Here is a 70,530-nt window from a genome sequence, read left to right as displayed (position 1 = left end):
CTTATCTGGCAGGCGCAGGCGTGAAGGACGGCGGCGGGCCGGCGCGATCCTTTATTGACTTGTAAATATTGCAAATGGAACGAGCCGCGTCCTGGCGAGGTGTTTCCAATTACGGGGGGGTAATAAGACGCCGCTGTCGGGTCGACGTCGTCGCGCTCGGGCGGTGGACTGCTTTCGTCTTTATTGTGCTTCTCTTTGGGGAAAGGCAGTACAAATGCTTCTGTTTAAATTTGTCACTGGCTTTGGCCAGGCGTGATATTTTCAAGCTCATCTGCTACTTTCAAAGGGACAATGAAACCCTAAATGCATTTTTTTTAATAGTGAAATAATAGAAAGTGTAATATCTATTTCTGTAAATTCAGGACGCTAACAGGCACAAAAGTTTTTAAAAGTTTTGCTATATACGGTTCAGCCAAAATTTGCCAAAAACATACCCATTCATTTCTAATGGGCAAAATTTCCCATTCATTTCCAACTGCCCTATTCGCCATTCATTTTAATGGCAAAAACTTCCATCCACTCCTATTGAAATCCGACCCAAGTGACTCAGTATCAACAGGAAGTGGCCTAAATGCCCCCAAAATCAACAGGAAGTGACCCTGAATTCCCACCATATCAACAGGAAGTGACCTAATATCTATAGGAAGTGACCTTGGAATTCTTTAAAATCAATATTAAGTGCAAATACGACCACCAGTTGACAAGACGGCTCCCACAGACATTGCGCCACGCCTTTCCGTAGGGGGCTGACCCAGGCAGAACTTTGAGTTGGCTCTCACTGTGATAAACTTACACGCTGCGTTCAAACACCGGATTTAGGGGGAAATAACACGAAGGTTTTACTGCATACAAGCAGGCAGGAGTGTCTCAAGAGTGATTTGGTCGAGGATTCAAGGTGATTATTATATTAAATGGCACCATGCCTGCTTTTTGAAACGTTCTGGAAAAAAAAAAAATTATTGGATAAAAATTTGTGTAACTTTGGCTTGAAATATTTTTGTAAAATGAATGATTACTGCCCGTTTTTACTTTTAACCAAGAATCGAGGTGGAAACAGGACGGAGGTTTTACTGCATACAAGCAGGCAGGAGTGTCTCAAGAGTGATTTGATCGGGGATTCAAGGTAATTATTATATTAAATAGAACCATGCATGCACTTTGAAACGTGAAAAAGAAAAAAAAAAAAGCAATGGATAAAATTAGTGTAACTTTGGCTTGAAATATTTTTGTAAAATGAATGATAACTGCCCGTTTTTTGTTTTTAACCAAGAATTTGGACTGTTTTACGTTCATATCTATAGAAATTCTGCGATTTAAGCATTTAGTCCCAAGAATTTTCAACTCAAAAAGCTGTTTCATGACGGCTGCAATGTTGGATTACACAATAGCGTAACTTTTGCTCGAAATATTTACTTAAAATGAACGATAACTGCCCAGTTTGCTTTTAATGAAGAATCTAGACTGTTTTACGTTCATATCTATAGAAATTCTGCGATTTAAGTAGTTACAGGAATTTTCAACTCAAAAAGCTGTTTCATGACGGCTGCCATGTTGGATTACACAATACCGTAAATTTTGCCTGAAATATTTACGTAAAATGAATGACAACTGCCCGTTTTTTGCTTTTAACCAAGAATCGAGACAGTTTTACGTTCATATTCATAGAAATTCCGCAATTTAAGCATTTCCAAGAATTTTAAACTTAAAAAGCTCTGTTTCGTGACAGCCACCATGTTGGATTACACAATACCGTAACTTCTGCTTGAAATATTTACACTGCTGGCCAAAAGTATTGGCACCCCTGCATTTCTGTCAGATAATGCTCAATTTCTCACAGAAAATGATTGCAACTACAAATCCTTTGGTAGTAATATCTTCATTTATTTTGCTTGCAATGAAAAACACAAAAGAGTGTGGGAAATTACACAAAACTCCAAAAATAGGCCGGACAAAAGTATTGGCAACCTTTGAAAAATCATGGGATGCTTCTCTAATTTGTGTAATTAACAGCACCTGTTACTTACCTGTGGCACATAACAGGTAGTGGCAATAACTAAATCAGAGTTGCAGCCAGTTAAAATGGATTAAAGTTGACTCAACCTCTGTCCTGTGTCCTTGTGTGTCACACATTGAGCATGGAGAAAAGAAAGACCAAAGAACTGTGACGACTTGAGAAGCAAAATTGTGAGGAAGCATGGGCAATCTCAAGGCTACAAGTCCATCTCCAAAGACTTGAATGTTCCTGTGTCTACCGTGCGCAGCATCATCAATAAGTGAAAAGCCCATGGCACTGTGGCTAACCTCCCTAGATGTGGACGGAAAAGAAAAATTGACTAGAGATTTCAACACAAGATTGTGCGGATGGTGGATAAAGAACCTCGACTAACATCCAAACAAGGTCAAGCTGTCCTGCAGTTTGAGGGTACAACAGTGTCAACCCTTACTATCTGTCGGCGTCTGAATAAAAAGGGACTCTATGGTAGAATACCCTGGAAGACCCCACTTATGACCCAGGGACATAAAAAAAAGCCAGGCTGGAGTTTGCTAAAACCTTACTGAAAAAGCCAAAAGCGTTCTGAAGAATGTTCTCTGGTCAGAAAAGACACAAGTAGAGCTTTTTGGGAAATGGCATCAACATTGTTTACAGGGGGAAAAAACGAGGCCTTCAAAGAAAAGAACACATCCCCACGGTCAAACATGGCGGAGGTTCCCTGATGTTTTGGGGTTGCTTTGCTGCCTCTGGCACTGGACTGCATAACCGTGTGCATGGCATTATGAAGTCTGAAGACTACCAGCCAATTTTGCAGCATAATGAAGGGGCCAGTGTGAGAAAGCTTGGTCTCCCTCAGAGGTCATGGGTCTTATAGCAGGACAATGACCCAAAACACACTTCAAAAAGCACTAGAAAATAGTTTGAGAGAAAGCACTGGAGACTGGCCAGCAATGAGTCCATACCTGAATCCCATACAACACCTGTGGAGAGATCTGAAAATGGCAGTTTGGAGAAGGCACCCTTCAAATCTCAGAGACCTGGAGCAGTTGGCCAGAGAAGAATGGTCTAAAATTCCAGCAGAGCATTGTAAGAAACTCATTGATGGATACCGGAAACGATTTTTCGCAGTTATTTTGAGTAAAGGTTGTGCTACCAAATGTAAAATGATAATGATTGGATTTCTTTTTTCATTCTCTTTTGTGTTTTTTTCATTGCAAGCAAAATAAATTAAAATATTACTACCAAAGCATTTATAATTGCAATCATTGCAATGGAATGTTTTGCTACTTTAGGTAGATTTTTTATCACTTCCTATTATTTGTGTGGCAATTTCAGGTCACTTCCATGTTAACTCGTTCACAGCGCTAGACGTCCAATCTATGCTGACTGGGAGGGGCATATGAGTGCCCAATAAAGCCAAAATCTGATTTACAGCCATGAGTTTGATATCTGTGCTTTAAAATACCATTCATGGAAAGTCTCTCATCTAATATCTCTTTGAATGTGTGTTTCCCAAGCAATCCACTTTGAAATGCAAAAGAAAGGCAAACGTGGTTGCTGAAAATGACTCGGGAACGCCATCCCAGTGGCTCCTGTCGGACATTTATGGGCGTAGAACCGGGAGATGACTCTTTGTATTATTAATATTTGAGTCATTATCCTCATGAATTATTCATGAGCGTGACTGAGTGAGAGTCTGAAGGCGCTTCATCATTTGAATAAAGTGCGGGGGATCATCTTGCAATATGGAAGCCTGGGAACAACAGTAAACACTGTACCTCCCACTTCAAATAGATCGGACGTCTATACAAGTCAATGGCTTTTGGTCCTCTGCTGGCGACGATACACCCTCCCTATCATCAATGGGTTTGTCTCGAGTAGATGTCCAATCCATTAGAAGTGGTAGGGTCCCTCCCACTTCAAATGGATTGGACGTCTAGCGCCGTCAATTGCAGTCTTATTTTAAGATCTTTTCTTTGACATTAAAAAATCAGCATCATTGACGAAAAAGTTCCAACATTTTTGAACAAAGAAATCCAACACTTTTTTTTCCCTCCAAAATAATCATTTCTAACCCACTCAAAATCAACATTTTCAACATCTTTGACCAAAAGCAATCACACATTACCAAAAATGATCAACAATTCTTACCCCAAAATCAACATTTTGACCCCCCAAAAAACTCAAATTTTTAATCAAAGACAGTTTTTACTTTGATAAACCTTTTCTTTCACATTAAAAAATCAGCATCATTGACTAAAAAGCATTTTGACCCAAAATAATCGATTTCGAACTTCCCAAAATCAACATTCTGAGCCAATAAATATCGTCTTTGACCAAAAAAATCCCACATCTTCGACTAAAAATGGTTGCTTACCCCCTTCCCCAAAATTCTACATTTGAACCAAAAAATATCATCTTTGACCAAAAAAGTCCCACATTTTTGACAAAAAACTATCAACATTTCTTACCCCCCATCCCTGGAAAAAAAAAATTTTGACCCAAAACATCTCATCTTTGGCCAAAAATTCCACATTTTCAATTTAAAATGATCAAAATTTCTTACCCTCCCAAAATTGACATTTTGGCCCAAAAATATCATCCTTGACCAAAAAACCCCAAATTTTCGACTAAAAATTAACATTTCTTACCCCCGCCCCCAAAAATCACCATTTTAATCCCACATTTTCGACTAAAAACGATCAACATCTCTTACCCCCCCCCCCCCCCACCACCAACCCCTGAAAAAAAAAAAATCAACATTTTGACCCAAAAACTGTCATCTTTGGCCCAAAATTCCCACATTTTCAACTAAAAATCATTTCTTAACATTTCTAAACATTTCTTACCCTCCCAAAATTGACATTTTGGCCCAAAAATATTATCTTTGGTCAAAACAATTCCACATGTTCGACTAAAAATTATCAAAATTTCTTACCCCCTCCCCCAAAAATCAACATTCTGACCCAAAAAATATATTTCACCAGAAAAATCCCACATTTTCCACTAAAAATTATCAACATTTCTAACACCCCCAAAATCAACAGTTTGCGCCAAAAATATCATCTTTGACCAATTGAATCCCACATCTTTGACTAAAAATGATCAACATTTCTTTCCCTCCCAAAATCAACATTTTGGCCCCAAAAATATCTATGGCCCCCCCCCCCCCCAAAAAAAAACACACATTTTCGTCCAAAAATGATTGATTTCTTACCCCCAAAAATCAACATTTTGACCCCCCCCAAAATATCATATTTGGAAAAAAAATTTTTTGACCAAAAATGATTTCTTACCCCCAAAAATCAACATTTTGAGCCAAAAAAAAACCAACAGCTTTGACAGTGAAAAATCCATTTTTAACCAAAACACATTTTTTTTTACATTAAAATGACCAACATTTCAGCAGTAAAACATGGATTGCTTATTCTTTTAAATTAATTTTAATGTAGCAATAAAACTTAATTCAGACTCAGTTTAAAAATAAAAATGTTTTCTTTTCACGTTCTTGTCTTGTCCACCTGGTAGTTTTCACCTTTTCCTTTGTCAACCACTCAGCATCTTGTCTTGCCCAGGCATCCATCATTGTCACTGTATTTAGTTCTCTGATTATTCCACTGTCGCATAGAGTTGTCAAACTAAAATATTGTATGCCGATTTATTAGATAGCAAAAATATCAATGCGCAGTTTTTTATTTGGGGCTAGCAAGCACAGGTGACTCAATATTCGTTGCCATGGGGGAAACTTCATTTTCCACCAAAATTTCCTCCAATTCTTTTAGTTTACCGACCGGCAAGGTCTTCAGAAATGTCATTGTGACAATTCAAGTTCAAAATTCTTCCACTCACTTTTGATCGACACTCTGACGGCGTCTATTTAACGATATGATTGACCACATGAGGTCCTAATGGACATGGCGAGAGCTTTTAATGATAAGTATGCGTGGGAGGAAATGTCGGAGAAATGGAAAAAAAGCTATAGAGAAGGTTAAAGTGGCCCAAGTATTAATAGGAAGCATCATGACTATGATTTAAATGTCACCGAGACAATGTGAGCTCGCTCGAAAGAATTCAGATGAATGGAAAAGAAATGCATGGAAATAAGCAACCATTTTCGCGGTTAGAATAGCCAAATGCTAAGTCATTAGCTTTGGTGACGTATCGTCTTTCAAGCCTCTTCCATCTGGGACACTCCATCAGAGGCGCTCGGTGTCGGCGTCCGCTGGTGAATTACTTCTGGGCGCCGGCGTCCAATCGCAAAGCCACATTTCACGCCGCGCCCTGACAAAACCATTGCTCAAGGCGCCTCTCAATATTTATCATAGTACAATTTCCCGCCCCGGCGTAGCTCCGCCGCCGCCGAGCTCTCGGGGGCCAGATTTATTTACGACGCACTCGAGCGCCGACTACGGCGAAGCGCGCCGGCGTTTATCACGGGTGGACTTTGCGGCGTTGTGGGATGAGACGCGAGGAAGGGGGGGAGTGTTGACAGAAGTGAGTCAGAAAGTGACGAACAGTCAGCAGCATCTTGAAGTAAAAGTGACAACGCCCTGCCATCGTAAACTTTTTTTTTTTTTCATTTTGTTTGAAATTTATTCCATATTTTTATCATTTTCTGTTGATTTTCTTTATACAGTGGATCACAAAAGATATTTAAGTATATCTTTTCATGGGACAACACTGACAAAATGACACTTTGACACAATGAAAAGTAGCTTGTGTGCAGCTTATATAATAGTTGATTTATTTTCCCCTCAAAATAACTCAAAATATAGCCATTAATATCAAAACCCTGCCAACAAAAGTGAGTACACCCCTTAGAAACTACGTACTAAATGTCCAAATTGAGTACTGCTTGTCATTTTCCCTCCAAAATGTCATGTGACTCGTTACAGGAGTGCTGTCAGCATTGCTGCAGAGATTGAAGAGGTGGGGGGGTCAGTAACAGAAACACTATTTCGAGTTGGTCGAAATTAAAGGAAAGAACGTGCATGTAAAGTTTAATTTAAGTCCCGTGGCAAAGCTTTTGTCGACATCTGTGGTAAGCAATTCAAATCTGTTTATTTTTGTTGCACTTCAAGTGTAGGATAAATCTGTTGCTGGTGAGGTGCAATAAATATTACAAGGTTCTATAACACAACTACCTGTCCTTCTCTATTCAACTAACTTGAATACTGCTCAGAAAATTTCAAATTCTTTGACATACAACTTCTTTTTAAAGTAACGGAAATAGTTACTTTCCCTGGTAACTAGTTACTTTTAATATAGAGTAATTCAGTTACTAACGCAGTTATTTTTTTAAGAAGTAGTGAGTAACTATAATTACTTTTTTAAAGTAACTTGCCCAACACTGGTCACGGACACTTTAAAGCAACACTTGGTAGCTTTTCAGTTTTGGTCAATTTTAGCGACGCCGGTGGACAAAACCGGTAGTGTTTTGCCTTAAGGACCAATGAGGACCAGCTCTGCGTTTCCCTTGAGGACCAGCGTCATCTAATTGTTACATGTATTTGTTACATGTTTGAATAAATTTTATTCATCAAAGATTTGTCTGAATTTTGGGGGCTTGGAACGGATTAGGGCATTTACATGGAAAATGCATCTCTCAACGGAATTTTCCGTTTACGAAACTACTCCCAGAACCAATTAATTTCCTAACTAGAGGTCCCACTGTATAATGCATAATATATTGATTTCACTTTGTTTTCAATATATATATTTTTTAAAAAACCCTTAATTTTATTTTGCTTGAAGAACCAAACATACAACCTGAAAACCTAAAAAAAACCAACTATTTAAAAAATAATGCGTTTTCCATTCACTGCTCTAATGGCATTCCTACTATTTTTACTGCTGTCGGAAGGAGTGTACAATGGCAACAAAACCATCTCTTCCCTTTCACCTGACCGCATTGTTGTCCCAAGAACTAGCGTCCGCGCTAACGACCAACCTCCCGAGTGCGCCGTTATCTCGCCGCCACCTCCGTTCTTATCGTCTCGGAGCAGGAATTCCGGGAGGGAAGGCGGATTGACAGGATTGGCATCATCGAAAAATGATTACCCTGGCACCTAATGTTAGCATTCATCACTGATTGTAACCGCTGCACAAAAAAATACTTCCCTGGAGCTAAAGAGGCGTCTTTGGCAATCAGGTGGGCTGATGAGGAATATCGGCGAGTGCTTACATTGCATTCCCGCCTTTGATTCCCACCTGTCAGCGTTGATTGCGGCCTTCGCCTGAGGCGCCAGTCACTTCGGAGCTGGCTTTAGATTGTTGGCTTAGCTGGAGCGGATGATTGTGGTTTGCTAATATTTGTCGTATTAAGCTAGGAAAACAGACGAGGGTTTTTTTTTTTTTGGAATGATGTCACAATTATGGCCAACATCAAGTCGTCTTGCAAAGACAATGTTTTTGCTGTAGGGTAGTACAAAAAGGAGGGACTGGATAGAGGGTGGATGATGTCTTTAGGTGTGTGTGGGGCTTTGTTTTTTTTCTCCATGAGGTCATTTTTGGGGTCATGTTCCATCTTTCATTTTCACTTTGGGTCATGTTCCAATGATAATTTTTGACCTCTTCAAGGGGTCACGTTCCAATTGTCATTTTTCACCTTTTGCCATTGGGTTGTCTTGTCCAGAGGTCACTTTTGGGGTCAAGTTTCAATTCTGTTTTTGCTTCTGAGGTCATTTTCAGGGTCACAGTTTCTCTTTTACCCCTTGAGGTCGTTTATGGGGTCATGTTCAGTATTTCATCTTCACTTTTAGGGTCATGTTCCAATGATCATTTTTGACCTTTTTCAGGGGTCACGTTCCAATTGTCATTTTTGACCTTTTGCCAATGGGTTGTCTTTTCCAAAGGTCACTTTTGGGGTCATGTTTCAATTTTCAGTTTACCTTTTTTCAACAATGGTCATTTTTGGAGTCTGTTCTTTTACCGTTTTTCTATTTGGAAGTCATTTCTGGGGGTCATTTTAGGGGTCACATTCCAATTGTTGTTTTTGTTTCTGAGGTCATTTTCAAGGTCACAATTTCTCTTTTACCCCTTAAGGTTATTATTGGGGTCATCTTCCATCTGTCTTTTTCACTGTTGGGGTTATGTTCCGATGATCTTTTTTTTTTTTTTTTCAATGGCGGTAATTTTTTGAGTCAGTTTTTACTGGTTTTCTATTTGGAAGACATTTCTGGGGGTCGCTTTAGGGGTCACATTCCAATTGTTGTTTTTGCTTCTGAGGTCATTTTCAAGGTCACAATTTCTCTTTTACCCCTTGAGGTAGTTTTTGGGGTCGTGTTCTAACTGTCATTTTCACTTTTGGGATCATATTGTAAAGATCATTTTTGACCTTTTCAAGGGGTCACATTCCCAATTGTCTTTTTTGAGCTTTTGTCATTAGGTTGTTGTCTTTTCCAGAGGTCACTTTTGAGGTCATGTTTCAATTGTTAGTTTACCTTTTGTCAACAGCAGTCATTTTTGGGGTACTGTTTTTTTTTTTTAAACTTGTTTTCCATTTGGAAGTCATTTCTGGGGGTCATTTTAGGGGTCACATTCCAATTGTTATTTTTTTGCTTCTGAGCCCATTTTATGGGTCACAGTTTCCTTTTTACCCCTTGATTATTGGAGTCATGTTCCATCTGTCTTTTTCACTTTTGGGGTTATGTTCCAATGATCATTTTTTACCTTTTCAAGGGGTCACATTCCAATTGTCATTTTTGACCATAGCCATTTGGTTGTCTTTTCCAGAGGTCACTTTTGGGGTCATGTTTCATTTATGTGTATACCTTTTTTCAACAACGTTAATTTTTGGGGTCAGTGTTCTTTTACTGGTTTCCCAATTGGGGCAATTTTTGGGGGTCATTCTTGGGGTCACATTCCAATTCTTGTTTTTGCTTCTCAGATCATTTTCAGTGTCATAACTACATTACTGCTTCAGTTGTCACTTTTAATATGTCATGTCCAGGTTAGGTTACTTTAGGGGGCATGTTCCAACTGTCATTTTAATTATGGAGGTAATTTTCGGGAGCCTTTCCAGGTCACTGTTCCAATTTTAATTGTCTCTTTTTCATTTTTGGGGTCACATTCCATATGCCAGTTTCCCTTTTGGGGTCATGGTCTAGTTGTCCTTTTTGACCTTTTCTAGGGGTCACATTCCCAATTGTCTTTTTTGACCTTTTACCATTGGGTGGTCATGGGGTCATGTTCTCATCATTTTTTTTTTCTATGGGTAACATTCCAATTGTCGTGTTAGATCGTATTCCATTGCGTCGTCTCTTCCAGAGGTCACTTTTACAGTCATGTTTCAATTGTTAGTTGACCTTTTTCTCCTTCGAGGGTACTTTTGGGCTTCTGATGTTGTTGTTTTTCTCAGAGGTCATTCCAGGGTCACTTCCAGGTCACTGTTCAAACTGTTATTTAGGACAAACATGCAAATGGTTTCTGGAAACTGCAAAAAAAAACTCTGAGGTAATTCCAGGGTCACTTCCAGGTCACTGTTCAAACTGTCATTTAGGACAAACATGCAAATGGTTTCTGGAAACTGCAAAAAAAAAAAAACTGACTCTACACCTGAATGAAGTGCCATTAAACTGAGCAAACAAACACAATACAGTACACTAGGTCTTCTGAGAGGAAAAAACATACAATTGTTTCCTAAAAAACACCAAGAGTTGTCTTATAGCAGAGAGAAGACATGTCCACCTCATCTACTTCCCTTGAAAACAACAATGAGCGACATGCTGCTTCACCAACTGCGACACATTTTTATCTGCCGTTAATTTCCATTCCACTTAGTCCAAAATGTTTTGATGGTTATGTCCGTCATTTCAAGATAATGTATCTATTAAACCAGCAAATTGAAGGTGCGCCGCCCCTTTAAATGCCACAAACAAACCCTAGATAATTGGCCGTCGCTTTTTGACGGACGCGCCGGCGGATGCTAATTGGGAGGCTTCTCATGTCGGGGTGCAAATTAGCCGAGCTCATCTTTGCGACGATGATGTACGACTGGACGTGAAAGTTGACAGGGGTTCGCACCACTTAATTGGACGCTGTCGAACGGGAACGTTAGCTCGCTATGTGAAGATGGACGATTGGCGGTGTCAGTTTGTTTAGGTAAATCAGCTATTTGCTAGTTCTGGCATATTCGTTGATATTAGTTAGCATTAGGAAATACACGACCACCCAGTGGCGGAACTAATGAAGAGGGCACGGGTGCGATGAGTAAAAACTGGCCCCCTGAGTGGACTGTCCGATGGGGGCGGCTGTGTATGTATGGGGGAGGGGGGGGTGCTAATTGACAATTATCCGTGGGCCCCTCCACAGTTTTGCAGACCCCTCCTCTTGACGATTGAACGATGTGTGTGTGTGGAGGATGGTGGCTGACAGATATTTTAACACTATATTAAAGCTTTGCGCATCATCTTACCTTTCTGTTTAACCCTCCCCTTAGCTAACCACGCATCCTTTATGCCACGGCATGGGCCCGTGTGCAGTCACACTCCCCTTAGCTCCGCCCCTACGGCAACCTAAATTCATTCATTTATGAAAACTCTTGAAATGTACTACTTTTAGATGGTGTAAAAGTGTCTACACTACAACAGGGGTGGGCAACTATTCCACAAAGGGGCGCAGTGGGTCCTGGTCTTTGTTCCAACTGACCCAGCACAGATAGTTTAACTAATGCGGTTTCAGCAGAAATGCGAAGCACCTGACTGCAATCGACTGATTGCACTTGTAAAACAGCAGATTGATGAAACTGTGTCCTCTTAATGGGTTGCAACAAAAACCCGCACCCACTGCGGCCCTTTGTGGAATAGTTGCCCACCCCTGCTCTACAACAATGGTTGGTACCCTCTAGTACAGTGTTTTTCAACCGGTGTGCCGCGAGAAATTATCTAATGTCGCATTTATATTAGGGCTGTCAAAATTATCGCGTCAACGGGCGGTAATTAATTTTTTTAATTAATCACGTTAAAATATTTGACGCAATTAACGCACATGCCCCGCTCAAACAGACTAAAATGACAGTACAGTGTAATGTCCGCTTGTTACTTGTTTTTTGGTGTTTGGCTCCCTCTGCTGGCGCTTGGGTCTGATTTTATGGGTTAGTACCATTAGTGAGCATGGTGTAATTATTGACATCAACAATGGCGAGCTATTAGTTCATTTTTTGATTGAAAATTTTACAAATTTTAATAAAACGAAAACATCAAGAGGGGTTTTAATATAAAATTTCTATAACTTGTACTAACATTTTTCTTTTAAGAACTACGTCTTTCTATCCATGGATCACTTTAAGACAATGTTATTAATGTTAATGCCATCTTGTTGATTTATTGTTATAATAAACAAATACAGTACTTACAGTGGGGAGAAAAAGTATTTGATACACTGCCGATTTTGCTGGTTTTCCCATTTGCAAAGCATGTAGGGGTCTGTAATTTGTATCATAAGTTCTCTTCAACTGTGAGGGACGGAATCTAATTAAAAAAAACAGAAAATCACGGTGTATGATTTTTAAATAATTGCATTTAATTGCATGAAATAAGTATTTGATACATCACAAAAATCAAACTTAATATTTGGTACAGAAACCTTTGTTTGCTATTACAGATACCAAACGTTTCCTGTAGTCTTTGACAAGGTTTGCACACACTGCAGCAGGGATTTTGGCCCACTCCTCCATGCAGATCTTCTCTAGAGCCTTCAGGTTTCGGGGCTGCTGCCGGGCAACACGGACTTTCAGCTCCCTCCATAGATTTTCTATCAGGTTCAGATCTGGTGACTGGCTAGGCCACTCCAGGACCTTAAGATTCTTCTTATGGAGCCACTCTTTAGTTGCCTTGGCTATGTGCTTTGGGTCGTTGTCATGCTGGAAGACCCAGCCACGACCCATCTTCAGGGCTCTCACTGAAGGAAGGAGGTTGTCAGCCAAGATCTGGCGATACATTGCCCCATCCATCCTCCCCTCAATACGGTGCAGTCGTCCTGTACCCTTGGCAGAGAAGCAGCCCCAAAAAATGATGTTTCCTCCTCCATGTTTCACAGTTGGGATGGTGTTCTTGGGGTTGTACTCATCCTTCTTTGTCCTCCAAACACAACGAGCCGAGTTTAGACCAAAAAGTTCAATTTTGGTCTCATCCGACCACATGACCTTCTCCCATTGCTCCTCTGGATCATCCAGATGGTCAGTGGCAAACCTCAGACGTGTCTGGACATGCACTGGCTTCAGCAGCGGGACCTTGCGTGCACTGTAGGATTTTAATCCATGACGGCGTAATGTTTCCGATGGTTTTCTTCGAGACTGTGGTTCCAGCTCTCTTCAGGTCATTGACCAGGTCCTGCCATGTAGTTCTGGGCTGATCCCTCACCTTCGTCATGATTAGTGATGCCCCACGAGGTGAGATCTTGCATGGAGCCCCAGAACAAGGCAGATTGACCGTCAACTTGAACTTCTTCCATTTTCTAATAATCGCTCCAACAGTTGTTACCTTCTCACCAAGTTGCTTGCTTATTTTTCTGTAGCTAATCCAAGCCTTGTGCAGGTCTATTATTTTATCCCTGATGTCCTTACACAGCTCTTTGGTCTTGGCCATTGTGGAGAGGTTGGAGTTTGTTTGTTTGAGCATGTGAACCAGGTGTCTTTTGTACAGGTAACAAGTTCAAACAGGTGCAGTTACTTCCAGTAATGAGTGGAGAACAGGAGGGGTTCTTAAAAAAGAACTAAGAGCCGAAATATTTACTAGTTGGTAATGTATCAAATACTTATTTCATGCAGTTAAATACAAATGTATTATTTAAAAATTATACAATGTGATTTTCTGGATTTTTGTATTAGATTCCGTCCCTCACAGTTGAAGAGAACTTATGATACAAATTACAGATGTCTACATGGCTTGCAAGTGGGAAAACCAGCAAAATCGGCAGCGTATCTAATACTTGTTCTCCCCACTGTATGTACCGTATGTTGAATGTATATATCCGTCTTGTCTTTCCATTCCAACAATAATTTACAGAAAAAGATGGCATATTTGATAGATGGTTTGAGTTGCGATTAATTACAATTAATTAATTTTTAAGCTGTAATTAACTCGATTAAAAATTTTAATCGTTTGACAGCCCTAATTTATTTATATATTGTAATGTCCGTAACTGTGTGCGGGCCCTTGAAGGGGCCATCAGACTGCAGAGTGGTGACGTAGCGGTAATGGTAAGCAAGCAAAGAGGGAGGGAGAACGGCGTGAGAGCAAGTTAGCGGTCCCATGTTGCGGATGCCGCTGTTATTTTATTGTTTTACATTGTTGCCACAATAAAGTGGGACAGTCATCACCGACTCCTCCCCTTTATATATCCCCATTCGGGGCTATTACAAAATATTTTTTACGTCGTCGGGCGGAGTTGCAGTCGGAAAGAAGGAGTAGGTAGAAAGTTCTCGGTCATGTGCAGATGAGCGAAGTTTGCTCGTGTCGCTTTCAAAAACTGCTCGGATTTGTAGCCATCAACGACCTTTCTGTCCGCGACAATGTGGACCCCAACACGTCTACTGCACATTATTTGGTTAGACTCGTCATGTGTCGATATACTCGAAAGTGTCCTTTCTATTTTATCCATATGTGACGACCGTCAATCCTCCCCCTGTGTTATATTACATATTGTTGAGAAGAGCAACGTGGCTAATGGCTAAAAATCCGAGCAGTTTTTGAACGCGACGCGAGCAGCACAGCACCATGGTGCCAAGCATGTTTAAACCTGCCTACAAAGCCATTGTCTGCGAGATGCTCACCCCTGATGTGGTTAAAGACATTGCTCAAGTCCCCCTGTCTCATAATTCTATAAATTGCTATAAAAATTAAAAAAAATAATTAAAGACAGAGCTGTTGAAGAATAAGAATATCGACTTTGTGTTCATCTAAACAGGCTCAAGTTTCACACTGAGTAAGTGTTAATATTAGGGTTGTTCCGATCATGTTTTTTTGCTCCCGATCCGATCCCGATCGTTTTAGTTTGAGTATCTGCCGATCCCGATATTTCCCGATCTGATTGCTTTTTTTTTGCTCCCTATTCAATTCCAATCATTCCCAATAATTTTTCCCGATCATATACATTTTGGCAATGCATTAAGAAAAAAATGAATAAAACTCGGACGAATATATACATTCAACATACAGTACATAAGTACTGTATTTGTTTATTATGACAATAAATCCTCAAGATGGCATTTACATTATTAACATTCTTTCTGTGAGAGGGATCCACGGATTGAAAGACTTGTGACTTTGTATATTGTGACTACATATTGCCATCTAGTGTATTTGTTGAGCTTTCAGTTAATGATACTGTAGCCATGCCCCAATGCTTGATGGGAAGTGGAACCATGACTGTGCGTAGTGCTATCAATTGATATATCTTCTCTGCGTTGGGAAATAATTTAAGGTGTTAAGAAAAAGATCATTTGCTACCTTGCTTACCCACATTGCTTCCCATGATATTTCTAATCGTAGGGAGAGGGTTTGTGAGGCTTTAGCCAATTAAAAAAAGGCTCCAAAGGCTGCCAAAATTCACTCTACTCATTTTACACTGCCTTTTATCTCTCTATATAGGTAAAACGGCGCGATTACAGATTGAGCGCGACAATGCGTGGGTGGGTCGTGCAGCGCATGGATTAATTGCGTTAAATATTTTAACGTTATACTTTTTTTTTTTAATTAATTACCGCCGTTATCGGGATAAATTTGATAACCCTACCTTAAGCCTAAACTAAACACTCTGGATGAGTGTAACATATTATGTTTGTCACGTTAAATACAATTAGAAAACGATTTAATAAAAAAAAAATATATATATATATATATATATATATATATATATATATTTAAAAAAGGCATGGCCGATATTTTTTTGCCGATTCCGATACTTTGAAAATGACGTGATTGGACACGATCGATCGGCATCCCAATCTATCGGGACATCTCTAATTACTATACTACTAATATTTTATAATTAAATATATGATACAGAAAATAATTTTGGAACATTTTTGGTTTGTGGTGTGCTGTGAGATTTTTTCCAATGTAAAAACATGCCGTGAGTCAAAAAAGGTTCACTGCTCTAGTAGTATATCAAAGAACCACTGAATTTAATGTTGAAACTTGTTTTCTTCTGCGGGTAGTCCCCGGTTTACGAACGAGTTCTGTTCCTGCGCTGGTGATGTAACCCGGATTTCCGCTTAAGTTGGAATCAACGCTTTAAATACCTGTAAACACCCTCTAAATCAGTACTTCTCAAATAGTGGGGCGTGCCCCAGAGCAATGCCGGGGGTGGTGCATGTGACACCTCGGGGAACATTTTTTTTTTTTTTTGCTGAACTCGAATGATGCGTACTTGCACATCCAGTCAGTGAGTGGCAATGGCGCTCTCATTTTCATCGTGTGCGCAGTATTTTTGAACGAAACGAGCACACAGCAAGGCGATATGAAGAGCTGTGTACGTCGTAACCCGGGGGCTACCTGTTGAGTTTTAGCCAACTCAAGTAAAAAAAAAAAAAAAAATTTTTTTAAATCACATTTAATCTTGGAACTGATTTAGAGGAAAAAATAGGTAGATTATGTTCATTTTAGTTACAATGTTGTGATTTCTTGAGGATGATATGCTAGTAGTCGTACTTATAGGATGTCATTGATTGTCACTGATGGCGCTATATCTTTTAAAATATCTTTCTATTGTTTTTTTTAATTTATACTGGGTATGTTTTATTGTCCAAAAATTTTACTTCTACTCGCATTTTATCGGATTTAGAGTCCCTGAACGAGTATAAAAATCGGGAGTGAGATTTTTTTTTCCTAAGGAGGACTTTTTTCCTTTTTTTCTGGGAAAAAAACCAATTGCTATGGGATTTCGAGATATAATCTGATCCTGTGTGAGCAAAAAAATGAACGAATTGCATCTTATGAAGCATGCGGAGTAAATCCCGCCTTCTCTAAACACCACCGCCTCGGCCGCAGTTTGCTTGCTGAACCGTAAAGGCGGACGTAACCTTTGCGAGGCCTTTGCTTGATTCGTTTGATCCAGCCTCTCACCTTTCCCGCTGACGGATGGAGACACATGGGCAATATGGGGACACCGAGCTATGATGCTCTACCGACAATCGTCCAGGGTAGTCTTATTTTCTTCCTGGGGTGGAAATACAGCTTTAAAAAAAAAATGCAGTGATTGATTGCCGAGAAATTAAAATAAATTAACAGTTTGCATTTTAATCACGTTATTAGCGCCACTTAAACAATTTTGGTTAGTCTTGATTAGTTTGAGTGATGGGTAAAAACTGCATAAAAGGGATGGAAGTACCTTTCAAAAATACGTTGCAAATAGAAAATGGGTCACTTCCTCTAGATTTTTGATCACTTCCAATTAATTTTGGGGTATATTCAGGTAACTTCCTTGTTAGCTTATTCGCTACCATTGATGGGACTAGATGTGCAATCCATTTGGACAGTCTAAACTGATTGGACGTCTGGTGCAAACACAGCCAGTCTTCCCAGTTAAAAAGAATTAGATGTCTATTGTTAATGGCACACAGTGAGTTAATTCTTGGTTAATTCCTGTACATTTTGGATTATTTCCTGTTGGTTTTAGGGGATTTTCAGGTCCCTTTCTGTTGATTTACAATCAATTTCGATTGGTTTCGGTGCACTTATGGGCAAGTTTCTCATTTTAAAAAAGGTTTTGGACACCCATCCTGGTAAATAATAAATAAATACTTCAAGATGTCTACTGCCTTTGTAAGTCTTTAAGGTTCAGTTTGCATGTACAAGACATGGGTGGATGTACAATAACAAAGGAAATTGGTGTGTGAGTAAATGTAGATTAAATTTAGCCCTGTTTTATTTTGTAAATAAACATGGCTAAACAGGGAGTTAGCTGTATAGTTCATGATAACTTCACTGCATACGTTTTTGATTTGGCTTGATTTTAATCTGTGCAATTTATTGTATTTAGCCTTGAAGCTTAGGACCTAGGCTTTATGATTTAAGCATCTAACGTAACTAATACATCGATATCATCCCATAATAAGCAATCCAAACAGCAACAAGTGTTGAAAAGATCATGGATAGCACGCTAGTCCGTTAGCCTGCAGTGTCCATAATTCTTGCGCTACAGTTCGACTACAATGTATGTCTTTTTGTGGCTTTCCGGTAACTCGAGGTGCGAGCATGAGAGAACAAAATTAAAGACACGATGATTTTAACGAGATGTTATCGCATACTTACCTTGTTTTGATCTAAAACTTCCGTGTAGCAAGTATCACCAAGTGTCAAGACACAGCTGTGAAAAAGCGGTTACGCAGTGTCTGTAAACGGGGGTCTCTAGGGTAAAAGGGACGAATTAAAAATAATTGGGGGGCATAATGCGCCATGAAATAGGTACATACTGTTCTATCAAACACAATAGTTCTTTTGGCTTAAAATACAGCAGTTTATTTTATGGAGGGGTTCAAAGCAGAAACTGTTTTTTTCAGCCTTGTGTGTGTGAAAACACTTAGGTGACTTGAAGTTCCGCTCTGTCCAAATTTAAAAATTGTCCGATTTCCACGTGTAATACATCATTGGAAAGCTTAAAATGTCAATTTTCTGGGGGAAGACAAAATTTGAACAGGAGGGCATTTAAATTTTTTTTTTATTTTTTTTTTTTTTTTTTTTAAGAGCAAAACCCTAATTAGAGGTGAGAGCATGCGAGAGCAGAATTAAAGACGCCATGATTTTAACGAGCTATTATCGCGTACTTGTTTCGATCAAAAAACTCCATAAAGCATGTTTCATCGAGTGTCAAGACACAGATGTGAATGGCCACAGCTGGATTTTTGGGGGATTTTAAGGGTGAAACATGGTAATATAACAAGGGTCGCGATGCAGAAATCGCAGACACCAAGGAGTAATCGAGATTTTCATTTTCATATATTTACCCTTTTAAACTTTTTTTTTCAATTTGTTTGGATCGATTATCATCTAAAACATTGAGCAAAATGCGACAGTAACGGAAAAAAAAATACAATTAAGTGATAGTTAAGAGGTAGAGATCAGTGAGTTTTTTTACAGATGCCAATTTTTCATTGTGACGTAATTTGTTTAAAATTTTAAAATATGTGAATATTTTATTTTTTTCTTAAAGAAATATTAGACATCAATTAATGATTCTAAGCTAAAAATTATAGACATTTTGAATAATAAATATAATTTCTGCTGGGGGACGGGTATTGATAAGCATATGCTTTTCCCTGTCTTCCTTTGTCTGTCATTGTCTTTTCGGGCAAATTATTCCATATTCTGTGACTGTCAATGATTCTCTTTTTTGGCCAAACTATCCCACATTCTGTAACTGTCAATGATACAGATGATGATGATGACAATGACAATAAATTTCATTCATTCAATTAATTCGTTTTATGGGTTGAAACAAAAGGGGTTGCGCGACGTCTGTAAACGGGGGGTTCCCGGGTAAAACGGACAAATTAAAAATAGTCCGGGGGCTTAATGCGGTATGAATCTGCTATGGCAGCGTATAGACATATTGTTCTACCAAACACAACAGTTGTTTTGGCTTAAAATACAGCAGTTTCTTTGAAAGAGGAGTGCAAGAGCAGAAACTGCATTTTCAGTCTTGTCTGTGTTTTCCGCCATATATATATATATATACATATGTTTTTTTCCCAGTTGAAAATCAATACGAGTGAATGAAAATTGCTTCTGTAGGAGTTAAATGTGCCGTTACAAATGAATGGGGAATTACTTTTGGTGGAATTGTACATTTTTGTCAAAAACTGGCTGATAATGTTTGTGCGCTTTGATTTGATTAAAAAATGAATTATAGAATGGGATCAACTGTATTTTGACAATTTGTAATTTGCATTAAAAATGAATGGCCAAAAACCTGTGAAAATGAGCCTGCGTCGCATGAGGCGAAAGTACAGTGGGGAGAACAAGTATTTGATACACTGCCAATGGGAAACTTGTTCTCCCCACTGTATGTGTGCTGCGCGGCGTGCCGAAAAAACAGTGAATGTTCTAGATGATTTGGTGACGTTTTTCTGCAGTGAAAGTCTGTGATAGATGTGTTGCACGTATTAGGCTGGCGTCACTTCTGCTTCTGCCACCAGCAAGCTAAATAATTGAAAACATCCAGAAACACATGCAATATATCATCTGCAACAACAACAAAATCTGCCTCACATTGTTAGTTTAGAACTTAAGAGTTCACACGAGAAATACCTAGTTTTGACCTCATTGTTTGTGATTTATTGTTATTTACGTGTTTCTTTGTACTTTAATGAATTTAAGTGTTCCAAAATGTTTTTGGGAATTAATAAGCGTCATCAAAAATTTCATTGCTAAATTCATGAAAAAAAAGGTGTGGGGGGGGGGGGGTATCAGATTAGTCGACTAATCGTAAAAATGGTCGGCTGACTAATCGGGAGAAAATTAGTCATTTGGGACAGCGCTAGTTGTACACTGCACCGGAACATATATCCTCCACACCCTTCTCACCTTTTTAACCCTTGACCCATTTTCATGGCTGCCTAAAGTACATGTGTCAAACTGGTCCTCAAAGGTCCGCAGTTGGTGCGGATTTTTGTTCAAACCCATCATGAGGACAGCCTTTCACCAATCTGTTGTCTTAAAATTGATTGCAGTCAGGTGCTGCTTGTTTTAGTAGAAACTAGTGCTGTCAAATTTATCGTGTAAACGGGCGGTAATTAATTTCTTTAATTAATCACGTTAAAATATTTGACGCATTGAACGCATGCTCTGAATGACCCACTCACGCATTGCCTCAAACAGTTAAGAATGACTGTTTTTTTGCACATTGAGAGCTAAGAGGCAGAGAAATTCGAGTGGATACAGCTGTTCATTGGACCGCGTCGTTTATTGGCATAAGCTTTGACAACTCTTTCACAATATATCCATCTTGTGTGTTATCTTTCCATTCCAACAATAATTTACAGAAAAATATGGCAAATTTTATAGATGGTTTGAATTGCGATTAATTACGATTTATTTTTAAGCTGTAATTAACTCGATTAAAAATTTTAATCGTTTGACACCCCTAGTTTTAATGTAAAATTACTATAACTTGTACTCATGTTTATCTTTTAAGAACTACAAGTCTTTCTATCCATGGATTGCTTTAACAGAATGTTAATAATGTTAATGCCATCTTGTTCATTTATTGTTATAATAAACAAATACAGTACTTATGTACCGTATTTTGAATGTATATACTGTATATCCATCTTGTCTTATCTTTCCATTCCAACAATAATTTACAGAAAAATATGGCATATTTTAAAGATAGTTTGAATTGCGATTAATTACGATTAATTAATTTTTAAGCTGTAATTAACTTGATTAAAAATTTTAATCGTTTGACACCCCTGGTTTTAATGTAAAATTACTATAACATGTACTCACATTTATCTTTTAAGAACTACAAGTCTTTCTATCCGTGGATCCCTTTGACAGAAAGAATGTTAATAATATTAATGCCATCATGTGAATTTATTGTTATAATAAACAAATACAGTACTTATGTACAGTATGTTCAATGTATATATCCGTCTTGTTTTATCTTTCCATTCTACAGAAAAATATGGCATATTTTTAGAGATGGTTTGAATTGTGATTAATTACGATTAATTAATTTTTAAGCTGTGACTGACTCGATTAGAAATTTTAATCGTTTGACAGCCCTAGTAGAAACATCATTGGTTGAACTGTCTTGCTGGTTCTGTTGGAACAAAGACCAGGACCCACTGCAGCCGTTTGTGGCATGGGTTTGACACCCCTGCCTTAAAGTATCATTGAGCAACATGCTAAACCCCACATTGCTCCTGCGTGGCACTGCGTCATCACTCAATGAATACACAGTGGCTTGAAGGTGGAAAAGCGCTATACAGTATAAGTAAAAGCCCAATTTGGCAAAAAATAAACGCTTATGTACACAATAATGGCATCTGTACATGTCATCTCCTGCATGAAGTACACAATTGTGTTTTTATCCAATAGTAGGGCAACTTGTTTAGCCTAGCGCGTGTGAGGCCGCTTGTGTGTTACGCAGGAACAAGAGCGACATTAAATATTTAGGCACCGTGCGTATGTGTGCGAGTTGAAAATAATGATGCAAGACATATGTAAACATGTCCAGCAAGCATTCTGCCATTATGTCCTCACTTTTCACCGCTTTGCTGACACCCGGACTAAAAATACAAAAAAGTCTACTTATTTATATTCAGCAATAGAAAAGGGAACTTTATCTTTTTCATTTTTTTTTATCAGTAAGGAACATTGTGACTGCCAGTAATCATGTTTTATTTCCACTCAATAAATACATTTGCGGGTGATCGATGGCGACGCCGTTAGTTTATCTCTTCTCAAACCTGTTTCGGTAAAAAAAAAAAACACAATAAAACGCACGCATCTGCTACCTTTTGACACCCGTTCGACTTGGAATCAGGAACATGAAACAGATGCTGCTAATAAAAAGGCCATCACGCAAGTTTTTATCTTAATTAAACACCTTTATTTGTCGTTAAAGTCAAGCGTGGCGTAGAGGACTGACTTTAAAGCGAGGCAGTGTTTTACTGTGGTGAAGTAAAACGCTAATGATGTGGTGCACGTTGGTGGACACGACGGCTTTTAAGGAGAATTATGCAGTATAATCAAGGTACATACTATTACAAAAAAAATATGAGGATAATTAGAAAATACTATATAGCTACGTTCATACCATAGGTCTTAATGTTATGTCTGTTTTTTTTAGCCTACCCGTTCAGACTTAATGTTTTTTTACATAGCTGTGGGATGAGATCTCGATGTCGTACCTGCATCCAATTCCAGCTCATCAGCAGTTTCTTTAAACCGATCCTAGGCATGTTGCCAAGATATTGACTTGCTGCCATTTGACCGTTTGTATACAGTGGGGCAAATAAGTATTTAGTCAACCATGTAATTGTGCAAGTTCTCCCACTTGAAAAGATTAGAGAGGCCTGTAATTGTCAACATGGGTAAACCTCAACCATGAGAGACAGAATGTGGAAAAAAAAAACTGAAAATCACAGTTTGATTTTTAAAGAATTTATTTGCAAATCATGGTGGAAAATAAGTATTTGGTCAATACCAAAAGTTCATCTCAATGCTTTGTTATTTACCCTTTGCTAGAAATAACGGAGAGCAAAAACTTTCTGTAACTCTTCACAAGCTTTTCACGCATTGTTACTGGCAGTTTGCCCCATTCCTCCATGCACATCTCCTCTAGAGAAATTTTGTTTTGGGGCTGTCGTTGGGCAACACGGGATTTCAACTCCCTTCACAGATTTTCTATGGGGTTGAGATCTGGAGACTGGCTAGGCCACTCCAGGACCTTGAAATGCTTCTTACCAAGCCACTCCTTTGTTGCCCTGGCTGTGTGTTTGGGATCATTGTCATGCTGAAAGACCCAGCCACGTCTCATCTTCAATGCCCTTGCTGATGGAAGGAGATATTCACTCAAAATCTCTCGATATATGGCCCCATTCATTCTTTCCTTTACACAGATCAGTCGTCCTGGTCCCTTTGCAGAAAAACAGCCCCAAAGCATGATGTTTCCACCCCCATGCTTCACAGTGGGTATGGTGTTCTTCGGATGCAATTCAGTATTCTTTCTCCTCCAAACACGAGAACCTGTGTTTCTACCAAAAAGTTCTATTTTGGTTTCATCTGACCATAACACATTCTCCCAGTCCTCCTCTGGATCATCCAAATGCTCTCTAGCGAACTGCAGACGGGCCTGGACGTGTACTTTCTTCAGCAGAGGGACACGTCTGGAAGTGCAGGATTTGAGTCCCTGGCGGCGCATTGCGTTATTGATAGTAGCCTTTGTTACTGTGGTCCCAGCTCTCTGTAGGTCATTCACTAAGTCCCCCCCGTGTGGTTCTGGGATTTTTGCTCACCGTTCTTATCATTTTGACGCCACGGGGTGAGATCTTGCATTTAGCTCCAGATCGAGGGAGATTATCAGTGGTCTTGTATGTCTTTCATTTTCTAATAATTGCTCCCAGAGTTGATTTCTTTACACCAAGCGTTTTACCTATTTCAGATTGTCTTCCCAGCCTGGTGCAGGTCTACAATTTTGTCTCTGGTGTCCTCTGACAGCTCTTTGGTCTTGGCCATAGTGGAGTTTGGAGTATGACTGACTGAGAATGTGGACAGGTGTCTTTTATACCGATAAGGAGTTAAAACAGGTGCCAATAATACAGGTAACGACTGAAGCCTCGTTAGACCTCGTTAGAAGACGTTAGACCTCTTTGACAGCCAGAAATCAAACAATGTGATTTTCTGTGTTTTTATCCACATTCTGTCTCTCATGGTTGAGGTTTACCCATGTTGACAATTACAGGCCTCTTTAATCTTTTCAAGTAGGAGAACTTTCACAATTGGTGGTTGACTAAATACTGATTTGCCCCACTGTATGTGGGCCAATCCAGATGCCAGCTAACCTTTATCCATGTCAGACGTCTGCGTGCTCCTGTATAGATGCATTATTGAACGACAGTACAGCCAGACCCAACGCTGCTACCAGAGGGCAGTGTATCCTCCACCATTAAACAAAATACAAGACTTTTTGGAGAGAGAATTTTTAAAGGGTTAATTCTGATTCATGCGGAAATTCAGGTTATGTCGCCAGCGTAGGATCGGAACTCGCTCGTAACCCAAGGACTACCTGTACATTGTATTTTAAACATAGAATTTTTTTCAGTATTTATTTTATGCATGTACTGTAATTAAAATAAAATACAATTCAATTAAAAAAATTTAAAAAAAAAAATCTTTGTCAGATTTATTGCATTTTAAACATAGAATTTGTTCCGTTTTTTTTTTTTTTTTTTAAATTCTTATTCTATGCAGATAATTACAATTGAAATAAATAAGATTTAATATTTAAAAAAAAAAATTTTTTTTTAAACCCTAATGATGAGGAATTAAATCATAGAAAATACAAAAATCTTTAATTTAAAAACATGAATTAGTATATTTGACGGAAAACACAGACAAGGCTGAAAAAGCAGTTTCTGCTCTTGCATCCCTCTTTAAAATAAACTGCTGTATTTTAAGCCAAAAGAACTTGTGTTCGATAGAACAATATGTCTATATGCTGCCATAGCAGATTCATGGCGCATTAAGCCCCCGAACTATTTTTAATTTGTCCATTTTACCCTGGAAACCCCCGTTTACAAACACCATGCAACCGCTTTTGTTTCAACCCAGCCATAAAAAGAAGGTAACTAATTATATATTGTTCAAAATGGCTATCACTATTAGCTTAAAAAGATTAATTGATGTCTAATATTTAGTTTAAAAAAAAGACGTCTTTATTAAATTATTTGCTCGCATATTTTAAATTTTTAAACAGATTACGTCACAATGAAAAAATAGTGTCTGTAAATAGGTCACAGATATCAACCTCATAACGATGATTTTTTTTCTTTTTTTTTCTTTTTTTTTCCGTTTTGGTACTGTTGCATTTTCCTTGATATTTTAGATGATAATTGATCCTAAGAAAAATTGGGGGGAAAAAAACCTTTAAAAGGGTAAATATTTGAAAAACAAAATCTCGACCACTCCTTGATGTCTGCGATTTCTGCATTGCGGCCCTTGTTATATTACCGTGTTTCACCCATAAAATCTCCCAAAAGTCCGGCTGTGGCCATTCACAGCTTTGTCTAAACACTTGGTGAGACATGTCACACTGAGTTTTTGGATGGAAACAAGGTAAGTAGGCGATAATCTCTCGTTAAAATCATGGTCTTTAATTATGCGCTCTCAAAAAAAATGTAAAAATGACAAGCCATTTTTACGACCAAAAAAAATGAAAGAGAAACTTAACAATAAATTTAAAAAGAACACATCAGAAAATAATTTCATAACCAGAAATGAAAGTGACCTTTTGTCAAAATGGTAAGAAAATATTAAAAATGCAAACAACAAACAGAAATAAAAATTAAGCAACTTAAATCATTGGCTGCCTTGTCAAAAATGGATTGGACGTCTATCGCTGACAATGGCAGTAAATGACTTAATAAGAAAAACTTTTTTTCTTCTTCTCGTCTGCGATATATAGTCTATAAAATTCCTTTTGCTGGTGCATTTTATTTGTTTTTCCACCTTGACAGTTTGCCGAGATTTACTCTGCATTGTGTGGTTTGCCACATTTCCACTCGCCCCGTTGAGCGGTGACAATGCCTTCAAAGCGTCACTCCCTCCTCCTGTTTGCAAGCCTCTTTGAGCCTAAAGAAGCTCCAAACAGGCTGACACCTGCTCAGTGGGCCCGGCTTCACACGACCGGCACCTGGCGTCACTTTAGAGATGACGAAAAGTGATGGGCTGCAGGAGTGCCAAGGTGCTTCCCTCCCAAAGTGATATTAAAAATGATCCCAAAAAGAAGAGATACGTAAGCGTGATGCAGTCGCTGGCGGCCTTCGCCAGGGAACGAGAGCACCAGGAGGAGCTCAAGAAGAACAAGGGTGGCTGGTTTTCCACAAAAACAAAGAGTATGGTGGCGGAGGTAAAACAGCAGGAGGAAAAACAAGAAACGTACACGGATAAGTTTGACGCTCGGGTCACAGCCAGGTAGGAATTAAGCGTAAAAACAGTTTTTGGGATGTTTTTTTGACGAATGCACACATTGCGTTTATACTTGAAATCCTACAAATTCTCAAATTTAATATTGTATAGTGGTGATCAAAATTCAAGTGGAAGAATTATTTAATTTTTGGCCAAAAAGCGTATTCAGGGTTTAGGACTATTGGATGCACCTAATTTTTCCCCCCCTAACATGTCTTCAATTTTTCTTTTTTTCTTCCAATTTGTGATCAAAATTTGTCACAATTTGTTAAGGTTTTTTATCCCAATATTTTTCATTTTGTGACCCAATGTTTTTCCAATATTTTTAAATTAGAGATGTCCCGATCGATCGGCATCCCGATCGGGTCCGATCACGTCATTTTCAAAGTATCGGAATCGGCAAAAAAATATCGGCCATGCCTTTTTTTAATATATATACTGTATATATTTTAATTAAATCGTTTTCTAATTGTATTTAACGTTAGACATAATATGTTACTCATCCAGAGTCTTTAGTTTAGGCTTAAGGTAGAGTTATCAAATTTATCCCGATAACGGCGGTAATTAATTTTTTAAAAAAATGTATCACGCTAAAATATTTAACACAATTAATGCATGCGCTGCACGACCCACTCACGCATTGTCGCGCTCAATCTGTAAAGGCGCCGTCTTACCTATATAGAGAGATAAAAGGCAGCGTAAAATGTGTAGAGTGAATTTTGGCAGCCTTTGGAGCCTTTTTTTAATTGGCTAAAGCCTTACGATTAGAAATATCATGGGAAGCAATGTGGGGAAGCCAGCTCAAAATTGGTCTTTTTCTTAACACCTTATGTTATTTCCCAACGCAGAGAAGATATATCAATTGGTAGCACTACGCACAGTCATGGTTCCACTTCCCATCATGCATTTGGGCATAGCTACAGTATCATTTACTGAAAGCTCAACAAATACACTAGATGGCAATATTTAGTCACAATATACAAAGTCACAAGTCTTTCTATCTGTGGATCCCTCTCACAGAAAGAATGTTAATAATCAGGGGTGCACATAATTTTTTTGCCCAGGTTCTCAGAGGAGGACCTGGAGATGTGACTTAGTCCTCATTGAGCTTGAGAGCCGACCCGCCTGATGCAATAAATTTATGACAAGCTTTACTTAGAGCCAATTAACTTTAATTAATTATATTAACAATTAATGCTTGATTAACATCAACTGGCACAACAAAATTGCCATTACTTTGAAGTGAAATGTAAAGAAATAAAAAGCACCAATTCAAAATAAAGGGCATTATGCGGCTCCCACATTAACTCCAAGCCTTTTTAAAAGTGGGATGTCCTCCTCACAAGAACGTGCATGTTTAGCTTTGTAAAATGCGAGCAAAAACACGTTTGTCAGTGCATGTCGCTGATCATTACCCTTATTCCGCCACTTGTCCATAGGGCGAGTGGGGTCCTGTTTGACATCGATAGTTTGCTTAATTGCCACGTTTTTTTTGTGCTTTTCAAAGTTTGGATGGCTGAAATTCTTTGACCCTACATAAAATGCGCTGCTCTTATCGGCGACATTGGGATTCTCACGGCACATTTTGTACCGCATTTCCGTGCGAGCATCATTTGCTTCTAGCCATGGTACCTCCTGAAGCCACTTTTCAGCAAAAGTCCTTTTTTTTCGGTAGCTCCGGTGACGTCTCTGTCGTCTGTCTGTCTTTTGACGGGGGTGGGGGAACACGGAAGTAATTACTCAGTGTGGCCTGCCTCTTCGGCATTTTGAGAAGTTATTTTCTCGTGTCCACCGCAAATACAGTGGTCAGCCATCGGTACGCAAAAGCGTATGGAAGCCGTTGAGGGCCAGCGCGTTTGTCTAAGTCCAGTACGCATGCGCGCATGCGGACCACTTATGTGCACCCCTGTTAATAATGTAAATGCCATCTTGAGGATTTATTGTCATAATAAATACAGTACTTATGTACTGTATGTTGAATGTATATATTCGTCCAAGTTTCATTAATTTTTTTCTTAATGCATTGCCAAAATGTAGATGATCGGGAAAAATTATCGGGAATGATTGGAATTGAATCGGGAGCAAAAAAAAGCAATCAGATCGGGAAATATCGGGATCGGCAGATACTCAAACTAAAATGATCGGGATCGGATCGGGAGCAAAAAAACATGATCGGAACAACCCTAATTTTAATATATATAATTTTTTTTATCATTTTGGGGTTATCTTGCTTTTCAGAAATTCTTCGGATTTAAATTTATAACTTTTGTATTTCCAATGCATTTTCAATATGCAGCTGTTAAAGGGAACCACAGATAGGACTTAAAAGATAAACGTTAGAATTAGTTGAAGTAATTGATATTAAAACACCTCTTGTTTTCATTTTTATACAATTTGTAAAATTAGTTTAACAAGTAGGTTGATGTTTTTGTTGACGTCGCAGGGCGGTGACGTCACTGGGCTACGCTACCGGGCTTCCAGAGTATGACTCTAGCGACATAAACATGTCATCTGTTCAACCCTTTCAATTTGAACCCGAGAGAACATTAATGAGAATGACAGCAGTGTCAATATTTTACAAAAGAGACAAGGCAGAAAAATGAAAAAAACAAGGCAATGATGCAACTAACAACGAAGGGATATGCAAACGGTCAAATTGCGGCAAGTAAATATCCCGGCAACATGCCTAGGATCGGTTTAAAGAAACTGCTGATGAGCTGGAATTAGATGCAGGTATGACATCGGGAACTCATCCCACAGCTCTGTAACAAAACAATTTGACCAGGAGCAGAATGTGACAAAATCATGTCAGTCATCATACTAGCTTTGCTTGCTAGCTAGCACAGCTATTGTCCTAGTCCAGCCTAGCCTGGAACTCCAGACTCACCACTGTTCCAGCTATAGAGTCTGGGACCCAGCTCCTTATTGGCTTCTCGAGCCCAAATGAAATTGTCTGTGCAATCAGATTCGTTTATTTGCGTGACGTGTTCAAGGTCACTCTTGTGCGTTGGAAGTCGTCACCACAGCAACACAGATGGCAAACAGGAGAGCGAGAATATATTCATACCCGCGGTAAATTGTTTTAAATGACCAAAAAACACATTGAGTCGCTAAAACCAACAGTCTGTCTCGCGCCAGCCATGTTGAATAAACTTCTCCACTCTCCTCGTATGTTTACGTCCTCGCGCTAGTTTCTTGTCGCTTTACCAATGTCACGTCCGCCCGTCGCTGATTGGTCCACTCCACTGTCTGTTTGCTGTGGCTTGCTCCGCCCTGGGAATTTGATCCGCTGAACAATCGCCAGACTCTATAGCTGGAACAGCGGTGAGTCTGGAGTTCCAGGCTAAGTCCAGCCCAACCACGTCATCGCCCCCAGTGTCCATTGCGCGCATAAAACATGGCGACCCCGTAGGTCAAAACATTTACTTAACTCATTCACTCCCAGCCATTTTCACCGGAGCAAGGCCCTTTGCTCCCGGCCGTTTTACTGGATTTTGCCTGATTTTGCAAGGCCCACAGAAAATTCTGTTCTATTGCTATATAAACATGGAACCCACCAAAAGAAAGATTAAACTCTCTTCTTTCAGCAGAAAAAAAGTAATTTCATATCTTTTTCCATTCTTTAGAAATCAGCAATGTAAAATAGCTTACTTTGAGCAATTTCTGATGAAAAAAGTGAGAAGTTAAGCTTTTTGGGAAAGCATACATTTCAAACATAACTTTGACTTTAACACAGCTATTTTTTGCTTTAGTTACATCCCAAACATCTAAATAATGTTTTCCTTTAACAAAATAACAGAAACAACCAGACAAATAGAGCTTTTGATGGCAAAGTAACAATTTATTTACACATAACTAACTGCAAGATGACGCTATTGTGGCCGCGACAGCCGGTTAAACTTTTCCCTCATCGTTGCCTGTCTCAAAACAGATGAATTTTTTTGAGTCTCTGCGGGCTCTGCTCGCGAGCAGCACGGACTCAACGGCATTTAGTGGTCCCAGTCGTTCTGCTGGGTCGTCCAATGCCTGGCATCCTGAGCTTCCTACCGGTTGTCCTGCCCGGTTGTCCGCCGTCTGGCATCCATTCGGTCGCCCGGCTTTGCGGCTTGGCCGTCGTTGCCGTTGAATAGGGTTGCGGGTCTTACCAAATGCGCTACTGCCCTCCATTGGCCAGTTTTATTGCTTTAAAATGGATTTTCAGCTTTGTGCTTTGGAGCTAAATTGAACCACGACCCAGAGATGTTGTTTTTTGTTTTTTGTTTTTTTGAAAAAAAAAAAGAAAAGTAAAAGACTGGGGCACTGAAACAATTAAAAATAGAACGTATTTATATGTTTTTGGGAGCAAATGAGTTAATATTATAAATTTGTATTTTCAAAAAAAAAATTTAATGACAATATTTCATGTGTTTCTAATATCAAAGTATAGTAAAAGAGAACGATTGATGCTTATAAGAGAGTGCAAATCTTTAAGACCGAGGTTCCCTTTAAAGTTGTATTTTCTACTGTATAACAAAGAGAAACTGAGCCCCAGGGGCGGAGCTTAGGGGGGTGCATGCACACCTGTGCCTCCAGGAGGCCCAATTGGGCCAAAAACAAACATTAGATGGTGCATAGGGCTGTAATATAGCGTTTAAATATTAAAATATTTCAGGTCCCCGCACTTGTTGGGGGGGGGTGTATGTCGTTGGTAGGAGCACGTGAGTCACCCCGCTCTTAGCCGGGCAATTCAAGGGGGCCAGTTGATACTCATCGCATGTGGGCCCTATTTATATTTGTTCCACCACTGTCGAGCCCATACTTTCTCTCAAAGACTGTGATGTCTAGTTAGTAAAAGAAAAATTGAATTTATAGTTAAAGTAAAATCAGTAACATTGAGAAAGATGGAAAATGTCCATTTCAGGACTACAAATACACAATTTTGAGAAATTAGTCTTATCATAGATTCATTCACAGCCATTGAAAGCGTTAGACGTCCAATCAATTCAAACTGGGAAGGCTAGTGAAAATGGATTTCCATTTTAATTTCAATCCTCCTATAGCAATTTTTATTTTAATATTTTAAATAATTCCTTCCACTCAAAACAAAATATTCATACCTACAACAAACAACGGTCTCACACCCTCCATCTAATAATATATCCACTTTCCCCCGCCTTCATTTTCCATCTAACAGGAAGTAAAGAGTATCCAAGTAGCTCTGACGAGCACTTTCTCCTTTGTACAGCATGCCAATGTTTCCCAAATGACAAAATCACAGCTAATTGCGCTTCTTCCCTCGCCTTTGTGATTATGTTATCAAAACATAACACTGGCCACCTGTGGAGCAAAAGCAGCGAAGATAATTAAGGCTTCTAAGCAAGCAATATGATGAGTAAAAATAGAGCATATGTAAGAGAACTTGTTTACCTGCGAGACCTGAATCTGAATTCACTCCCACTTCATTTAACTTTCCTTCTCATGAGTGAAAATTTTCTGACAAAAGTGCTCCAGATGCACCGACAGATGCGCTCATCAGCGTTCCCATTCTGCCTCGTCAGATACCACATCAAGGCGCTGATTGGTCGCGGCAGCTTCAGCCGGGTAGTGCGCGCCGAGCACAGGAGCAGCCGCCGACCTTTCGCTATTAAGATGACGGAGGTGGACGCGCCGCAAGCTAGGGAGGTGTGCGCGGCGGAGCTGGCCGTGCTGAGAAGGGTCAACCACCCCAATGTGGTGCGGCTGGTGGAGGTGTTCCAGTGTCCCAGAAGGGTCTACGTGGTTTTGGAGTTGGCTACAGGTGGGGAGCTGCTGGATCACGTCATCAGTAGAGGGCACTACACGGAGCAGGACGCCGCAAGGGCCCTGCGCATGGTTCTGGCCGGGGTGGGGTACCTCCACTCGCTGGGGATCACCCACAGAGATTTAAAGCCGGAGAATCTTCTCTACTACCACCCCGGTGTGGACTCGCGCCTACTAGTGACAGACTTTGGACTGGCAACATTTGGAGGTGCAGGGACACCAGGCAGAAGCAAGAGTAAGTCTCTAGTCAAACTTTTTCCTTTATCCCAGACAATAGTAAGCGATTTAATTACCTGACATGTTTTGTCGCCCCCTCCTTGAGTCATCACCTTATCGTGGTGGAGGGGTTTGCATGTCCCAATGATCCTAGGAGCTATGTTGTCTGGGGTCTTTTAGCCCCTGGCAGGGTCACCCATGGCAGGCAGGTCCTAGGTGAGGGGCCAGACAAAGCATGGCTCACAAGACCCCTTATGATGAAAAATACTACAGGATTCAAGTGCCCCTTGCCCGGACGTGGGTTACCGGGGCACCCATCTGGAGCCAGGCCTGGGTGTGCGGCTCAAAGGCGAGCGTCTAGTGGCCGGGCCTTTTCCCATGGGGTCCGGCCGGGCACAGCCCGAAAAGGCAACGTGGGTCCGCCTTCCCATGGGCTCACCACCTGTGGGAAGTGCCAAAGGGGTCGGGTGCAGAGCGATCTGGGTGGCAGCCAAAGGCGGGGTCCTTGGCGGTTCGACCCCCGGCTACAGAAGCTGCAGGGCGAGCAGCCCGGTCATCCAGGAGGGGCTTGGTGTCGAGCCTCTACTCCTCCGCGTTGAGAGGAGCCAGTTGAAGTGGCTCGGGCATCTGGTTCGGATGCCTCCTGGACGCCTCCCTGGAGAGCTGTTCCGGGCATGTCCCACTGGCGGGAGGCCTCGGGGACAACCCAGGACACGCTGGAAAGACTATGTCGCTCGGCTGGCCTGGGAACATCTTGGAATCCCGCTGGCGGAGCTGGCTGAAGTGGCTGGGGAGAGGGAAGTCTGGGCTTCCCTGCTAAGGCTGCTGCCCCCGCGACCGACCCTGGACTAAGCGGAAGATAATGGATAGATGTTTCGTCGAACACTTCTGCCTTTGTCAGAGGGTCCCTGGTGTTGGTGTGACGCATCTTTATCAGCTGATGGGTGAAGGCAGAGGGCGTGACTCGCCTGTCAATCTGACAAGTGAGTCATGCCCTCTGCCAGGGGCGGACTGGTAATCTGTGGCTTCTGGAGGATCACAGAACGGCCGGTGCCCTGGACGGCCGGCGGCCGCCATTCATTATGCATCACTGTTTTTATCCCCCCTATCCTCTGATTATCTACAGTTCGCATCCAATCCGACAGGTGGCAGCAATGCGCCTGGCTTTTCACCGCCAATCTGATAGACTAGGAACGACGAAAGCACAGAGTAGCCTTCATTGGTTCCTTCCTTGTGGAAGCAAAATAGCGACGAGTGTTAATGCACAATATGGATGGTGGTGGCAAAAAAACTGAAAAGAGCAGGGTGGCGCGGAGAAGGTTAGAGAGAAAAAATTAAAGAAACTGGAGAGTGAAGCATTAAAATGTCATAAATCGACAAATATTTTCGCAAGCAGCAGTCTGGCTGCAACGGCCACGTCGGGTAACAACAGCTCAGCTCCCGGCGATGGTGAGAGGGAGCTGCAGCCGCTCTGACGTGCAGACGGTGCTGGGAGAGAGAAAAGAAGAGGGAGGGGGCAACGATAAACTGTTGGAAGTTCCCCAGACAAGCGCAGGGCAAGTAAATTGGGATGAAGAGGGTTACTTGCTCTGTAAACTGGCAATTGTTATCCATCAGGTAGCTACATTTTAAATCAAATAAATGACAATTAAAGGGTTAGTGCCAGCTAGTCGATGTACCCGTTTGCAATCGTGTCAAGTTACAGTATGCTAGTCCTACTATCCCTCTCCTAAGAAAAAATATTTTAGCCGTAAAACAATGTATGCACACGCAGCATAGCAATATTAATTCAGAAGAAATATAACAAAATATTAATAAAATGAATGGTTTTACTTTAAAGTTTAGGTAGTTAAATTGATGTTATATACATTATTAATCATTTATATATCGTTTTGTTTTCTGGTTAATACTTTCCAATGAAGTTTATGTATACAGGATTTGTCTTGAAATGTGTATTGTATTTTCATTGAAATTTATTATTTGTATGGCAAGATTAATTATGGCAGGGGTCTCCAAACCGGTCCTCAAGGGCCGCTGTGGGGCCTGGTTTTTGTTTTAACCGATCGAGTACCGACAGTTTAACCAATGAAGTTTCTGCTAAAACAAGCAGCACCTGACTGCAATCAACTGATTACACTTGTAAAACACCAGATTGGTGCAGAGGTTTTGTCTTGTTTTGTTGGAATGAAATCCTGCGCCCGCCGCAGCCCTATGTGGAATAGTTTGGAGACCACTGAATTATGGCATAAACAATTAAGTCATTTTATAGACAGAGATCTATAGAGATATATTATAATCAATTGGATACGTAAAACTTGCTTTGAAAAATAAATTCTTTCATTTGTTTATTCAGGTTGATCATAGAGCTAGTACAGAAAATGAATCCAACTCCAGTTCAGCCTTGCAGTACTTTGAGCGCCCGTAGTCAGACAGTCACAGTCTAGACACATTTTCTTCATTTTTCTCTCAAAGTGCACGAAATTGGTGCATTTTACAATAAAATGTAAAAAAAAAAAAAAAAATTCTCCCGGGAGGGGCATGTTCCCGGACCCCCCTATGGGGTCTGTGTTTCCCTTCGTATAGCGATTCTTATGGGCTGGGCTGAGTCAAAGTCCAGGGCTGCTTTTTAGTCCCAGTCCGCCCCTGCCCTCTGCTGACCATTCACTCTTCCAATAAATCATACATAGGGGAGACAGGGAGAAGCTTTATTACAAGAAAAACAGAACACAAGAAGGAATGTGAAAAGCAGACAACAATGAGACAAGGGCAATAAAAGAACAATCACAATAACATCACAAATCAGCCATCACCGATCACTGCAAAAGGGAAAACCACATCCGACCATCAACAGGGATGAGGGGCGTATATGCTCTCAACTAAGGGTGTAACGGTACATGTATTTGTATTGAACCGTTTCGATACGTGGTGCTCTGTTCGGAACAGAGGCGTACCGAACGAGTTTCTGACGTAATGTAACCCTTACTTTTCGAGGCTGTGAGTCGATCGGGTTACAGTTTGTTTGTGTAGAATATATTTACGCCGTCTTCTCTACTATAATGAGGACCAACATGGTAGGACAGTATAACCCAGAAACATCAACGGCGCGACAACGTGTCCGCCGCGAGAACGCAGTGAAACGCGGGCGTTAAAGTCAATCAGCCAATGCACACCAGTCGCAGTGCGGCCGCCTGTTAGACGCGTTCCAGAAGCAGCTCAACACAACACACGCAAAAAGAACGGCAGAGTTTATTATTTGACGTGAGACGCGACCCTCCTGCGTCAATACCACTACAGGTAGCTAGGATCGGGCAGACCGGAAGTCACTAGTGTAAAAATACGGTGGATCCGGTCGATTTTCAAACTAATATGCAATCATAACCCACTTTTTGAGTCCATCAGATCTCTTGAGTGGTAGATCAGGGCACAGTTGACTTGTCTTTGTTGATTTACTGCTGTCTTCTCTGCTATAATAATAACCAACACGACCGCGTGTTCAATACAAAACCCTCCTACCACAACAAAAGAAGTAGGAACTAATATTCACATAGGAACTAAAGTTATAAAATATGAAGCGTGAATAATGAATATGAATACTACATCAAATTTGTAAAATATAAACACATAATAAAATAAATAGCCCATTTAAATAAAAAATTGAAATGAGCTAAAATACCTGTAATTAAATAATAAGAATAATACACAGATCTTGCATACACAATTAAATTTATTCATTTCTGTGTGGCGCTTTAACTTCAGAAAATCCACCAATAAAGCTTTTGAAAACCGTTCATAAGAAAAAAAATTGATTCATTGAGGTATTTCATTTGTAAAATACATGTTAAAATCTTTGTCATTGGGATTGCTTTTCTCTTTAGCACAGTACTTCTTTTTTTTCTTTCTTTCAGAAAGAAAGCTGACCAATACACGGGGTCTGAAAGGCAAATTGTTGTTGGATTATCTTTAAATACCCGTTACTTTTTGAGCAGAATTCTAGCTTTGTATAAGCTAATGTTCCTATTGTTTAAAGCATAAAGGTGTGTAATAAACAACTAGCACATTTATATTTTGCATTTTGTTTTCTTACTGTACCAAAAATGAACTGAACCATGACCTCAAAACCGAGGTACGTACCGAACCGAGATTTTTGTGTACCGTTACACCCCTACTCTCTACGACCATTTGAATGGTCAGCAGAGGGCGTGATTGACAGGCGAGTCACGCCTTCAACCATCAGCTGATAAAGACGCGTCACACCAACACCAGCGACCCTCTGACGAAGGCGAAACATGTCAGGTAATTAAATCACCGACTATTGTCTGGGATAAAAGAAAAGTTTTGACTAATCTATAAGTGTAGGCAAAACGAACTCAATACAACTAAGAGTAAGTCACGTTCTTAATAAAAGTTAAGGTTAATCTGAAGTCAAAGACAAATAATCTGAAAAGGAGGAGGGTCAATGACTGTACATCCCTAAAATATACTTACCAAAACTTAATTCCGATCAGTCCACAAGTAACAGTGGAGTAATTTTTTGTTAATGTGGTCAACGACAGCAAATCAATGTAACCAGACAAGACTTACAAGTCTCAAGTCAAGTTTGGTGATTGTAGTCCCTTTCTTTAACCAAAGGTCCCCAAAGCGGAGAGGTCACTGGAACTAGCAGCTCATGCTCCTTGCGAACCACGTGTGGAACCCCAGAGTACATGGCCCCGGAAGTGGTCCTGAGAAAAGCCTACACCTGCGCCGTGGACATGTGGGCTATAGGGGTGATTGCCTACATCCTGTTAAGCGGATCCATGCCCTTCGAGGACGACTCCAAAACTCGGCTGTACAGGTCCATCGTCAGGGGAAAGTACAGCTTTCGTAGAAATGTAAGTACAAAGTAATGCATTTTAAGATTTGAGCGTTATTACTTAGAAACAGAGAATTTTGTCCTGGCTAGATTTAATTTTCTTTAACCAACCCTTGGTCAAAGTCCTTAAAAAACATTCCGTGACTTCCTTTGGCTGGAGTCCTTCACACCTCTGCCACTGGAGTAGTCTAGTCCCTCAAGCACAACCAACCCGTGACATTGCCACCCACTCAGCGGTAATGCTTCACACACTCAGCCAACATGTCCAGGGAGCCTTTTTTGGGGAGCCCCACTACTGCGGATGTGAATCAGGTGCGACCCTCGGGATTCCGTCAGAGTTCTTAACCGAACAAAAGACTCAAGTTTCTTTCATAGTTGGACGCTTGGTCATTGCGCCTAAAAGTGTTACCTATCCGTAGCTGTGACTTCTTTGGCAGGGATTCATCACACCCTGGCCATCGAAAGATTCCCACAAGCAGCAGTTAAAAAGCCTCCAAGCTCTTTACCAGTGTAAATTGGAAAAAATTACAGCGAGCATGTCGCAACAGAGGTATTCGAAATGTGTGTGTTTGAAGAACAGAACACGGATATGCTAAATTTAGTCCAATCTCCCGCCTGCTTCAGCTCTTGCAAGAAGGCAACAAAAGGGCACCGCGTGTTCTCCGGAGCTGAGGCGGGTATTTTTAACAGCGCAGCTCGGAGGTGAGTTTGGGATTGCGCTTCACGCCGAGTTTGGATTATTCACTGGCCAATAATCTGACATATTAGTCCGAGGCCTTGGAATGTTATCCCCCGTGTTAACCCTCATCCGCCAACAACCAGAGACTAACATGCTGACTATTCGGGCTTTATAAGAATTTTCACAGTAGCTTTTGCTTGATGATGGATTGTTGGATGACTAATCTATCAAAAGTGATTTGGAGGCTCTTGGTCTGGACTCGCAAATGTCTTGTCTTCTTTTGGACTGCCTGGCACAGAGGGAACGGGATTTTCTATCAAGACCAGTCCTACCATTGACTTAGCTAGACATCCAATCCATTTAAAGTTTTCTGGACTTGGTCTCATTTCGGCTAGTCTCAGTTTTGCTCTTGTTCTGGTCTCTGGCCAGTCTTGGTCTCAGATAATGTGGTCTTGGGTGCAAAACTGCTACATTTACAACCTGAGTTCGATTATCTCGTTAGCATTTTTTATGGGTATCAACTAAAGATGTCCCGATCGATCCGGTCCGATCACGTCATTTTCAAAGTATCGGAATCGGCAAAAAAATATCGGACATGCCTTTTTTTTTTTTTTTTTTTCAATTTAAATCGTTTTCTAATTCTATTTAACGTTACAGACAAAATGTCTTACATTCATCCAGAGTCTTTAGTTTTGGCTTAAAGTAGGGCTATCAAATTTATCGCGTAAACGGCGGTAATTAATTTTTTTTTAATTAGTCACGTTAAAATATTTAATGCAATTAACGCATGCGCTGCACGACCCACTCACGCATTGTCACGTTCAATCTATAATGGCGCTGTTTTACCTATATATAGAGCTAACAGGGAACGTAAAATGAGTAGAGAGAATTTTGGCAGTCTTTGGAGCCTCTTTTTAATTAGCTAAAGCCTTAAAATCCCTCTCTCAACAATTAGAAATATCGTGGGAAGCAATGTGGGGAAGAACTGTAGTGGTTGATCTTTTCCTTAACACCCTGTGTTACTTCCCAACGCAGAGAAGATATATCAATTGGTCCCACTACGCACAGTCATGGTTGCACGTCCCATCATGCATTTGGGCAGAACAGTAAGCGCTATACAAGTATAACACCATTACCATTAAATGGCTACAGTATCATTTACTGAAAGCTCAACAAATACACTAGATGGCAATATTTAGTCACAATATACAAAGTCACATTTATCCTTTAAGAATTACAAGTCTTTCTATCCGTGGATCCCTCACACAGAAAGAATGTTAATAATGTAAATGCCGTCTTGAGGATTTATTGTCATAATAAACAAATACAGTATTTATGTACTGTATGTTGAATGTATATATTCGTCTGAGTTTTATTCATTTTTTTTCTTAATGCATTGCCAAAATGTATATGATCGGGAAAAATTATCGGGAATGATTGGAATTGAATCGGGAGCAAAAAAAAGCAATCGGATCGGGAAATATCGGGATCGGCAGATACTAAAACGATCGGGAGCAAAAAAACATGATCGGAACAACCCTACTACCTAGTGATGTCATAGAAGTTCGCCACTAACTCAAGGTGACTCAACTGGCACTCTTCCTAAAACCTCACATTCTGGGTCCCCTATTTCTAACCCCCTCGCAGCATCGCAAACACACAATAACACATTTGTTCCCACACTCACTCCTCCTAGGTGCAAGCGCCACTTGCCCGGGGGCATGCGCCACAGTGTCACACTGATGTGTTTACCCAGCAGTGCGAGGGAGGAGGCGAGGAGAGGACTCGGAGATGGATTGCAGGGGGGAGTCGGGAAACTGGCGGGGGCTGCGTGTAGAGGTGCAGGGAACGAGAGAACGCCAACTGAGCGGTTATTCTAAATTCTTATCCTGCTTTAGGTAGTTTTATATTTTCTTACACCATTAGGAGGGCTGGTGAGGCATAAACCGTGCACTGGATCAGTGTTTTTCAACCGGTGTGCCGCGGCACACTAGTGTGCCATGAGAAATCGTCAGATGTGCCGCGAGAAATTATCCAATGTTGCATTCATCCGCGAGAAATTATCCAATGTTGCATTTATAGTGGGGCAAATAAGTATTTAGTCAACCACTAGTTGTGCAAGTTCTCCCACTTGAAAATATTAGAGAGGCGTGTAATTGTCAACATGGGTAAACCTCAACCATGAGAGACAGAATGTGGGGGAAAAAAACCATAAAATCACATTGTTTGATTTTTAAAGAATTTATTTGCAAATCATGGTGGAAAATAAGTATTTGGTCAATACCAAAAGTTCATCTCAATACTTTGTTATGTACCCTTTGTTGGCAATAACAGAGGCCAAATGTTTTCTGTAACTCTTCACAAGCTTTTCACACACTGTTGCTGGTATTTTGGCCCATTCCTCCATGCAGATCTCCTCTAGAGCAGTGACGTTTTGGGGCTGTCGTTGGGCAACACGGACTTTGAACTCCCTCCTCACCCCGTGGCGTCAAAATGATAACCAGAACGGTGAGAAAAAAATCCCAGACCCACACAGGGGGACCTAGTGAATGACCTACAGAGAGCTGGTACCACAGTAACAAAGGCTACTATCAGTAACACAATGCGCCGCCAGGGACTCAAATCCTGCACTGCCAGACGCGTCCCCCTGCTGAAGAAAGTACACGTCCAGACCCATCTGCGGTTCTCTAGAGAGCATTTGGATGATCCAGAAGAGGACTGGGCGAATGTGTTATGGTCAGATGAAACCGAAATAGAACTTTTTGGTAGAAACACAGGTTCTCGTGTTTGGAGGAGAAAGAATACTGAATTGCACCATACCCACTGTGAAGCATGGGGGTGGAAACGTCATGCTTTGGGGCTGTTTTTCTGCAAAGGGACCAGGACGACTGATCTGTGTAAAGGAAAAAATGAATGGAACCATGTATCGAGAGATTTTGAGTGAAAATCTCCTTCCATCAGCAAGGGCATTGAAGATTAGACGTGGCTGGGTCTTTCAGCATGACAATGATCCCAAACACACAGCCAAGGGCAACAAAGGAGTGGCTTCGTAAGAAGCATTTCAAGGTCCTGGAGTGGCCTAGCCAGTCTCCAGATCTCAACTCCATAGAAAATCTGTGGAGGGAGTTGAAAGTCCGTGTTGCCCAACGACAGCTCCAAAATATCACTGCTCTAGAGGAGATTTGCATGGAGGAATGGGCCAAAATACCAGCAACAGTCTGTGAAAAGCTTCTGAAGAGTTACAGAAAACGTTTGGCCTCCATTATTGCCATCAAAGGGTACATAAGAAAGTATTGAGATGAACATTTGGTATTGACCAAATACTTATTTTCCACCATGATTTGCAAACAAGTCAAACAATGTGATTTTCTGGGTTTTTTTCCACATTCTTTCTCATGGTTGAGGTTTACCCATGTTGACGATTAGAGGCCTTGCACAACTTGCACAATTAGTGGTTGACTAAATACTTATTTGCCCCACTGTATTTATTTATTTTTATGTTTGGCGGAGTTGCAGTAGGAAGGAAGGAGTAGGTAGAAAGTTCTCGGTCGTGTGCAGATGAGCTAGGTGTTGCTCGTGTCGGATTTCTAGCCATCAGCGACCTTGCTGTCCGCGACAATGTGGACCTCAGCGCGTCAACTGCACATCATTTGGTTAGACTCGTCATGTGTCAATATACTCCAAAGTGTCCTTTCCATTTTATCCATATTTGAAGACAGTCAATCCAACCCCTGTTTTTTATTCTAACACATTGTTGAGGACAGCAAGGTGGCTAATGGCTAAAAATCCGAGCAGTTCATGAATGCAACACAAGTAGCTATCCAACAGCGCCATGGTGCCAAGCAAGTTTAAACGTCATCTCCATACGAAACACCCGGCGCTTCAAAACAAGTTGATGGACTAATTGTTCGCCTTCATGAAAACAGAGAGGCCCTTTTTTTGATAAAAACTAAATGAGAAAGCCCTCAAAGCCAGTAAACTTGTTGCTGAACTTGTTGCTAAATCCAAAAAGTCCCACACTGTGACATACATTAACTACCTGCCTGCAAAGCCGTGGTCTGCGAGATGCTCGGCCCTGATGTGGTTTAAGACATTGCTCAAGTCACCCTGTCTGATAATTCTGAGCTTTTTCAAACCTAACTGCTTTTAAAAAAAATAATAATAATAATAATAAAAGCAGAGAAAGACTGATATCTGTTGAAGAATATCAACTTGTGTTCATCTAAACAGGCTCAAGCTTCACACTGAGTAAGTATGCATACTGAGAAATTTTATAATTGCATATACTGTACAGAAAATAATTTTGGAACATTTTTGGTTTGTGGTGTGCCGCGAGATTTTTTCCAATGTAAAAACGTGCCGTGACTCAAAAAAAGGTTGAAAAACACTGCACTAGATGATATCTGTGGTTTGCGAAGTAATTTTATGATGTCACAAGTCATGACACAAGATGTCATGTATGTCACTAAAACAGGATTTTAACCCTTTAACACCGAACGTGTCGCCGGCGACGTGTTTACGCATATCATCTTTGAAGCCTCGTCACGCTGTAATCACGTCACCCATGTGCCGCTGGTTGCTCTCATTTGAAAGTGCGGAAGTTGATGTCCACACCAGTTTTTATTTGAAGTCAATCGACCAAGTAAAACGGGAGATAATGTCATTTGAGTTATATAGTTTTATTGCACTCATAAATAAACACATGGTCCATGCAGCGTTTTAATGCTTATCTCCATATTCCCATCATTTCTTGTCCTTTTTCAAAACTGAAAGCAGCACGAAAGACTACAAATCCCAAGAGCCGTTGTGAGGTCAAGAAGGACGAACCTGATGTGAACATTTTTAATAAATTGCCGAGCGAGGCGCCACCTAAGGAAAGGGAGACATGCGAAGCGATCACCGGCCTGTTGGATTGAGCGAGCGACTTTGAAACGTGCGGAATGTATCGAAAACTAAATTTGGCGCAAGCTAATGCATTATTTCAATAACTCAAGGAAGAGGATGAAACGTTTTTGTCGTTGTTTTCCTCGCATCAGGCGGCGTCTCGGCGAGTAGAAGTGACAGGGCGCAAACGGCGGAAGAGTGGGCTGTGCGACGTGTGTGGCGTAGCTCCATGTCCTGTTCAAGAGGAAACTTTATTGAGTCGTTTGGCTGAAAAATTGAACTGAAATACTTGTCATTATTTTTTTAAATACTTTTTTCAAGGTTATATTTGATTTTTTTTTCTGCATTACCAGTGTTGTTAATAACGGCGTTACAATATAACGGCGTTACTAACGGCGTTATTTTTTTCAGTAGTGAGTAATCTAATTACTTTTCTCATCTTGGCAACGCCGTTACCGTTACTGAGGCGGGAAAGGCGTGCGTTACTATGCGTTATTAAGTTGGTTGAATAAAAAAAGTCAGAGAGACGGACTCACGGAGACGAGAGCAGAGCAGGAGTGGGGAAGACGCCTTTGCAAACGCAATGCTAGGTGGCTCCAATAATACCTGACTGTAGCCTACAAACTACGCCCACATGATATCACATATTATAGAACTAGATACAAATAGTAGACACGGCTGCATTGGCAACATGTTTAAGGACTACATGCGTTAGTAAACAGCCGCCATCTTAAAGCAGTAGACCTCTCAGGAAGGCTCTGTTGTAGAGATCCTTCCTAGCGAACATCCATTTTTTTTTTTTTTTTTTTTAATCTAAAATGGTCCTAAATCGGCAAAATCTTGACTTAAATCTATCTTTGAATGATGAAACAGTTTTACACCCTAAACATGTTGAAAGTAGACAGAAGGGAACTAATGCAATAGCGGGAGCAATTTTAACAACTTTAACGGTTGATTCACAACTTTTGGAGGAAAAAAAAAAACATGAAAATTATCACTAGTTACTTTGCCAAGTAACTAATTACTCTTAAATTCAGGTAACTGAGTTACTAACACAATTACTTTTTGGGAGAAGTAATTTGTAACTGTAATTAATTACTTTTTTAAAGCAAAATTAACAACACTGTTCATTACCTTTTTAAGTTGTTTATAGATGTGTGTGTTCGAGAAGCTTGATTGCATGTATATACTTTTGATAAGGTGATGGGTACAATACCTAACCTCACAAAGAGGTATCCTCTCAACCTTTTTTGTGTTAGATGATGTATATATATATATATATACAGTATATATTGAACATTTTTCTCTATTTTGCACTCTATATAACCTGTTTTGACCATAGTATGTGTAAAGGCCAAAAACGCCTATGACCATACCTGCTGTTTGTGTTGAATTGTCAAACATAAAACTATCCAGTCTTATCTTTTTCTATAGACCCTACTCACCAACGTCACAGAATGACGTGTCGCTGTATCCGGCCGCCATATTGTCCGTCTTTGTTTATCCGTATTCTCAATGGTTTCAATTTGTCGTGCAATTTATAGTGCAATTCATGAAAGCCCCGGTGCTTTCAGACGCTGTAAACTCATTGGATGTGTTGCATAAAAGGCGTTATGTGGAAAAGCTTCAGTCTATCCATTCGCCAGATCCATATTTGATGCCTAAATCGATATTTTTCGACCCGCTGTCTTCGCCCTCTCTGCCTGACATCTGCTACCCTGATATCTACAACTATCATGTCCACACAAAATCAGACTATTCTCACGAAAGTTTGAAAAACTTTAAGAGCAGCACTCTAAGCAACATTACCCCGTGCGACCCTTTACTTCCAATTTTCTAAAATGGTGATAATCAATTAAAAAAAAAGTTGACTGCGATGGCCGACCTTCAAGGATAGGTGGATATTGGACTATTTCTTCAATAAAACACGCAACAACTGTGTCTGCCTCATTTGCAAAGAGACAGTCGCTGTTTTCAAAGAGTTCGATGTGACGCAATATTAACAAACAAGACACGCTGACATGTACGACAACATTACAGGAAAGATACGCAGCGAGAAATTATAGCAACTTGAAGCTAGTTTCATTTCACAGCAGCAGTATTTCGCAAGAGCCCGGGTGTCGAAAGAGAACGCCACAAAGACGAGATTGTTGAAATTATGAATTTAAAAAAATTATAAAGCAAATGTGACACACAGAAGGGCTTGCTAAAATTTGTTTATATTGTTCTATGTAAATCAGCCAAGGTAGCCCCCCGCATTTTTACCACACCAAATCTGGCCCCCTTTGCAAAAGGTTTGGACACACCTGTTTAACTGATGATCCGCAGACGAGGCCAGTTTCTTCCACTTGGTACCAGCTAAATATAATTTAAAAAATAATGATGGTGGAAGAAATAAGCATCTTGAATTTGAAACTGTATGTTGTCGACGATTAGCCTCGCAATGATCTTAATTGTGGATTTCAGCCCAAAACCCTCTAAATATATTTTAAATGCATCTTACCAGATATAAAATGACTACTACATAATCTGTGGTGATCATTTGGTGCCCAGTTTTCTCGTCAAATTGCAGCAGTCCATCTCGCTCTCCTCTCCGGGTCTCTCGGAATACGGTAGAACTTCAAGTCTCTCCATCTAGCTTCTGTTATTGCAACCAACCGCCACACACGCCTTCACCATTTTGATTATTAATGTTAACGAGCAGAAAAACATGCCATAATAGGAGGAATTTACGTAGCGGTAATGCTTAAACCCGACGAGCTGACGGACATTATGGCGCGAAGGCGTGGTTGTGACGTCATGTGAGTAGGGTCTATTGAATGTTTATGCTAACAAGTTGAATAAATATTATCAAGCTTCAAAACGGTTGGTCTAGCATGTTTGGTTGTCAATCGGACAGCAACATGACAAATTTTGAAAAAAGATTTTGGGATTTTTTTTGTTGTTGTCTTTTTAGGTCCAAAATGTTGATTATAATTGGTCAGTGAAGAAAACAAAAGATTGGACTTGGAGTTATGGTGTCCTGAAAAAAGGGACCCAACCTGGCCATTGTGAACAATTTTTTCTTTGAAATAGAAAGGCAACATCAAAGGCATGCAAATTCAGCCAAAATAGGCTAAAAGGGTTAAAGCTATAAACATATTTAAATGTTTTTGCCAGTGAAAAGGCTAATCTAGCACAATAGTAGATTAACTCACTGTTCGCTGCCATCACTCCCACTTCAAAGGGATTGGACGTCTAATAGTGATAAACTCATTGATTGGACGTCTAAAATAGATAGATCTCTCAGTGATAGACCAGGAGAATAAGCAGCGATGTGACAACGATGCTAATTATAAGCACTTTAATAGCATTTTGCGTTGTTTGCTCACATTAGCTAAACATGTTATTAGCGATCTTTATTGACAGCAAATTTAACTGGGACTGTTCTAAATTGTTTAAGAGTGATGACAAGGCGTACTAGTAGCTGTCAACTGGATATCAAGGATAAGGGAAAAAATGTGCTTTTCCGCAGCAGGGCGGTGGCGCTTTTAGCACCTTCTCACTCTGTGTGCGTGTGACAGATGTTAAGCTAAATAATTCCCTCCCACAAGATTCCCCCCCTCAGACTGCATTGTGCCGCACACGTTCGTCTTGATGACCCAAAAGAAACATCTGCAACAAGGTAAAAAATAAATAAATAAATAAATAAAAGAAGCCTAGTGAAGCTAGCCTGCCCCCGAGCGGCCAATGTGTGAACAGGCATCTGGCGGCTGTGTAAAGATTGTACATGACAGCACAATCTCTCCTGCATCCGCGTATTGATGTTTACATTAGGGAGGTTTAGCTGCGAGCCAATGAGTAGAAGCACAATTTTTCTTACTATTTCCAATCTGGAAGGCTTTAAAGGAGGGCTAGAATATTGGGGTTGGTTCCAAAATCCATTATTAATATTTTAATGCTAATCCAATTTTAAGATTTGAGGTAAAAATAAGTGAGACTTCATCACATGCATAAACAGCTTTTTTGAATCTCCATATTGACATGGAATGCGACCAAATATTGCTATTTCTATTTTTTTTTTTTTTTTTTTTTATGTGAATTTAATGGAGTTTATTTTATTGTTTAATAAATAATCTTAATTTAGAATAGAAAGTCTTTATTGTCATTGTACAAAGTACAACGAGATGTAAAACTTAAAATCCGCCACATAAAACAGAAGCAAAAGCATAAGCGGAGTTTAAGGGGGGCTGGTGGGCCAGGCCCTCCTGGTGGCCGAAAAGTGTCATTGCATGTAATTGACTTTCCTGTATATATAAAAGTTGTATAGCAATTAAACAACAAAAATGAATGAAATGAACAAAAGAAGATATTTTCATAATGGGTCAAAATTATTTCTCGAACAGATCATGTGACTAGCACCTTAGACAGTCATTTGCTTTGCATATTTTCAAAAATAAATAAAAGGCGAGGGCAATTTTATTTTTCAACTGATTTATTTTAATGCTTTGTATGAATTTTTTTTTTTTTTTTTTTTTTTTTAATTGAAGCAACTTTTGGGGGGATTGAAGGGTTTGGACAAAAATTTCCAACCCATAGTATGGCCCAAACACAAAAAGGATTGCTAAAATCAAAAAAACTTTTATAATGAAAAATTAAGTGTTCAAATGCAAACACTTGAGTCTCAAATATTTTTTCGCATTCAAAAACTTTTTTTCTATGATTGAAATTTCTCTTATTTTTATTGAAGTGATTTTTCTTTTGAAAATATATTTTTTTTGTCTGAAGCAACGTATTTTTGATTGAATAATAAAGACACAAATGCCCCAGACAAAATGTGACCCAAACGCAAAACATTACTTCAATCAAAAAAGTTGCTTCGATCAAATTTTTTTTTTTTTTTACTTCAATCAAAAAAAAAAATTCAAATTATGAAAAAATACATTTCAAATGCATTTTTTTGAGTTTCAATTTTATTTTTTCATTCAAACATTTTTTTTTTTAATTGAAGTTACTTTTTTTATTGAAAATATGTATTTTGATTGAAGCAACTTTTTTTTTTTTTTTTTGATCGAAAAATGAAGATACAAATCTACCTCCATATGGCTCCACGCAGGGGATACAATTTTTGACTGGGGTAACTACATTGGCACGACACTGGCAGGCGTACAATATTCATTGGATAACAATCTTGGCGAAAAGTATAGCTGTCATAAGCAGCCGGATTTAGAATTCCCCTCAAGAATGATGGGAAACAAAAACAGTTTACAGTTTCAAATACTGCACAGATGGCATCTTATTACTCAGGCTAATATGGACAAAATGGGGTTTTCCCAATCCCATAAATGTACAAACTGTAACGAAGATACTCCAGATACATACTTGCATGCTTATTGGGAATCATAGACTTCATAATGTATTGACGGGACATGGGGCGTGAGGCCGATAAATAGGGGTCCTGCATTGTTGGCGAGGCCGTCAAAGCTGACAGAGTGGAATCACAGACAAAGAGCTTTTTTTGTTGAAAATTCTTGTGAAGAAATGCTTAAATCCCTGAATTCTTTATAGATATGGACGTAAAACAGTCTAGATTCTTGGTTAAAAGCACACAAAAAAACGTGCATGTCGGAGTACAATGCTAGTCTGCTAGTGAATGTAGCTAGTGGCCGCCTGATGTAAACAGAGCTTTTCCGGTGAAAATTCTTGTGAATAAATGCTTGAATCCCCAAATTCTTTATAGATATGAACTTAAAACAGTCTCGATTCTTGGTTAAAAGCAAAGAAATGGGCAGTAAGCGTTTATTTTACGTAAATATGTCAAAGTACAATGCTAGTCTGTTAGTGAATGTAGCTAGCTTGTGAATAAATGCTTAAATCCCCAAATTCTTTATAGGTATGGACATGAAACAGTCTCCATTCTTGGTTAAAAAGCAAAAAGAAACGTGCCGTTAGCATTTACGTAATTATGTCGAAGTACAATGCTAGTCTGTGAGTGAATGTAGCTAGCGGCCGCCTGATGTAAACAGAGCTTTTCCGGTGAAAATTCTTGTGAATAAATGCTTAAATCCCCAAATTCTTTATAGATATGGACATGAAACAGTCTCGATTCTTGGTTAAAAGCAAAAAGAAACGTGCAGTTAGCGTTTACGTAAATATGTCGAAGTACAATGCTACTCTGTTAGTGAATGTAGCTAGCAGCCGCCTGATGTAAACATAGCTTTTCCGGTGAAAATTCTTGTGAAGAAATGCTTAAATCCCCAAATTCTTCATAGATATGGACGTCTCGATTTTTAATTAAAGCAAAAAAAAAAAAAAAAAAACATGCAGTTAGCATTTATTTTACGGAGATATTGCAAACTATGATGCCAATGCATTAGCGGCTAATTGTTCCCATTGATGTTTTTTCACAACGTTTCAAAATTCATGCAGATTTTCATTTTCATATATTTCCCCTTTTTATTTTTATTTTTTTCGATTATTTTTTGTTTGGATCGATTATTTATCTAAAATATCGGGGAAAATGCAACAGTAACAAAAAAACAACAACTAAGCGATAGTTATGAGGTAGATATCTGTGACCTATTTAAAGACAGTATTTTTTTCATTGTGACTTAATTTGTTTAAAAGTTCAAATATGCGAGTGAATAATTTTATAACGTCTTTTTTTTTTTTGCTAAATATTAGACATCAATTAATAATTCTAAGCTATAAATGATAGACATTTTGAATAATAAATATAATTCTTTTTATGGCTGGGTTGAAACAAAAGCGGTTGCACGGTTTCTGTAAACGGGGGTCTCCAGGGTAAAACGGACCAATTAAAAATGGTTCGGGGGCTTAATGCACAATGAAACTGCTGTGGCAGCATATAGACATATTGTTCTATCAAACATAACGGTTCTTTAGGCTTAAAATATAGCAGTTTATTTTAAGGAGGGGTGCAAGAGCAGAAACTGCTTTTTCAGCCTTGTCTGCGTTTTCTGTCATATATTATTTATATGTACATGTTTCAAACTATTATTTAATGTTCACATGATAACGTATGCATTTTATATGGTTTTATACATGGAAATTACATAGATACACAAAAAAAAGGCTTAAATTGGGGGAGTGAGACAACTTTTTTTCACTTTACGCAGTAGGTCGTGATCCCCATGAACGAAGACAATTGACGGATCACTGTATTGTAATTCAAATATGCATTGTATTATTATTATTATTATTAGGGTTGTTCCGATCATGTTTTTTTGCTCCCGATCCGATCCCGATATTTCCCGATCCAATTGCTTTTTTTTTTTTTGCTCCCGATTCAATTCCAATCATTCCCGATAATTTTTCCCGATCATATACATTGTAGCAATGCATTAAGAAAAAAATGAATAAAACTTGGACAAATATATACATTCAACATACAGTACATAAGTACTGTATTTTTTTATTATGACAATAAATCCTCAAGATGGCATTTACATTATTAACATTCTTTCTGTGAGAGGGATCCACGGATAGAAAGACTTGTGACTTTGTATATTGTGACTAAATATTGCCATCTAGTGTATTTGTTGAGCTTTCAGTAAATGATACTGTAGCCATGCCCAAACGCATGATGGAAAGTGGAACCATGACTGTGCGTAGTGCTACCAATTGATATATCTTCTCTGCGTTGGGAAATAAAATAAGGTGTTAAGAAAAAGATCAAATGCGACCTTGCTTCCCCACATTGCTTCCCATGATATTTCTCATCGTAGGGAGAGGGATTTTAAGGCGTTAGCCAATTAAAATAAGCCTCCAAAGGCCGCCAAAATTCACTCTACCTATTTTATGCTGCCTTTTATCTCTATATATAGGTAAAATGGCGCCATTACAGATTGAGCGCGGCAATGCGTGAGTGGGTCGTGCAACGCATGCATTAATTGCGTTAAATTTTTTAACGTGATACATTTAATAAAAACTTATTACCGCCGTTATTGGGATAAATTTGATAAAGACTAAAGACTCTGGATGAGTGTAACATTATGTCTGTAACGTTAAATATAATTAGAAAACTATTTAATTAAAAATATATATATGTATATGGCAGAAAACACAGAAAAGAGTAAAAAATTAGTTTCTGCTCTTGCACTCCTCTTTAAAAGAAACTGCTGTATTTGAAGCCAAAACAACTGTTGTGTTTGATAGAACAATATGTCTATATGCTGCCATAGCAGATTCATGGCGCATGAAGCCCCCGAACTGTTTTTAATTTGTCCGATTTACCCTGAAAACCCCCGTTTACAGACGTTGCGCAACCACTTTTGTTTCAACCCAGCCGTAAAACAAAGGTAATTAATTATATTTATTATTCAAAATGTCTGTCGTTTTTAGCTTATAATCATTAATTGATGTCTCATATTTCGTTTAATAAAAAAAAATAAAAAAAGACTTTAAAAAATTATTCACTCGCATATTTTAAACTTTTAAACAAATTATGTCATAATGAAAAAACAAAAGTCATGGATATCTACCGCACAACTATCGCTTAATTGTATTTTTTTTGTTACTGTCGCATTTTGTCCAATATTCTAGATGATAAATAATCGACCCACGCAAAAAAAATTTTTTTTAAGTTTGAAAGGGTAAATATATGAAAAAGAAACTCTCGACCACTCCTTGATGTCTGCGATTTCTGCATAGCGACCCCTGTTAAATTACCATGTTTCACCCATAAAATCCCCCCCAAAATCCAGCTGTGGCCATTCACAGCTGTGTCTGGACACTCAGTGATATATGCTACATGGAGTTTTTGGATCAAAGCAAGGTAAGCACTTGATAATATCTCGTTAAAGGCATGGCGTCTGTAATTCTGCTCTCGCCTCCAGATGGGGTTTTGCTGTTTAAAAAACTTTTTTTTTTTTTTAAAATGCCCTCCCGTTCAAAATTTGTATTCCCCCAGAAAATTTAGATTTTAAGCTTTCCAATGATGTATCACACATGCATATCGGACAATTTTGAAAGTTAACCAAATTGGGGGTCTCAGAGCGGAACTTCAAGTCACCTGAGTGTTTTCCGCCGTATATATTAAAAAAAAGACATGGCCGATATTTTTTTTGCCGATTCCGATACTTTGAAAGTGACGTGATTGGACCCGTTCGATCGACATTATACTTGTTATTTCACTTTTATACAATTTTACAAGTAAATATCAACCTATGAAATTTAAAAAATTAACATTTAACATTTTTTTGTAATTGATTACATAACGAATCATTCATTTTATTAATAGTCGTCCAATCATGTGGTTCTCTCCGAGTTCATCACTATTCAAGTCAAAGGCCGCGTCAAAGTAATCGAACCCTTTTGCTCTTTTGTCTAATTGTTGCCATGCTTTCCTGCACAGGTCAGGATGGATCACAACCGGAGAGGGGAGGGAGTGCGGCTAATGGGGGTGGGGTGGGGGGGCGCTCTTTATTCCCGCTTTAACAAGATGTAGCTTAATGAAGCCGGCCCCGAAGGTTTCCCCCCGGATGCTTTATCTGGGCTGCTTCCTGCGCGCTGATGTATCGCTCCCTTTCTTCTTCCGCTCTCTCTGCAAACACAATAACGCCTTTGTTTATTTCGGCGTGAGGAGATAACCTCAGCACAGGTGGCCACGGAAACAACACTACTCTTTCTTTCACCGTCAGACGATTGCGGAGTGGATTAAAGCCTTTCGAAACATTGTTTTAGTTTGACAAAAAACAAACAAAACCAAAAAAAAAACAAGACATCAATCTCCTTCAGCGTCCGCGCGTGGGGGGATTTTTGATTGATACGAGCTCGGAGATGCAAAGGTCACCGCTTTCCTCGGGCGGGCAGCGAGCGAAAAAAGAAATGGACTATGAATTATTTAACTGGCGAATTAGAAGGAGAGTCGTCTTTATTGTCAGGAATGTGAATATTTAGCACATTTGTCCTTGTCCAGTCGGCGTCAAATCGTTGTTTATGATTTATGAATTTCAGTTTTTTTCATAGTGCTGAGCTTCGGGCGAGTTCAGGTGCGACGTCAGGAACGACTAAGCAGTAAAATAATGTTTAGCCCTTTTTTCAGTAAACCGTTGAATCTGTGCAATGCATTCAGTTTCCGTCAACGTCCTCTTGGTTTCACTCATGGATGTGACAATAGTCCAACTTTAATTAAAAACCAATGCTTTGGAGTAGTACTGCACCATTAATGACAACCGTATCAGAAGGGACACTGATACAGCATTGAAATTAAGGCAACGCTATCGGCGATGGCTAAGAAAGAAGTCGCCAATGCTTCGCAACGTGTACTCTTCGAGTTTGGTCTCCAATATCGCAGGTAGTCCTTCCCAAGATGGCCGCTGATTACATACGCCACTTGAAAAGACACGACACTTGTCGCTCCTCCCAAGATGGCCACCTAAACACCCAAACAAACCCTAACCATTGAAGAAGAGAAAAATATGTTGAGTTTTTTGGGGTATTTTTATTTTTTATTTTATTTTTTATTTTTTGCCTAGTGTTGTTGAATGTGCTCATTTAGCAATCATATTTTTGATGTATGGTCTTATATTTAAATGGAGGATAAATCTAAATGTTAAATGGTAATACAAGCCAGGAATTGAAGTTTTATGACAATGACATTAGCGTCTATAAAGGTGTTAGCTTTGTTGGGAGGGAAAACTGAAAAAAGTAAGCTTGTGAACTTGTGTCCTCTGCTAGCATAAGTGATTAGCACATGAACTAAACTAATGTGCAAAATTTATATATTGGCACTGACTAAGGACTTACTATGAGTATTTAGCTAAATAAGTGAACAAACATTTAAAAAAACACACAAATAAAACACAAGACTGAAAAGGCAGTTTCTGCTCTTGCAACCCTCTATAATATAAACTGCTGTATTTTAAGCCAAAAGAACTGTTGTGTTTGATAGAACAATATGTCTGTATGCTGCCAGAGCAGATTCATGGCCCATTAAGCCCCCGAACTATTTTTAATTTGTCCCTTTTACCCTGGAAACCCTTGTTTACAGACGTTGCGCAACCGCTTTTGTTTCAACCCAGCCATAAAAAGAAGGTACCGTAAATAATTTATTATTCAAAATGTCTGTCATTTTTAGCTTTGAATCATTATTCGATGTCCAATATTTCGTTTAAAAAAAAAAAACGACTTTAAAAAAATTTATTCACTCCCATGTTTTAAACTTTTATCAAATTACGTTAGAATGAAAAAATTGGTGTCTGTAAAAAAGTCACGGATATCAGCCTCATAACTATCGCTTAATTGTATTTTTGTTACTTTCGCATTTCCCCCCGATATGTTAGATGATAAATAATCGATCCAAACAAAGAAAAAGAAGAAAAAAAAACGTTTAAAAGGGTAAAAATATGAAGAAAAAAAAACATCTCGACCACTCCTTGATGTCTGCGATTTCTGCATCGCGACCCTTGTTATATCACCATGTTTCACCCATAAAATTCCCAAAAAATCCAGCTGTGACCATTCACAGCTGTGTCTTGACACTCAGTGATACATGCTACATGGAGTTTTTGGATCGAAACAAGGTAAGTACGTGATAATAATTCGTTAAAGTCATGGCATCTGTAATTCTGCTCTCGCATGCTCTCGCCTCCAGATAGGGTTTTGCTGTTTAAAAAATATATATTTTTTAAATGCCCTCCTGTTCAAAATTTTTCCTCCCCCAGAAAATTGAGATTCTAAGCGTTCCAATGATGTATCACACATGCATATCGGACAATTTTGCAAGTTGGCCAAATTGGGGGTCTCAGAACGGAACTTCAAGTCACCTGAGTGTTTTTCGCCATAAATATATATATATATATATATATATATATATATATATATATATATATATATATATATATATATTAGGCCTGTCAAAATTATCGCGTTAACGGGCGGTAATTAATTTTTTAAATTAATCACGTTAAAATATTTGACGCAATTAACGCACATGCCCAGCTCAAACATTAAAATGAAAGCACAGTGAAATGTGTACTTGTTGTGTTTTTCAGAGTTTTGTCGCCTTCTGCTGGCGCTTGGGTGCGACTGATTTTATAGGCTTCAGCACCCATGAGCATTGTGTAAGTAATTACTGGCATCAACAATGGCGTGCTACTAGTTTATTTTTTGATTGAAAATTGTACAAATTTTATTAAAACGAAAACATTGAGGGGTTTTGATATAAAATTTCTACAACTTGTACTAACATTTATCTTTTAAGAACTACAAGTCTTTCTATCCATGGATCGCTTTAACAGAATGTTACTAATGGTAATGCCATCTTGTTGATTTATTGTTATAATAAACAAATACAGTACTTATGTACCGTATGTTGAATGTATATATCCATCTTCTCATCTTTCCATTCCAACAATAATTTACAGAAAAATATGGCATATTTTATAGATAGTTTGAATTGCGATTAATTACGATTCATTAATTTTTAAGCTGTAATTAACTCGATTTAAAATTTTAATCGTTTGACACCCCTAATATATAATATTTATTTATTTATTTATTTATTTATTTTTATTTATTTATTTATTTGGGGGGGGAGCGAGTTTACGCCCTGGTGTTAGCCAGAAACTGTTTTGGTAGATTTTTTTTTTTTTTTGGGTGTGTGTTTAAAAAATCAATAAATAATATATATTGATATAATACCCCTTTTAACTTTGGGGATTTAATATATACACATTGAAAATGTTTTTTGTTCGTAATATGGTCACCACCTGACACCTTGTTTGCTACCAGGTCACATTGGAGAGGGCGCTATTAGAACGGAAAACTGTTGACAGAGGAGGCGTTAACATGGCGCAACAACGAATTAGCAATTTCTTTCTTTACAAAAACAGCGAAATTTTCTAAAATTCAATTCAAGGTCGAAAATGAATAAGATTATGATAGTTTATAATTGTGCCCAACGAGGAAAAGCTAGCTGCAGAACTGCATGGTGGAGAACTTCAAGCTTAGCATGCATTGTAGCCATATTATTGTTGTTGCTGTTGAGCTGCCGCCGCGCTGTTGGACTTTCGTGTGCAATTTGAGTGTTGTGATAAGTGGGTGTTAACCCGAGGCTTACTGAACCTTTTAGTTCTCAAATGTGTATTATAACAAAATAAATAATAATAAAAATAATAAATAATAATAAAAATAAATAAAAATGGAGCCTTCCTTCAGGATTAACACTACTGTTTTTGTCCACCAGCATAGCCGAACTCAACAAAAAATGAAAGCTCCTTTGAGCTGCTTTAAGACCACATAAGTAAAATAAAAATGAAATCTGGGGAGAAGGGTGTAAACCTTGGTTCACTACATTTCTTACAGCTGAGCAGATTTTACCATATTTCTCACAGTTGTAATAATCGTTAACATGTTGGAAAACACATACAGGAGGACACTTCTACTGTCCCTAAGCAGCTTCCTACTCAGGTTAGCAAGTTCACACAGTTAATGGTAATGCCAGCTCTATTACTTCCATTACTTACAGTGCTGCTGGCCGAAAAAAAAACTTCTAATATCCCTCCTCTTCAAAGCGGGCGGTGGAGTGCATGTCGACATGGAACGTAATTCTTAACTGTGAGAATGTGCGTGGTGGGGAGGGGTCATGTCATCAGCCAATCAAACGTGTTTGAGGGGAAAAAATGGAGCGTTACATTCAGCAAGTGAAAAGGGAGTAAATGTAAGTCTGAATGTAATGAAAATAATTCATTTAATTATGGTAGGGTCAAGACTATCATAACAACATTTGGGAAGACAATCTAAATGACTTATAAAACTGAACTGATTATAAGGTGCAAATAAGGTTGCTTAAATGTTGGTGGGGACAATTTTAGCATCCTGAAAAGTTGGGAGTGTTTTGTCCCTACCGTCTCTATGCAAACCTCCGCCCTTGAGCCTAAATAAGAAAGCAAAACTTATCAAGCAGCACCTGACACATATGTTTCACAAAAGGTGCCTGGAATGGGCACAGGCTTACTCACTAGCTGGTGAGTAAGCATGCGTGTGGGGTTAGGTAGGGGTGGAGGTGCAGCACACCACATGAGTGACAAGACCAAACACTGCTAATTGCGTGCTAATTACACATACAATAAGAAAATATCACACATTGTAAATTTATGACGGAAACTATGGCGTATTATCTCGTTCTCGTGTCGTCAGATGACAACAGGCATCTATCTCGTTATGTTTTAGCCACCCAAGACAAGTTTTTAGCACGTCGTCATGAAAAAATTGTTCATTAACGAAATATTTTCGTTATCGTCATTTTTGACGAAAACAACACTGTGGGCAACACTAATGTGGACTAGAGCTGCCAAACGATTAAAATTTTTAATCGAGTTAATCACAGCTTAAAAATTAATCATAATTAATTGCAATTCACACCATCAATAAAATATGCCATATTTTTCTGTAAATTATTGTTGGAATAGAAAGATAAGACACAAGACGGATATATACATTCAACATACTGTACATAAGTACTGTATTTGTTTATTATAACAATAAATCAACAAGATGGCATTAACATTAACATTCTGTTCAAGCGATCCATGGATAGACAGACTTGTAGTTCTTAAAAGATAAATGTTAGTACAAGTTATAGAAATTTTATATTAAAACCCCTCTTAATTTTTTCGTTTTAATAAAATTTGTAAAATTTTCAATCAAAAAATAAACTAGTAGCTAACCATTGTTGATGTCAATAATTACACAATTCTCATGGTGCTTGAACTCATGTAATCAGTCGCACCCAAGTCCCAGCTGAGGGCGACAAAACACAAAAAAACACAAGTAACAAGTGGACATCACACTGTGCTGTCATTTTAATCTGTTTGAGCGGGGCATGTGCGTTAATTGCGTCAAATATTTTAATGTGATTAATCTAAAAAATTAACTACTGCCCGTTAACGTGATCATTTTGACAGCCCTAATTTGGACACAAACTTTTTTCCACAGCCTTGGCCTTCTGTATCCAACCCCGCCAAAGACTTCATCCGCGCTCTGCTGGAATCCGACCCGGGGCGTCGTCCCAGCGCCCAGCAAGCCTCGCGTCACCCGTGGATCCTCGCGACGACCGGCGGGTCTTCATCGAGAAACCTCCACCGATCCGTTTCCCGAAACTTGCTCCGACGGACACCTCGGAACTCTTCGCGGACAAAGTCGGCGGCAGATCGTTCGATATCCAAACAGTTGGTGCCAGTTTTAAGCTAACTTTCTTTAAAAGTGTTCAACTGAGCTTACTTGCCAATGGCTAAGCGACAATAATCAGCATAAACGCGATGCTTAATTATGTTTAGTGGCTAGCTTGAGGTCACATTTGTCCCTCCAACAAGAATTATCGGAGTCTTGATAAAAGCCGATCATTATCTGCCCTCTCGCGCTGACCCCGATCAATATTCCTTGAAGGGAAGCAACCCAAGACTTTTTTTCTTTTTAAACTTTAATTTAAATAAATATCAGTCTTGCCGCTCTTTTGTACAAAACAATTTTTGTCTCCACTCTCCCACAATATTTGACAAGCTGCATTCATTTGTTTCCATTCTGCCTGCACAACAAAATTCCGCCCACCGACTGATAAAGGACAGCAGAATAGAGTCGCGGGCAATCGCAGAAAGCGACGTTTTTTTTTTTTTTTTTTTCTTCCCTTTAGCTTTTTCTTTTGATGATGGTAATTCCATTTCTGGGGGCCGCCATTATCTTTTTGAGAGCGTCGCCTCTTGTGAGTCACACGGTATTGTGCGCCGCAGCTGCAGTGTGGGTTGTCAAGTGGCCTGGACTGCTTGGATCCTCAAAAATGAGGCTCGGAGGTCAGCAAAATCAAACGGGAGTGATTTGAGATATGAGTTCAAGACTGATAAAGCAACATCTTGCCCAATGTCTAGGAATGACCAAAATTTTTAAACGGGTTTATCAGTAGTAGCATTAGTAGTACTAGTAGTGATGGCAGCAAATGAACAATCACCCTCCCAGTTCAAATGGATTGGACATCTAGCTCCGACGGCCAATAAAATCATTTGTTGCACATTTTTCAGCATCACTGATAGTTTTAGGCATTTGGACTGGGAGAGGGCGATTAACAAATGTTTTGTCAAAGGTTTTATACAAATTTGGGATGTCCCGATCGCATATTTTTGCGTCCAAGTCAATTCCGATCCCCTGGGAAATTTCTGATCACGTGATCAGATCGGGTCATCCCTAGTCCAAACATTCATACTTTTTAACCAAAAATCCAACATATTTGACATTCAAAAAACCTAAAAAAAAATCCAATATGTTTAACCCCAAAAATTTTTGCTTATCAAATAAAGTACATTTTTCATATTTAAAAAAAAGCATTTTTTAAAATTTTGCATTTTAAAAACTTTTTTTGACCAAAAAGCCAACTTTTCTCAACCAAAAAAAGCAAACATTTTACATAAAAAAAACATTCAAAAACAAAAAACAAAAATAATACATTTATTTTATTTTTTTTCTAAGCAAAAAAAGTAGGGCTGTCAAACGATTAAAATTTTTAATCGAGTTAATTACAGCTTAAAAATTAATTAATCATAATTAATCGCAATTCAAACCATCTATAAAATATGCCATATTTTTCTGTAAATTATTGTTGGAATAGAAAGATAAGACACAAGATGGATATATACATTCAACATACGGTACATAAGGACTGTATTTGTTTATTATAACAATAAATCAACAAGATGGCATTAACATTATTAGCATTCTGTTAAAGCGATCCATGGATAGAAAGACTTGTAGTTCTTAAAAGATAAATATTAGTACAAGTTATAGAAATTTTATATTAAAACCTCTCTTAATGTTTTCGTTTTAATGAAAATTTGTAAAAAATTCAATCAAAAAATAAACTTGTAGCCCGCCATTGTTGATGTCAATAATTACTTACACAATGCTCATGGGTGCTGAAGCCTATAAACTCAGTCGCACCCAAACGCCAGCAGAGGGCGGCAAAACTCCATAAAACACAACATGTGGGTATTTCACTGTACTGTCGTTTAAATCTGTCTGAGCAGGGCATGTGCGTTAATTGCGTCAAATATTTTAACGTGATTAATTTTAAAAATTAATTACCGCCCGTTAACGTGATAATTTTGACAGCCCTAATTATATTATATTATTATTATATATTATTATTTTTATTTTATTTACTTTTGTTCCGTGAAGAATCCAGAAAGGGATATTTGATTGTGGCTTTCTGAAAAACAATTCATTTTTAAATTTAGGCACTCCTGCAATCGTCACACTTTTTCTGTTACAAACTGTCCCCGGCCCTTCATCAGAGAAGGGAAAAATTATGTGCCCCTCACAGGAAAAAGTTTGGGGACCCCTGATCTACGTCATCACCCCAAGGGTCCATTGAACGCTTAAAACATGGCGCCCTCTGTAGGTCAAAACATGTACTAAATACTACTAATTTTTAAATTAATGGCAATATTTTATGCTTTTCTAAAAGAGTAAGTAAGTAAAAGAGAACAACTGTGGCTTATTATTTAAATTATATGATCATATTCAGATGTCAATTCTGTGCTTATGAAGTTATTTGATGATATAGGCCTATATTAATAAACCCGCTTTATCCAGTTTATCCAAAATAGGTCATTTTAAAATTCCTATCGCATTAAAGATTGTAAAAATGTCTTCCTCCAAAATAAACATCCATTAGCCGAACCTGCGCTGCAGGCTCGCTGGCTTCTACACTGCTAATATTTACTCTGCAAAGAGTACAAGGAAAAAAAGCAAGAAGCTGGCTTCTCTGCATGGCCAATGTGTCCTCCAAACTCATTTAACCGGCTGGCATTGGATCAATACGCTTTAATGTAGGTTACAGTCCCAAACGGGCCACGTAAAATTAAGGAAGCAGAGCAAACATTGGGAGCCCCAGTGTGTTTACGTTTATAGAAAAGCAACTTAACTCATTGGTTCCCATTGACGGTGATAGATGTCAATCCATTTTCATTTGTAGGTGTCGCACAAACACATTTTAGTTGTAACTTTTTGTGAAGTAGCAAAAATAACTTCAAATTTTGTGGTTGTAGCAAGTTGTGTATTTGTACACAAAAACAAGTCAAAATGAATTGGACATCTATTGCCGTCAATGAGGGCGAACAAGTGAAAACAGTAGTTAAATGTCACTGTCCCTTTTTTGTTGTTTTACCATTTCCTTTTTCTTCTGTGGTGTTTTGTCGCAGAGGCGTTGAGTTCAGTACTTGCCTCATTGAGGATGCGACGGGAGTCAAGAGTGTCATTACTCTTCTGTGGCAGGTGTTGTCATTGAGAGCGGCGTCGGCGTCCTGCCACTTGTTGTCACCGCTCAAAAAATTTCCTGCTTTCATTTCCTAGAGGTCCTCCCAGTGCAGGCTAGTGACACACATGCAACATTTTTTGTTTGTGTATTTCTAGGGACAAAAGTGTTAGGACACACTTGAGTTTTGATCGTTCCTTACTTTTTAAACGTGTTCACTTTTGGTTCGCGGGCCACATTTATGGCAATTACCGTATTGGCCCGAATATAAAACGACCCGGATTATAAGACGACCTCCTCTTTTTCAAGACTCAAGTTTGAAAAAAGACTTTTTGAACACCAAATTTTTAAACGGAAGATAATTACAGTACATCTGAAACAAATGATTATAACAATATATTTGAGAGAAAAAGCATGTTATTTTGCCTCATTCAAATCTTAATATCTGAACATTTAAATATGTAAACTAGGGCTGTCAAAATTACCGCGTTAACAGGCGGTAATTAATTTTTTTTATCACGTTAAAATATTTGACGCAATTAACGCACATGCCCCGCTCAAACAGATTAAAATGACAGCAAAGTGCAATGTCCACTTGTTACTTGTGTTTTTGGGAGTTTTCTCGCTGTCCGCTGGCACTTGGTTGCGACTGATTTTATGGGCTTCAGCACCCATGAGCATTGTGTAATTATTGACATCAACAATGGCGGGCTATTAGTTTATTTTTTTATTTGAAAATTTTACAATTTTTATTAAAACGAAAACATTAAGGGGAGTTTTAATATAAAATTTCTATAACTTGTACTAAAATTTATCTTTTAAGAACAACAAGTCTTTCTATCCATGGATCGCTTTAACAGAATGTTAATAATGTTAATGCCATCTTGCTGATTTATTGTTATAATAAACAAATACAGTACTTATGTACGGTATGTTGAATGAATATATCCATCTTGTCTTATCTTTCCATTCCAACAATAATTTACAAAAAAAATATGGCATATTTTATAGATGGTTTGAATTGCGATTAATTACGATTAATTAATTTTTAAGCTGTAATTAACTCGATTCAAAATTTTAATCGTTTGACAGCCCTAATGTAAACTAAATTGCAATCACACTCGTAAATGAATGGCTACTGGTTTTCGAAATGTAAATAAACCAATCTATTGTGATAAAACAACAAAACTGCAATAACTGCATTTACCATCAACGTGAAGTCTAACTGTAACTGTAGTCTTGAAACAAATCTGAATAAGCAAAAACAGTGCAATAAAATCATGCAAAATGGTTCAACTTGAGTGTAGCTGAGATCTGTCATGACAGAATATCACTTCAATGATAACTGGCGTCATCTAGCGTTGTGAATGGGTATAACGTCTAGACCGCGAATAAAAGACGACCCCCTCTTTTTCAGTCTTATTTCAATGCAAAAAACACCGCCTTATATTCGGAGCCAATACGGTAGATCACATATTGGCCGTCTTTGACGGCCAGTGTTGGGAATAACGCAGTTATTTTTTCAGTAACAGGGTAATCTATTTTTTCTGCCGTTACTGACGGTCAAAAGCGGTGCGTTACATACTTTGAATAAATTGAAGAAACTACCAGCCCTAGCGAGTCTAATCTGCTCTGTTTATTTGTCATCCAAGACTTTGGGTGCATTCAGGTTCATGGCAATAAAAATAGTAAACACGCATAGCCTACCTTTGCAAGAACAATGGAGTTGCCATTTGATACGGTCATAATGTGCAGGCCCTGCACCCATCCGCAGCAAAACTGTTCGGAGCTTTGTAGCGATTTGTAATTTTGGAATCGCTGATGAGTTTAGTAACATACACCAAACAATGAATACAGCAGAATGTCCATTTAGCGTAATTGTGGAAGCCCGTCGACATCTTTACTCAATTTGTCTTCGGCTTGCTCATAAGGGTCAACATTGTTCACATCCTTAAGTTTGATCACATATCTGTTCTTCGCCTTAGTAACGAGTTTTTCTCTTTATCGAACTGGCAAGTTTAAGTTTAATGTCCCGCGAGCCAGACCTGCTTCCAATATGGCTGCGTTGTTGTCTAATCTCACGTGATCCCCCGTTCTGTGACGTAAACGCTCGAGCCTAATAGCGCACGTACTCCAGAGCCGGTGTTTTCACACACAAACCGCAACAGCGCGTGCGGCAAACACACACACGCAAAACCGATGCAGAGGGATATGATGGCAGAGCATTCAGAGGAAAATTTGTCCTTTACGAGGTGGAGATATAAACACTATTTCAAGTTGGTCGAAATTAAAGGAAAGAACGTGCATGTAAAGTGTAATTTATGTCCCGGGGCAAAGATTTTGTCGACATCTGTGGTAAGCAATTCAAATCTGTTTATTTTTGTAGCACTTCAAGTGTAGGATAAATCTGTTGCTGGTGAGGTGCAATAAATATTACAAGGTTCTATAACACAACTACCTGTCTGCTCTTCTCCATTCAACTGACTCGAATACTGCTCAGAAAATTTCAATTCTTTGACATACAACAACTTCTTTTTAAAGTAACGGAAATAGTTACTTTCCCTGGTAACTAGTTACTTTTACTATAGAGTAATTCAGTTACTAAAGTATAGTGAGTAACTATAACAAATAGGGTTGTTCCGATCATGTTTTTTTGCTCCCGATCCGATCCCGATCGTTTTAGTTTGAGTATCTGCCAATCCCGATATTTCCCGATCCGATTGCTTTTTTTTTCTCCCGATTCAATTCCAATGATTCCCGATAATTTTTCCCGATCATATACATTTTGGGAATGCATTAAGAAAAAAACGAATAAAACTCGGACGAATATATACATTCAACATACAGTACGTAAGTACTGTATTTTTTTATTATGATGGCATTTACATTATTAACATTCTTTCTGTGAGAGGGATCCACGGATAGAAAGACTTGTGACTTTGTATATTGTGACTAAATATTGCCATCTAGTGTATTTGTTGAGCTTTCAGTAAATGATACTGTAGCCATGGCCAAATGCATGATGGGAAGTGGAACCATGACTGTGCGTAGTGCTACCAATTGATATATATTCTCTGGGTTGGGAAATAATTTAAGGTGTTAAGAAAAAGATCAATTGCTACCTTGCTTCTCCACATTGCTTCCCATGATATTTCTAATCGTAGGGATAGGGATTGTAAGGCTTTAGCCAATAAAAAAAAGGCTCCAAAGTCTGTCAAAATTCACTCTACTCATTATACCCTGCCTTATCTCTCTTTATAGGTAAAATGGCGCCATCACAGATTGAGCGCGACAATGCGTGAGTGGGTCATGCAGCGCATGCATTAATTGCGTTAAATATTTTAACATGATTTTTCAAAAATTAATTACCATCGTTATCGGGATAAATTTGATAACCCTACCTTAAGCCTAAACTACAGACTGTGGATGAGTGTAACATATTATGTTTGTAACGGTAAATACAATTAGAAAACGATTTAATTAAAAAATATACAGCATATATATTAAAAAAAGGCATGGCCGATATTTTTTTGCCGATTCCGATACTTTGAAAATGACGTGATCGGACCCGATCGATCGGGATGCCAATCGATCGGGTCCGATCACGTCATTTTCTCTAATTATTATGAAATATTTGCTACCCTCAAAATGTTGTTGCCCCCTTCTCGCCACCCCATCAATATTTTTCTGGATCCACACCTGGTTCCTGCAGTGTCTTAAATTTTGTCTGGTAGGTCTTACTTTTTAGGAATCCATTATCTTTGGCAGTGAAATTTACCTTGAAATTTCCATTAGAATCTATTCCAAGCGTGGTCGCCATGCTGTGAACTGAACCTCTGCATGCCAAAGGTTCCTCCGTCCTTGCAGACTGAAAAACAAAGGCTCAACCAGCTTCTCATGTGGCCAGGTTTGGGGGGTTTAAAATGAAGGTTTAATCCTGTTTATTGAGCTTTTTGCGGCAAAATCCCTAGTAAGAGGACGCCAAGTGAGGCTGTTCACTCATGTTTCTGTCCGCCTCCACGGATTTCACGACAGGGGGGCTCCGAAACGGTTGGTTGGTGAGGTAAGACGAGGACACTTGGCTCGCGGGCAACGGCTTCACCGAGAAAAAAATGGACGCAGACAAAAAAAAAAAAAATAAGATCTTAGGTGTAGGGAAGGGAGGTTGGGCTTTCTTAAATTTTTCGTAGGGCTTCATAAGGTGCCGTATTTCAACTGTTGATTCGTGTGAAGCAAACAAAATGGGTAATTCCTTCCCTCAGCGCCTTTCGGGAGTATTTTACGACAGTCACGCTTTTGCTGTGTTCGGCGCTACTTCATTTTTCCAGGGATGAATTACAGCAGATATAAAAAGTCTACACACCCCTGGTATAATGCCAGGTTTTGGTCAATGCGCCACACTCCGCTGCTTTTTGTGTTGCGGAGAGTCAATGGCGTTCATCCCACGGTGCAAGCTCGCTAGCGCGTGCTAAATTGATTCCCGGCTGAGAGATGGAGGCCCGGCCCGGCCCAAGGCGGGAGTCAAAGACGGGGATTTAAAGGTCGCCGAAGCAATGCAACAAAAATCAAGCCTGAGCTCTCATCTCTTAATCGCACGATTGTGGAGGCGTGCGCCCAAGGTGCTGAGTTTGAGTTGTTTCTGCTCTGTGCACTATTTTTCAGACTATAAGTCGCACCTAAGTATACAGTGTAAACAAAAACAAATTTACGGTAAAATACCAGCAGCTTCAGTTTCACCACTTAAGCTCTGTACTGTTTTTATTATTTTTTTAATCTCATTTATTGCTATTGACAACCTTAGACACCAAATATACTGTATTTCAACTTTGATGCCTAGCAGTTAGTGATTGTTTCCCTGCCATTGACTGCGATAAACGTCCAATCCAATATGACTGAGAGGGCTGGCGCGATCATTCGATCGCTGTCAGTGGCAGCTAGTCAAGCGCGCTGACTCTTGAGCTACTAAAAACTAGTTTGTCCATGTACAGTGGTGCAAATAAGTATTTAGTCAACCACCAATTGTGCAAGTTCTCCTACTTGAAAAGATTAGAGAGGCCTGTAATTGTCAACATGGGTAAACCTCAACCATGAGAGACAGAATGTGGAGAGGAAAAAAAACAAAAAAAGAAAATCACATTGATTTTTAAAGAATTTATTTCCAAATTAGAGTGGAAAATAAGTTTTTGATCACCTACAAACAAGATTTCTGGCTGACAAAGAGGTCTAACTTCTTCTAACGAGGTCTAACGAGGCTCCACTCGTTACCTGTATTAATGGTACCTGTTTTAACTCTTTATCGGTATAAAAGACACCTTTCCACAACCTCAGTCAGTCACATTCCAAACTCTCCTATGGCCAAGACCAAAGAGATGTCAAAGGACACCAGAGACAGAATTGTAGACCTACACCAGATTGGGAAGACTGAATCTGCAATAGGTAAAATGCTTGGTGTAACGAAATCAACTGTGGGAGCAATTATTAAAAAATGGAAGACATACAAGACCACTGATAATCTCCCTCGATCTGGGGCTCCATGCAAGATCACACCCGTGGCGTCAAAATGATAACAAGAACGGTGAGCAAAAATCCCAGAACCACACGGGGTAACCTAGTGAATGACCTACAGAGAGCTGGGACCACAGTAACAAAGGCTACTATCAGTTACACAATGTGCCGCCAGGGACTCAAATCCTGCACTGCCAGACGTGTCCCCCTGCTGAAGAAAGTACACGTCCAGGCCCATCTGCGGTTCGCTAAAGAGCATTTGGATGATCCAGAAGAGGACTGGGAGAATGTGTTATGGTCAGATGAAACCAAAATAGAACTTTTTGGTAGAAACACAGGTTCTCGTGTTTGGAGGAGAAAGAATACTGAATTGCAGCCGAAGAACACCATACCCACTGTGAAGCATGGGGGTGGAAACATCATGCTTTGGGGCTGTTTTTCTGCAAACGGACCAGGAAGACTGATCTGTGTAAAGGAAAGAATTAATGGGGCCATGTATCGAGAGATTTTGAGTGAAAATCTCCTTCCATCAGCAAGGGCATTGAAGATGCCTGGCTTGGTCTTGTGACAATGATCCCAAACACACAGCCAGGGCAACAAAGGAGTGGCTTCGTAAGAAGCATTTCAAGGTCCTGGAGTGGCCTAGCCAGTCTCCAGATCTCAACCCCATAGAAAATCTGTGGCGGGAGTTGAAAGTCCATGTTGCCCAACGACAGCCCCAAAACATCACTGCTCTAGAGGAGATCTGCATGGAGGAATGCGCCAAAATACCAGAAACAGTGTGTGAAAAGCTTGTGAAGAGTTACAGAACACGTACTGTATTGAGATGAACTTTTGGTATTGACCAAATACTTATTTTCCACCATGGTTTTCAAATAAATTCTTTAAAAATCAAACAATGTGATTTTCTGTCCCCCCCTCCCCCCCCCCCCACACACACACACACATTCTGTCTCTCATGGTTGAGGTTTATCCATGTTGGCAATTACAGGCCTGTAATCTTTTCAAGTAGGAGAACTTGCACAGTTGGTGGTTGACTGAATACTTATTTGCCCCACTGTAAGTGCTTAACGGCACAGGGAAGACGCGGTCAGACAGAACTTTCCTTTGTGTGCGTCCATGACACAACATAAGAACATTATTCCTTTAATTATAAAAAGTTTTGGGTGTTTACTTTGTAATCATTTGCTGCATTTTACTTAACCAGGAACTTTAGTTCAGAATTTAGAATGATGCACTATGAACTAAACAGTTCATTTTCAAATTTGTGAACTGTAATTTCAAATAGTTCATGTAGAAAATGAACTTTCCTAACACTGGTAGAGGGCATGCACGCTCTTCGTCACCGCCTGCAGTGTTTGTTTCATTAGTCGTTCTTTTTTTCCAATTATTTTTCTTTTTTTTCCCGCCTCCTATCCAAACCACTTGCTCAACACCCGGCTATTGAAAGTGAGGCAGGAGTGTCCTTGAGACACGAGGTCCTCAAGGTCCCTCCCCATCCCAGCCTGGTTAATGGTCACGTTGACCTCCGCTCTTGTTGTGCAGAGTGGCGGGATGCTGAACGAGAAGAGGAGGGCGACGAGGGTGAGATTTGATATGCTATGACACCGAGGAGTTGTCGCCGTGTGTGGTAAATGACACGAGGGGGCGATTATTAACAGGCATTGACGCTCTAATTGGGCGAAATGATCTCTCCTGCTGCTTGCGTGTTAACTCTTTCCATGTCATTGATGACGATAGGCATCCAATCGCGTGGCTTTTCTCACCCTTCTGCTAAGAAATGTGTGTCATTAGTAGACATCTAAACAATTTGAACTGGGAGGACCTGCAGCAAATGGACATTAATGTAATGTGTTAGTGCTTGTTTGAGCATGTTAAGTTTAGTGTGTTACTGCGAGTATGCGTGTGTGTTACCAACTTTGTCGGTGTGTTCAAGTATGTGTGTGTTGTTATGTGGTCTCAAGGCCTCACTTGAACAAGACCGGAGGACACACAGTGGCCTGCGGCTCGTGTCGCAGGCAACGTGACTCTGACCCGTCACCATGGAAACGGCACTCCGGTGAAGTGGCTAAATGGCAGCAATTTAATCAACGGGCCTCATTTCAGGTTACTCAGCGGGAGGGGATGTAGGATATACAGTGCCCTCCATAATTATTGGCACCCCTCAAAAAGATGTGTTTTTTAGCTTCTAATGATGTCCCGATGCCGATCGGTCCGGTCCGATCACGTCATTTTCAAAGTATCGGGATAGGCAAAAAAATATCAGCCATGCCTTTTTTTTATATATATATATACTGTATATTTTTTAATTAACTTGTTTTCTAATTGTATTTAACATTACAGACATAATATGTTACACTCATCCAAAGTCTTTAGTTTAGGCTTAAGGTAGGGTTATCAAATTTATCCCAATAACGGCAGTAATTAATTTTTTTTATAAAATGTATCACGTTAAAATAATTAGTGAAATTAATGCATGTGTTGCACGAGCCACTCATGCATTGTCGAGGTCAATCTGTAACGGCGCCATTTCACCAATATAGAGAGATAAAAGGCAACGTAAATTGAGTAGAGTGAATTTTGGCAGCCTCTGGAGCCTTTTTGTAACTGGCAGTTTCCTTACTATCCCTCTCCCTACGATTAGAAATATTGTGAGAAGCAATGTGGGGAATCAAGGATTTAATTGATCTTTTTCTAAACACTCTATTTTATTTCCCAACGCAGAGAAGATATATCAATTGGTAGCACTACGCACAGTCATGGGTGCACTTCCCATCATGCATTTGGGCAGAACAGTTAAATGCCTGAATTATCATTCACTGAAAGCTCATAAAAATCCACTAGATGGCAATATTTAGTCACAATATACAAAATCACATCTGTCCTTTAAGAATTACAAGTCTTTCTATCCGTTGATCCCTCTCACAGAAAGAATGTTAATAATGTAAATGCCATCTTGAGGATTTATTGTCGTAATAAACAAATACAGTACTTATGTACTGTATGCTGAATGTATATATTCGTCCGAGTTTTATTCACTTTTTTCTTAATGCATTGCCAAAATGTATATGATCGGGAAAAATTATCGGGAATGATTGGAATTGAATCGGGAGCAAAAAAAAAGCAATCGGATCGGGAAATATCGGGATCGGCAGATACTGAAACTAAAACGATCGGGATCGGATCGGCAGCTAAAAAACATGATCGGAACAACCCTACTTCTAATATTTTTTTTAATTCAAATAATATGGGACCTTAATGTAAAAAAAGAAAAATCCTTCAATACAAGTCATTCATTCAGTGGGGAAAAAATCCCACATAAAGAAAAAAATTATTTGACATCAAATAATGTGTGTCACAATTATTAGCACCCCTGGTGTTAATATGTTGTACAACCCCCTTTTGCCGACAAAACAAGGTCTGGGGACTGAGATGGCCATGGGAGGAGCTTGATTTTGTGTCTGGTGAACCATTTCTGTGTAGATTTGGCTATATGTTTATGTCATTGTCTTGCTGAAAGACCCAGTGACGACCCATCTTCAGCTTTCAGGCCGAGGGCAACAGATTTTGATTTAAAATGTCCTGGTATTTCAAAGCATTCATGATGCCATGCACCCTAACAAGGTTCCCAGGGCCTTTGGAAGCGAAACAGCCCCACAGCATCACTGTCCCATCCCCATACTTCACAGTGGGTATGAGGTGCTTTTCAGAATGCGCATCTTTCGTAGCACGCCAGACCCACTT

General features: G+C 39.3%; 1 protein-coding gene across 1 annotated transcript; it reads left to right on the top strand.

The window, feature by feature from the left end:
* Positions 1 to 26,380: 26,380 nt before the first annotated feature.
* On the top strand, positions 26,381 to 58,435 carry LOC130908727 (serine/threonine-protein kinase H1 homolog). Its single transcript, XM_057824473.1, has 4 exons — positions 26,381 to 26,634; positions 32,166 to 32,641; positions 37,252 to 37,493; positions 57,978 to 58,435. The coding sequence occupies exons 1-4, from the start codon at positions 26,384 to 26,386 to the stop codon at positions 58,230 to 58,232; spliced, it is 1,224 nt and encodes a 407-aa protein (XP_057680456.1). The 5' UTR covers positions 26,381 to 26,383; the 3' UTR covers positions 58,233 to 58,435.
* Positions 58,436 to 70,530: the final 12,095 nt, after the last annotated feature.

This window comes from Corythoichthys intestinalis, chromosome 20 (assembly GCF_030265065.1).
Source record: "Corythoichthys intestinalis isolate RoL2023-P3 chromosome 20, ASM3026506v1, whole genome shotgun sequence".
NCBI classification, from domain to species: domain Eukaryota; kingdom Metazoa; phylum Chordata; class Actinopteri; order Syngnathiformes; family Syngnathidae; genus Corythoichthys; species Corythoichthys intestinalis.
This window is presented reverse-complemented; position numbering and strand designations above follow the sequence as displayed.

Excerpts from the sequence above, each read along its gene's own strand:
- LOC130908727 (XM_057824473.1), top strand. The coding sequence starts at position 26,384 with ATGGGCTGCAGGAGTGCCAAGGTGCTTCCCTCCCAAAGTGATATTAAA. Across the intron at positions 32,642-37,251 it reads GACACCAGGCAGAAGCAAGA|GTCCCCAAAGCGGAGAGGTC; the intron begins GTAAGTCTCTAG and ends CTTTAACCAAAG. Across the intron at positions 37,494-57,977 it reads AGTACAGCTTTCGTAGAAAT|CCTTGGCCTTCTGTATCCAA; the intron begins GTAAGTACAAAG and ends TTTTTTCCACAG.